This window comes from Rhinoderma darwinii, chromosome 1 (genome assembly GCF_050947455.1).
Source record: "Rhinoderma darwinii isolate aRhiDar2 chromosome 1, aRhiDar2.hap1, whole genome shotgun sequence".
NCBI classification, from domain to species: domain Eukaryota; kingdom Metazoa; phylum Chordata; class Amphibia; order Anura; family Rhinodermatidae; genus Rhinoderma; species Rhinoderma darwinii.
Window position 1 is genome coordinate 208,446,889 of NC_134687.1, and position 60,948 is coordinate 208,507,836.

At 42.1% G+C, this 60,948-nt stretch overlaps 1 protein-coding gene across 2 annotated transcripts; it reads right to left on the reverse strand.

Moving 5' to 3' along the window:
- Positions 1-26,515: 26,515 nt before the first annotated feature.
- LOC142739706 (flavin reductase (NADPH)-like) lies at positions 26,516-60,493 on the reverse strand. 2 transcript variants are annotated; one of them, XM_075849833.1, is made up of 5 exons: positions 60,419-60,493; positions 44,552-44,695; positions 34,712-34,913; positions 30,857-31,024; positions 26,516-27,362 (listed from the first exon to the last, which is right to left on the reverse strand). In XM_075849833.1, the coding sequence occupies exons 2-5, from the start codon at positions 44,684-44,686 to the stop codon at positions 27,205-27,207; spliced, it is 663 nt and encodes a 220-aa protein (XP_075705948.1). In that variant the 5' UTR covers positions 44,687-44,695; positions 60,419-60,493; the 3' UTR covers positions 26,516-27,204. The 2 variants fall into 2 exon arrangements, with proteins under 2 accessions (XP_075705948.1, XP_075705947.1); XM_075849832.1 differs by lacking the exon at positions 60,419-60,493 and adding an exon at positions 48,112-48,176.
- Between the last annotated feature and the right edge of the window lie 455 nt (positions 60,494-60,948).

A 60,948-nucleotide genomic window follows, 5' to 3' on the forward strand; every position in this document is an offset into this window, starting at 1 on the left:
GCTCATTGTGCCCCCCGCAATGCAATCGCGGGGTGGCGATGGTTGCTATGGCTACCTGGGGGCCCCCAGGTCTGCCATCATTGTGCTCCTATTAGGCGCTGCCTCTGGCAGGGCTTAATAGAAACCTGTCAGAATCACGATATACTGCAATACATTAGTGCAAGCGATCTAACGATCGCTGGTTGAAGTCCCCTAAGGGGACTAAAGAAAAGGAAAAAATTAGTCAAATAAAGTGTTTTTTTTATGTAAAAAAAAATATTAATTATTAAAAGTTAAAAAAAAACCTTTTCCCATTTTCTCCCTAGAGCATAGTAAAAAAATAAATAAATAAACATAGTTGGTATCGCCGCATCTGTAAAAGTCTGAACTATTACAATATATCATTATTTAACCCGCACGGTGAATGCCAGAATCTCTATTCTTTGGTCACCATCTCCCACAAAAGATGAAATAAAAAGTGATCAAAACGTTGCATCTACCCCAAAATGGTATCATTAAAAACGACAGCTTATCCTGCAAAAAATAAGCCCTCATACCACTTAATCGACGGAAAAATAAAAAAGTTGTGGCTCTCGGAATTTGGCGACACAAAATAAATTTTATTTTTTACACTTTTTTTACTTGTAAAATATAGAAAAAACTATATATATTTGGTATCGCCGTAATCGTATTCACCCACAGAATAAACTAAACATGTTGTTTTAATTGCACAGTGAATTTCATAAAAACGAATCGCAAAAAACAATGGAGGAATCACTGTTTTTTTTTTCATTTTCTACCCCACAAATAATTTTTTCCCCGTTTCCTAATACATTATATGGCACAAATGGTGCTACGAAAAAATACAACTCGTCCCACAAAAATCAAGCCCTCATAGGACTATATCGACAGAAAAATAAAAGTTATGGCTTTTGGAAGGTAGGGAGGAAGAAATGAAAATCTGAAAAACGGCTGTGGCGGAAAGGGGTTAAATTAAAGCTGAATGTCTACACTTCACTCACCCCTTCATTGCTTTGTTTCAAATCAATTGTGATGGTGTACTGAGGCTAAAGGATGAAAATGTGTCACTGTCCAAATACTTTTGGACCTAACTCCATAAAAGTGCAGGTTTGGTCTGTATTAGCCTAGCATAACATGTTTCATTATTTTTTTTATTTTTTTTTTGCAAATCTCTTTTTATTGAAATGTTAATGCAAGTAAAACAGAAACACATCCAGCAGAAAAAAATAAAATATTAATGTCATTATGCAAGAGCATACATAAAATACTGTCAACACACACCACTGAATACAAATATTCAAATATAACTTGTAAAAACTATTTACAATGTCCCCACAATATGTATTACCGGGTTCATCATCTGAGAAAAAGAGAAGATCAGTTAGATTGAGCAGGATTTGTAGAAGAGAGCAAGAGATCACCAGTAATCTGTCATATGAAGACCTTATGTAGAGAGGAGAGAAAGGAGGGGCAAAGGGTATTTTAACCCTTTCATGACCAATGGTCATTGATGCCCCTGTGTCCAGGTCAAATCTTCCATTTCTGATGTGCACTTCTTTAAACGATAATATCTTTGCAACCGCTTTGAATATCACAACTATTTTTACTTTGTTTTTTACAAGACATATGTTAATGTTCTAGATTAGTCTAATTAATTCCATGTTTTTAATTTTTATTACGAGCAGACCACTCAAAATGTGAAAAAACACTGTTTTGTATTTTTTTTTATCTGTGTGTGTGTGTGTGTGTGTGTGTGTGTATGTGTATAAATCTATATATATATATATCTATATCAATGAATTAAAATGGCTAAAAACGAGCACTACAATCTGAGGCTATTTTCACGCTGCGTTTTTTTGTAAGGCAGAAAAAAAAAATCTGCCTCAAGATTCCGTAAGGAATTTTGAGGCAGATTTTTAATTGACAGCGTTATTTGATGCTTTTTTTATTGCTGTGTTTTTTGCCCACATTTTTTAAGCTGTTGAAGCTAATGCAAGAACCGCAGTCAAAAAAGCTCCAAACGAGCGCCGCAGGTTTTTTCTGCCCCCTATTAATTTCAATGGGAGTTTAGAGGTGGAAACGACTCCAAAGACCATCAGCCCCCACTCACAGTAAAATGACCATCAGCCCCCCACTCACGGTAAAATGACCATCAGCCCCCCACTCACGTTAAAATGACCATCAGCCCCCCACTCACGGTAAAATGACCATCAGCCCGCCACTCACAGTAAAATGACCATCAGCCCAGCACTCACCGTAAAATGACCATCCGCCCCCCACTCACAGTAAAATGACCATAAGCGCCCCCAGTAAAGAGGCCATGAGCCTAAGTCCCCCCCCCCCAGTAAAATTACCATCAGCCCCTCTAAATTGACCATCACAGACAGAAAGTGTGCTTACACCTGGGGAAGGAATAAATAAGGAGCTATAAGAGGAGAGAACTACAACTCCAAGCATGTCCAGGCTCTTATTATGGGATATCAGAGGACATTACAAGGAGGAGGTATAAGAGGAGAGAACTACAACTCCCAGCATGTCTAAGCTATTATGGGATAAGTAATATGTTTTGATAGGTATTACCCTCGTACAATTTAATATATAATGTTGGAGCAATTGGATTCACACTAGGTGTACACCACCAATTATTGATATATCAATACAGGAACGGGGAGTAGGAAAAGTAGTGTGTGTTACCAAAATAGAAAAATAAAAAATACTTTATTATTGAAATAATGTTAAAAACAACAATGTTAGATGGAAATAGTGTTACGCCAAAATCCCCTGAATTGGCACACTATGACAAATTATGTCTGGAATGAACATGCTCCGAATTATTAAAGTTGAATGACCGGCCCCCAGTGATGATATAATTGTAGTACAACTAAAATATTCCCTGCAGTGGTCCAGAAATTATTTGTATCAAATAATTTGTTATGATTGTCCCCATCAGCTGTTAGTGAGGAAACCGTCAGATTACATTTGATACTAAAGGTTTCTCCAACGGGCTGTAAATAAAGCCCAGCGGTGGAGAAACCTTTGCATCAATGTGACTACAATGTGTTATATATACATACAGTCCTGTGTGGGCAGGCACGACACAGCAGAGTTGAAACTGCTACGTATTGTCAACTCCACAGGGAAAGGGAGTGAGAGATACGTCATGCTGGTAGATGGCTGCGTTGACTCTGGACTTGGTATAACACAGTGGACCAACGTCTTGTTTTCAGATGAAAGTAAATTTTGAATTTCATTTGGAAATTGTCATGGCCTGTGGGTATGTGGACACACTAGGCCGCACCGCCATAGCGGGGAGGCAGCTGGCCAAACCACAGAGCACCCCAGCAATACAAACTCCTGCACTAGGGTACCTGAATAGTCCAGACAGTGGCTGAGGCTTTGTCAAGGATTAAGGTGGGTGCAGCAGGTTCCGCCCGACGTGGGAGATGACAGCAGGTGCATGCACGTTGCGCCAGACGTGTCGCATCACACTGGACGTGCAGGTGCAGTAGAAACAACTCAACACTAGTAGGCACAGGAACAAGAACACAGCATGGGATACAGGAACAGGGCACGGGTAACAACTGAAACGGGAAAACACTAAGAGACCATTTGCAAGACAGACTTGCAAACTAACAATGCTCAGGCAAGGATCAGAATGGCAGGGCCCTTCTTAGGCTGGGTTCACACGACCATGTTACGTCCGTAATGTACGGAACGTATTTCGGCCGGAAGACCCGGCGCGAACACAATGCAGGGAGCCGGGCTCCTAGCATCATAGTGATGTACGACGCTAGGAGTCCCTGCCTCTGCGTGGAACTACTGTCCCGTACTGAAAACATGATTACAGTACGGGACAGTTGTCCTGCAGCGAGGCAGGGACTCCTAGCATCGTACATCACTATGATGCTAGGAGCCCGGCTCCCTGCACTGTGTTCGGTCCGGGTCTTCCGGCCGAAATACGTTCCGTACATTACGGACGTAACATGGTCGTGTGAACCCAGCCTTATAGTCCAGGAAATCATGTGAGTTGATGATGATGATTGTTCACATGTGCGCACGCTAGCCCTTTAAGGCTGGGCACGAGCGTGCGCGCACACCCTAGGGGACACAGCGGACCGGAGCGGAACTGATGGCTGCAGGCGTCGGGAGGTGAGTCAACCCGAAGGCCTGCGACCATGGACGCTACAGTATCCCCCCTCTTACGTCCCCTCTTCTTGGGACCAGAGCGAGAGAGGAATTTCTTAATGAGAGCAGGGGCACTTAGGTTTTCTTCCGGCTCCCAGGATCACTCCTCAGGACCAAACCCTCTCCAGTCCACCAAATAGAAAGTTCTTCCTCCTACCCTTTTGCAGTCCAGGATCTCCCTCACCTCAAATACATCAAAAGAACCGCTGGGAGCAACTGTGGAACTGGAAGTCTTGTTGTAGCAGTTCAGGACCACTGGTTTCAGGTGGGACACATGAAAGGAGTTGGGGATTCTGAGTGTAGGAGGCAGCCGCATCTTATAGGAGACTGGGTTTATTTGTTGCAAAATCTCAAAAGGACAGAGGAACCTGGGGGCAAACTTGTATGAAGGCACCTTTAAACAAATGTTCCGTGGGGACAGCCAGACTTTGGTACCTGGGAGATACTGCAGCCACTTTCCTTTTTGTATCCGCTTTTCGCTTCATGTGATCGACTGCCAGCAAAATAGAGGACCGGGTCTGTTGCCAGATTTGCAGAAAGTCCCCAAATGCAGAGTCAGCAGCGGGTACCTGAGATGTAGTCGACACAGGAAGAGGGAGTCTAGGATGTTGACTGTACACAATGTAAAATGATGTGGAAGTGGTGGACTCACTTGTGTGGTTGTAATACGAGAACTCGGCCCATGGAAGAAGCTGTACCCAGTTATCATGCTGCAAGGAGATGAAGTGGCGGAGATAATTCTCAATGATATGGTTGATCCTCTCGACTTGTCCATTGGACTGGGGGTGATAGGCTGAGGAAAAGTCCAATCTCACATCCAGGAGTCTACAGAGAGCTCTCAAGAGTTTTGAGGTAAATTGAACCCCCCGATCGGACACAATGAAGGGGCAAGCCATGCAAGCGGAAGATGTGCTAAATGAAGGGACTCGAAAGTCGGGGAGCAGAAGGTAGGCCGGTCAGCGGGATAGAATATGCCATCTTCGAGAACCAGTCCACCACAACCCAGACAGTGTTGCATCCTGCTGAGGGAGGAAGGTCTGTGACAAAGTCCATCGCAATGTGCTGCCAGGGGGCATTGGGTACAGGCAGAGGTTAAAGCAGGCCGGCAGGAATGGAGTGAGTAACCTTGTTAGAAGCACACACTGTGCAGGAAGAGACAAAGTCCACAACATCTTTGGGTAGCGTGGGCCACCAGAAGAGACGAGCAATTAGGTCTCGGGTCTTATGAACACCAGCGTGCCCAGCCAGTTTAGAGCTGCGTCCCCAGCAGAGAATTATTTTCCCATCTGCCAACCGAACAAAAGTGCTCCCCGGAGGGATGTCTCTAACCTGCAATGGATTGGCAGTGACAATGCAGGACGGGTCTATGATACTCTGAAGGGACTCCACCGTGTCATCCGTCTCAAATGACCTGGACAGGGCATCGGCCCTCACATTCTTGTCAGCTGGACGGTAGTGGAGCACAAATTGGAAACGGGTGAAGAACAGCAACCACCTGACTTTATGGGTATTTAGTCGTTGAGCGGACTGAAGATAAGTGAGGTTCTTGTGGTCGGTCACAAGCTCCCTATCCCCAATAGAGTAAATTGCGCTCTGCAGAAGAAAAAAGTCTTGAGTAATAGCCACATACAACTGCCTTTCCCTTGGAGCTCCTCTGGAACAGAAGTGAACCTGCACCAACAGAAGAAGCGTACACCTCCAATTAAATCTGCCGAGATACGTCAGGATGATGGAGGATTGAGGCTGCAGTGAAGGCTTTCTTGAGGCTAATAAATGCGGATTCTGCCTCTGGAGTCCACACCTTGGTGTTCACACCCTTCTTGGTAAGGGTAGAAGTAGAAGCCGTCAGTGAAGAGAAGTTTGGGATAAACTATCGGTAGAAATTGGTGAATCCCAAAAAACGCTATATGGACCTCAGTTCTTGAGGACGTAGCCATTCCAGGACAGCTCTTACTTTCACAAGATCCATCTTGAGACCTTGATCCGAGATGATATAGTCCAGGAAGGGCAGAGAATTATTTTCAAAGACGGCTTGGCATATAAACGATTCTCCCTTAACCCTTTCAGGACCAAGCTCATTTTGGCCTTCCGGACCTGACCCATTTTTTTCCAATCTGATATGTCACCTTATGTGATAACTTCGGAATGCTTTCACCTATCCAATTGATTTATGAGATTGTTTTCTCGTGACATATTGTACTTTAGGTTAGTGAAAAAATTTGTTCGATAAATTCATTGCTTATTTGTGAAAAACACCAACATTTAGAGAAAATCTGAAGAAATTATGATTTTTCTAATTTTTTATGTATCTGCTTGTAAAACTGATAGTAATACCACACAAAATAGTTACTAATTAACATTTCCCATATGTCTACTTTATGTTTGCATCATTTTTTTGAACATACTTTTATTTTTCTAGGACGTTACAAGGCTTTGTACTTTGTACTTTAGCAGCAATTTCTCACATTTTTAAGAAAATTTCAAAAGGCTATTTATGTTCAGTTCAGTTCTGAAGTGGTTTTGAGGGCCCTATATATAAGAAACCCACATTTTAAAAACTGCACCCCTCAAAGTATTCAAAACCGCACTCAGAAAGTGTTTCAACCCTTTAGGCGTTTCACAGGAATTGAAGGCATGTAGAGGTGACATTTTTAAATGTAATTTTTTTTTTACAAAATTCATATGTAATACATTTTTTTCTGTAATACAGAAGGTTTTACCAGAGAAATGCATCTCAATATTTATTGCCCAGATTCTGCAGTTTTTAGAAATATCCCACATGTGGCTCTAGTGTGCTAATAGGACTGAAGCACAGGCCTCAGAAGCAAAGGAGCACCTAGTGGATTTTGGGGCCTCCTTTTTTTTAGAATATATTTTAGGCACCATGTCAGTTTTGAAGAGGTCTTGTGGTGCCAAAACAGTGGAAAAGTGACCCCATTTTTGAAAATACAACCCTCAGGGAATTTATCTAGGGGTATAGTTAGCATTTTGGCCCCACAGGTTTTTTGTTAAATTTATTTGAATTAGTCTGTGAAAATGAAAACCTACTTTTTTTTCTGGAAAAACTTAAAATTTTCGAAATCTTGCAAGGCATAAAGGAGAAAAAGCACCCCAACATTTGTAAAGCAATTTCTCCCGATTATGGAAATACACCACATGTGGTAATAAACTGCTGTTTGGACCCCCGGCAGTGCTCAGAAGGGAAGGAGCGCTATTTGGATTTTGGAGCACTGATTTTACTGGAATGGTTTTCGGTGCTGTGTCGCGTTTGCAACGCACTGGAGGGACCTAAACAGTGGAAACCCCCCAAAAGTAACCCCATTTTGGAAACTATATTTTCTAGTGGTATAGTTGGCATTTTGACCCCACAGGTTTTTTGCTGAATTTATTGGAATTAGTTTGTTAAGATGAAAATAGACTTTTTTTCTGAAAAAACATAGACTTTTCTAATTCTTATTAGAAATAAAGGAGAAAAAGCACCGCAACATTTGTAAAGCAATTTCTCCTGATTACGGCAATACCCCATATGTGGTAATAAACGGCTGTTTGGACCCACGGCAGGGCTCAGAAGGGACAGAGCACCATTTGGATTTTGCAGCTCAGATTTTGCTGAATGGGTTTCTGGGGGCCATGTCGCATTGACAGAGCCCCTGAAGTACCAGTATAGTAGGTGTGATCCCATTTTGGAGACTATACCCCTCAAAGAATTAAATTAGAGGTGTAGTGTGCATTTTGATCCCTCAGGTGTTTTATAGAATTATTATAATTGGGCCGTGAAAATGAAAAAATATTTTTTTTCCAATAACCTGTAGATTTAGCGCATAATTTTTCATTTCCACAATGAATACAGGAGAAAAGGCACCCCAAAATGTGTGACACAATTTCTCCTGAGTAGGGAAGTACCCCATATGTGGTTGTAAACTGCTATTTGGACACACGGCAAGGGTCTAAAGGGAAAAAGCGCAATTTCGTTTTTGGAGTGGAGATTTTACAAAATTAGTTTTTGGTGGCTTGTTGCATTGCGCTGAGGTACCAGTACAGTGAAAATCCCAGAGAAGTGACCCCATTTGGGAAACTACACCCCTCAAGGAATTCATCTAGAAGTGTAGTGAGCATTTTGACCCCAAATGTTTTTCAGAAATTAGTGCACAGTGGAAGTTGCAGATGAAAAATTGCCATTTTCCACAGATATGCTATTTCAGTGCTCAATGTGTTGTGCCCAGCTTGTACCACTTTAGACACACACCCCATAAATTGTTAAGCGGTTCTCCAGAGTATAGTAATATCCCATATGTGGTCATAAACTGCTGTTTGGGCGCAATGCCAGGCCCAGAAGGAGCGCCATTTGACTTTTGGAGCACAGATTTTGCTTGGCAGTAATTTTGTTTAGTGTTTTACTGGTGTTTCAGTTTATAATGTGTGGGCATATGTAAGCTGGGCAGAGTACATCAGGGTATATGTAAGCTGTGCGGAGTACATCGGGGTATATGTAAGCTGTGCGGAGTACATCAGGGTATATGTAAGCTGCGCGGAGTACATCAGGGTATATGTAAGCTGCGCGGAGTACATCAGGGTATATGTAAGCTGCGCGGAGTACATCAGGGTATATGTAAGCTGCGCGGAGTACATCAGGGTATATGTAAGCTGCGCGGAGTACATCAGGGTATATGTAAGCTGCGCGGAGTACATCAGGGTATATGTTAGCTGTGAGGAGTACATCAGGGTATATGTAAGCTGGGCGGAGTACATCAGGGTATATGTAAGCTGGGTGGACTGCATCAGGTCATAATAGGATGATGTAATAATGGGGTAAATGAATAATAAAATTATCCATGGATAGTGACGTACGCTTTGAACCAATCGTTTATGCACAAGCCAGATTTTTGTGTGCAGGAGTCGAACTTCGAAAGGGTGTGCGTGGTATTGTACAAAATATCCGCCTCCAGCATTGCCTAATCTTTGACTTCTTCACTAGCCCCATATGTAGCACAGCCCCCAAAATGTCAGTTTCCGCTGCATTTACAGGGTCTACCAGTGGGGGCTAGCAAATGATGACGTGGGGTTTTAGGTGAAGAACTGCTGCACATATAAATTAGTCTGGGCCGTTCGTTATTGCGTTCCAAGAGTCATAACTTTTTATTTTTTCGTTGACAAGCTGTGTGAGTGCTTGATTTTCATGGGACAAGCTGTAGTTTTTATTCGTATCATTTTGGGGTACATGTGATAATTTGTTCAGTTTTTATTCAATTTTTTGGGAGGTGAGGAGACCAAAAAACAGAAATTATCTTGCTGTTTTTTTATCCATTTTTAACGGTGTTCTCTGTGCAGCATAAACAACATGTATACTTTATTCTGCAGTTCGATACGTTTATGGCAATACCAAATTTATATTGTTTTTATATGTTTTACTACTTTTACGCAATAAAATGTTTGTGTCACCATATCCTGAGAACCATAACTGTTTTATTTTTTTGTTGATGGAGCTGTGTTAGGGCTTGTTTTTTGCGTGACACACTATAGTTTTTATTGGTACCATGTTAGGGTACAAGCGACTTATTAATCACTTTTTTTATTTTTCCATTTTTTTGGAAACAATGTGACCAAAAAAGGAAATTCTGCCATTGTTTTTTCTTGCATTTTTTTACGGTGTTCACTGTGCGGGATAAATAATATATTTTTATAGGTCATGCCGATACGTAGTCGGCGATACATATTATGTCTAGTTTTTGTCTTTTTTTTTTCAATTTTTTTTCTAATTATAAAGGGCTTGATCAGGGAAACAAGGCGATTTTATTGTTTTCATTACGTACAACTTTTTTTTTTAACTGTTTTTTCACTTTTTATTTTACACATAATAAGGGACTGGAACATCTGATCGTCTGATCCCCAGTACAATACACTGCACTACTTCTGTATGTACTTGTGTAGTGCAGTGTATTGTAACTGTCATTTTACAACTGACAGTTGAGACTATTACATCCTGCCTTACATCCTTGGGCAGGACCTAATAGGTTCCCGTACCTAGCAACCAGGAAGCCGTTGCTAGGCTTCCTGGTTGCCATTGCAACCATCAGCACCCCGCGATTTTTCGCGGGGGGCCAACGGGGTACAGAGGGAGCCCCCTCCCTCTGTGTCAATCACTTAAATGCCACTGTCGCTATTGACATCAGCATTTGAGGGGTTAATGGGCGGTGATCAGAGAACTGTGATTTCCGCCGTTGCAGCGGGATATATTACAGCCGACACCCGCTGAGGATGAAGCGCGCACAGCTCTGTGCTTGCTTCATCCTCAGGGCGTTACTATACGGCCATTTGCGGAAACGGCCCGCTAAAAAGGACGTACAGTAACGCCCATTTGCGGGAAGGGGTTAATCGCAGTAGAACTTAACGGACATGCCTCCGATGAGTCGTCGGATCTGGGGAGAAAAATGAAAACATCATCGAGATATACTACAACACAGACATAGAGGAGATCTTGAAAGATATCATTGACGAATTCCTGAAAGACCGCGGGAGCGTTACACAGTTCGAAGGGCATCACCAAGTATTCGTAGTGCCAGTCTCGAGTGTTGAACGCCGTCTTCCACTTGTCCCCTTGACGGATTAGAATCAAATTCTAAGCCCCAAGCAAGTCTAGTTTAGAAAAAATTTACGCTCGTATACGGTCAAACAGTTCGGAAATAAGTGGCAATGGGTATTTGTTCTTAACCGTGATCTCGCTGTAGGAGAAAAAGGAAACAAAGTGCACATAGTGCATGAACCTGTAGAATGTAAAGAAAATGAACAGTGGTCAATTGTGCTGACCTGATGGTGTTATGCTAGGATCATAACATCCAGTGATGCGTGTCCAAGTCACACTCGGGTAAGACAGTTGCAGCCCAAATTCTGGTCCGAAGATTGCTAAAACTCCGCTGTGTAGATCCAGGAGATAAGAAGGTAAAAAACGGAATGTCCGAGGGCGCAGCCGTACTGAAAATTACTTTTATTTTTGTACAGTAACAACAACGTGTTTCAAGGCCGTACCGGCCCCTTCGTCAGTTTAGGTACAAGTGATTAGTCTATTCCCGATGTCTGTGGTTATATAGCTGGTTTAGGGATCGGTAGTCGAAATGGCTAGGTTAGGTTATAGGTCAAAAGGTCACTCGTGTAAGCAAGGTACGGCAATGAAGTATAAACAAGTTATTCATTTTAAAAAAACAAACCAGTTTTACAATAATATAAAAGACCATAAAAAAGGATGATAATAGGTTTAAAAATAAGCGTCTTATACAAAATAGTAGAAAAGTGATTTAGAAACATGAAAAAATATACATGTATACTTTTCAAGTGGAGTGTCTTTGAAAGATATATTTATTGGCTAGGAATAGTATGAAGTTTTTTATTATTTGTATGTACTTGGGATATTTTGTACTTCTGGTTTAAAACACCATTCATTCAGAGCTGTCAGTGGTGTATGCCGTCATCATGGTGATATTACGCTCCTGGGTATAAGTCATCTATGCAGAGAATGCTGCTGCCGACCAGAGGAAAGAGCCGGACAGTTCGAGGAGGATTTATCAGAACAAGAATATAAAGAAAAACGGGAGAGGGAAGCCGCCTGTGTTATAACCCACAACTGTAAGTATATTTGTATGTGTATATATATATATATATATATAAGAGGATTCTTCTATTTATTACTTTTGAGGTTGTGAAAAAAGTTAAATAATAGTCTGTTACTTCATTAAGACCAGTCGGTTTTAATGTCTTTAATTTATACATCCAAAAGATTTCTCTTTTACAAAGTGTGTTAGAACGATCTCTTTGATTTTCCTTGATGTGATCAATCGAGGTGATAGTGAAACAATTGAAATCACTATCATGTACTGTCAGGTCCATATTTCACACCGAATAACCACCTCTGTAAATTGAAAGCTGAAGGCATGCCTGGAAAGTACACCACACAGAGTAATGTTGGTAGACATCCCCTCCCTCAGCCAGGAGGAAGACTGAAACTTTTTATTCAGAACAAAGAAACACAGAAAAAGAAAGACACATGCCTCCTCCCCAGAGATGTGGGAGTGCCCAAGCCCCCACCGGTTTCTCAGCTGTAACTTCTCAGACTCACTCTTCTTGCATTCCAGGGGGCGGTGTCTTCCATAGGTGTGTCCGACATGAACAAAGAACTTATTATATATCAGTATATTACACAAAGAACTGAAATGTATATACATATGTGTGAGGATAATATTTTTCAAACAATATACATAGTAATGATCCCTGATAGTACTAGTGTGCAATGTCTGGATATACTATGGAGTAAAAATTTATTTTTACAGTTAGATCTATGTTTATTTAATCGACAGTGTAAGGGTTGAGTTCTTCCCACGTATTGAACTCCACATTTGCAATCTATTAGATAGATCACAAATTTTGACTGACAGTTTACGTTTTGATCAATATTAAATATTTTTCCTGTTTGTTGGGATCGGAATGTATATGTTTTATCAGTGATGGATTGACAACACAGGCATCTGGTTATTCCGCATATAAAACTGCCTGTTTTAGATGATTGATTATATTGTTTTATGTCTCGTTCAGAGTTGCCTTTTATACCTGAGAGGTTCACCCGGCTCGGGGTTAGAATATTTTTAATAGTTCTAGCTCTTTTGAAAGTAATTGTAGGTTTTGCTGGTAAAAATTTTTGGAGAAAAGGGTCAGTTTGGAGTACATGCCAATGATTGTTGAGAATGTCTCCTATATTTTTGTATGATGTGTTATATTGTGTAATAAAGTTAAATCAAAAGGTTAATAATCGTTTTAGTGTGTTCTTGTGGTTCTGTTGTGGCTATTTGGTCACTAGTGGTTGGTTGTGGTAGACAGTCCTCTTGGTTAAGGATTTCGGTCTTTTTGTAGGCATCATTCAGAAGTGTATTTGGATAGCCTTTCTCTTTGAAGCGTTTATATAGTATTCAACTCTTTTTAAAATCTGTTCTGAGTGTGCAGTTTTTTCTGATTCTCTTATATTGACTATAAGGAATGTTCTTCAGCCATTTAGGGTGGTGTCCACTGTTAAAATTCAGGTAACTATTAGTATCCACTTTTTTTAAATGGGTACGTGTGATAAAATTATTTCCTGATGAAATTATTGTTAAATCCAGAAAATCAATTTATTTTTCTTGTATATTAGATGTAAATGTGATGCCCCAATTGTTGTCGTTAAGTGAGTGACAAAAATTGCTGCCACTTGTCTGGTCACCATTCCATATGAAAAAGAGGTCATCTATATATCTTTTATATAATAAAATGTGGTCCATGGCCCAAGGGTGTTTCCAAAGCAAATGATTCTCGAAAGCGTCCATGAAAATGTTGGCATAACTTGGTGCTACCCTAGTACCCATTGGGGATGCCCTTCACCTTATGATACATAGTTTTGTCAAAGGAGAACACATTGTTTTTAAGAATAAATTCCATACTTTTGCAAAATAATTGAATTTGAGGTGGTTGAAGTTCAGTATCCCTCTCCAGGGTGTTTCTAAGGTTTTTAAGACCTAGGGAGTGTTCAATGTTACTATACAATGCGCTTACATCTAGAGTGATAAGGAGTAAATTATTTTTAGAAGGTATCGGACGAAGTTCACTAATGAGTTGGGTAGAATCTTTTAGATAACTTGGTAATGTTACTACATATTTTTGGAGGATCAAATCTAGGTAGTGGTACAGGTGACAGGTGGGTGATTGTATCTCAGAAATAATTGGTCTTATTTTTAGGGTCTTTATGGATTTTAGGTAGGTGATAATAAAATGGTAGATTGATATTTCTAGGTGTAAGATAATTCTTTTCATTTTTGTTTAGGATTTTATCTGTGAATGCTTGGTCTATCATCAATTTTAGACGTTTAGTGATGTCTTCAATGGGGTTATAGTCGAGGCTGAAATAATAGTTCGTATCAGATAGAATTTTTAATGCTTCAGAGTAATAGTCTAGTGTGTTCTGGATCACTGTCCCTCCGCCTTTATCAGCAGATCTTATCACGATCGAGTTATTCTCTTTGAGGTTTTTTAGAGCTCGTTTATCGTTAAAAGTCAGGTTGTTTTTATGTGGAAATTTATATTGTTCGAGATTTTCCAAATCTCTGCATACTAGATGGTGAAAAATATTAATAAAATTGCCCTGGTTAGCTAGGGGATAGAATTTTGATGGAGGTTTTAAATTTGTATGTTTAAAAGTTATAGATGCTTCATTCTGTAAATCCACATCATTATCCATGTCGACTTTGTTTTTTGCATAATCGGCTTTATAAGTTGTCAATTGAAAATGTCTTTGAAGAGTAAGCTTTCTGGTGAAACGATGTAGGTCAATGAATAAGTTAAAACCATTTGTCCCAGTAATTGGACAGAAAGAAAGGCCTTTGTTAAGAAGAGAAATTTCCGATTTATTTAAAATGTGATCAGAAAGGTTAAAAATAGACATGGCCCTTTAAGAGCGGGCACGAGCGTGCGTGCGCACCCTACCGGACACAGCAGGTTGGAGCGGGAGCACTGGCATCTCCTAGGAAGGAGATGGGGACCAGCGCTCACGGATCCATGGCTGTGGGTGTCGGGAGTTGAGTAAACCCGACGGCCCGTGGCCATGGACGCTACACGTGTGTGCTGCGGTCTTTCCACCTTTTTGCGTCTGTTTTGGAGTTGAATTGGCTACGACACTGACTGCACCGATTGAAACTTTCTCCTGCTTAGACGCCCCCTGTGAATGCTCTCTGGGACTGTGATGTGCTGCTGATATCTCTCTCTTTAGAGTCTGTTGCAGGGGCGTAACTTGGAAAAACTGGGGCCCATAGCAAACTTTGGACTGCGATCCCCTGTACACTTAGATAGTGCCCCCACCTCCCCCTTGAAGAGAGTGCCATACAGCCCCCCCTGTAGATAGCACCCCCACCTCACCCTTGTAGATCGTGCCATACAGCCCCCCCTGTAGATAGCGACCCCCACCTTCCCCTCGTAGATAGCAACCCCAAACAAAAAAAACTACTCACCTAGGCGCCATTCCCGCGATAAAAGGAGCTGCTCCTCAGCATCCTCAACACCGATGGGTATCCTTGCGTAGGCTGGGATGATCCAGTGATGTTATCATGCCGGCCTGCGCAGGGATCCTGTCCCTCCGCCTGATAGGCTGCAAGCCGAACGTGGCCTGTAGCCTAGTAAATGGCAGAGCAAGGAGGTACCTTTACAAAGCGTGAGTAAACATGTGAAACGGCCGTAGGCTTGTGCTCCACATCCATACTGCCTTTGTTTGCCTGCCGCAACATTAAACGAAAATTCTATTGAATGGTGAGTGCCGTGGATTTTTACTATATTTACTTATACCTGTGCTTGTCTAATCACATCACTGAGCACCACTTGTTGTGGATTCAATTGAACCCGTTTAGACCTATGTGGTCGTCTGATTATTGAGACTTGTAGTGCTCCAAGAGCCAAAGCAGTGCCAATCTTTTTCTCACTTTGAACATTTGCTAAGGGTATGTTCACATGTGGCAGATATGCTGCTGCAATTTCTGTGACTGAAAATCTGTTCCATACATGTGAATGGGGTTATTTCTGCAGTATGTACATGGTGTGAAAGAAATTAACTAATTCCACCATTTTGTCTTCTATACTTCCATTTTAACTTCAATAGCAACAGCTGTAGTAACAGCTAAGAAAATAATATCTGAGATTGTGTGCAGATATGGCCTACCTGAGACGGTAGAGTCTGACCGTGGGACACATTTCACGGGGCAGGTATTTGCAGAAATGTTGAAAGGGTTGCAAATTAATCAACAGCTACATACTCCATATCACCCACAGTCATCAGGGAAGGTTGAGAGAGCAAATGGCTTCTTAAAAAATAAGATAGCTAAAATCTGTGAGCAAACAAAAATGACTTGGGTAAAAGCCCCACCGTTAGCTCTATTTGCAATGAGGCATACACCAAAGGGAATGCATGGACTTTCACCATTCGAAGTGCTGTTTGGCAGGCCACCGCTGACAGGACTTTTCTTTCCACAGGAATTACATGGACAGTCTGCTTCTCTAACTGACTATGTTGTCCATCTCCATAAGTAGCCGACTAATTTGCATGGCTTAGTCTTTTCTTCTTTACCAGACCTAGAAGACAAAACTGGAACTCATCCCCTACAACCTGGAGATTGGGTCGTGATAAGAAGATACGTGAGGAAACATCTGGAACCCAGATTTGATGGCCCATACCAAGAACTACTGACCTCTTCTACCTCAGTGAAAGTAGAGGGGAAACCCAACTGGATTCACGCTTCTCACTGTAAAAAGGTGAACTTTCAGGTCAGGTGACGCAGATCTGTGTAAAAAGGGTGAGGCCACTCGGAGAAAAGAGAATTGACTATAGTGAAATGTCAAAAATGCATTTGATGTCTTGCCTGTTCCTTTGTATCTTATGCTACTGTACACAGGTGAATGGAGAACAGCGGAAGAACTCTATTTGGCTTCTACATCAACTAACAGCCAAGCAGCTGGACATAACTGACTGTTGGATCTGTTCTCATGTTCCAGCAAATCATAAAGGAATCCCTTTAATTGGTGACCAATATCAATGAATGACCTCAATCTCACAGACTATAGCTATGATGTTGAAATAGATGTAAATCACACTGCTCACAATGCTCTCTCAGACCAAGGAACATATTTAGAAATTGCTGGCCTACTAAATACACCCACTATGTGCATAAGGCCTATGTATGCTGATCACATAGCCAGAATTAAAGGGCGCAAAGTCAATTTACCTAAGGTACACATTGGAGAAACAGATTGTAAAAATGCCACATTACTATTCAATATGAAGTATGATGTAAACTGTGATGAGGTACATGGTAATTGTAATAACCAATGTTGGTGTGCAACTATGACAGCATCTTGTGCCCCCAGGTGTTCCTGTCCTGACAACGGAGATGATGACGAATGGGACTGTAAGACTAAAGTGCATGACAATATGAGATGGTTTCAAAGTTGGTTGGAGAATCATGGTAAAATAGTTCCTAGAGTGATAACACCAGGGCTATATTATATTTGTGGTAACAGAGCCTATACTTGGCTTCCAATGGGAGCGTGGGGAAATTGCACTATAGGAAGAGTTGTTCCAGCCATCAGACAACGTCCAAACTTCTCAATTGCTGACATTTATGAAATGTATTCTAAGGAGACTAGATATAAACAAGAGTTGTTTACAAAAGCAGATAAAGCTTGGATGTGGTTCCCCTCTTGGACAGGCTGGGGAATCGAACTAGCGAATAAGTTAAACAAATATGCTAGTATTATGGATGGGATAATTAATCCATTTCTATCCATGCTATCCATGAAGAGTTGGCCCAAGTTAGGAAAGTCGCCCTCCAAAATAGAATGGCTCTTGATTATCTGTTCGCAATAGAAGGTGGAACTTGTGCTGTTATAGGTGAAGAATGTTGCACTTGGATTGAAGACTCACATGACCCCATAGAGGCACACATGAATAAAGTAAGGAATTGCAGAAAAAAGCTAGAAATATATCTAAGGAGGGATGGAATCCCTTTTCTTGGATGGGATCTATTGGTGTTTGGTTTAACAATATGCTTTCTGGATTGCTGAAGCCCATAGTGGTAGTGATAGGACTGATTTTAATTCTCTTAATTTCCTGGAAATTATTAATGTGTTGTGTTTCTCATTGCAGTAAAGATGTGGATACAACTATTCTCTAAGCGTGATGACAAAACAGCTACAGAGTTGATCATCTGACAGCCCAGCTTAACTACCTGCCTCTGCTGAAGACCCCTCAGCTGTTTGAGAGTAGGGGGGAGGACATCATCTCTGAGAAGAGGGTCCCACAGATGCACCCCAGCAGTTTGAGCACCACCATTAAAGAAGAGTTAATGTTCTGAGAGTAATTTCTCCGGGGTGTTCCTTGTGATGTGATGCATCTCTGGCCAGCTGTTGTCATCTACAATAGTTAGAAAAGAGTTTGTGTGTGTGTTTTGCTATCAATACAACATATGGACGATTTAGTGGAAATTGCTACCAAGAAACAGTCAAGAATAGATGTCTGACATCTCATGGTCTATGCAGCTTATCTGTATGCTCTGTGAAGTACGGACTGTCTCGGGGGTGGTTTCCAGGATAGGCAGGATGATAGTTAGTTATTGAAAATAATAATAATATATATGTGTGATAATTATATTATCAAAAGTGTGAAATGTGAAAGAAATTAACTAACTCCACCATTTTGTCTTCTATTCTATACTTCCATTTTAACTTCAATATAAGAGTGATATTTTGAGAGAATGTATTTCTGTTTTTGCTGTGTTAAGGAATTGAATCAGCAAGAATAAAGGCTGAGGGAATATTGATGACTGAAGACCCCACCCTCTACGCCCTCCTTACAGAATACAGAGAATGATAAGGACTTACCATTCAATGACTTGATAGGAAAATATTGCAATGCTAAGAAAATATTGTGAATGTAATTTGTTTGGTGCAAAATCAAGAGAAAATTTTATAGCTGATGTAGGGAAAGTTCAGTCTAAAAAACTGTATATAAGCCCACTCATAATGTATGTAAAATGCAGTCTGCCTTCACTTGCTGAGTGACATCATTATGACACTTCTGTGAAACCTTTTCTTGAGGAAATAAATATGAATGAATCTGGAGCAACTGTTTGACTTTGAATTATCCACAACAATGGATTTCTGCAAGCCCCATTCAGATGTATGGAACAGTCACAGAATTTTCCACAAATCTGCCAGTGTGTGAAATTTATTCTAAGGCTCGATTCACGTCCCAAGGGGGTAATTTACTTGTTGTATACTATTTTGCAGTAATTAAAGCCTCTTTAACCCCTTAAGGACACGGCCAATTTTGGCCTTGAGGACAGAGCAATTTTTTTACATTTCCCCTCTTTGCATCCCGACGCTCATAACGCTTTTATTTTTTGTACGACGTAGTTGTATGAGACTTTGTTTTTTGTGGGACGAGTTGTACTTTATGTAGGTACCATTTTTTGGTACAAATACATTATCGTTTAATTTCTATACATTGTTATTTTGGCGAAAATGCAGAAAAAAAGCAGTTCTGCTGCAGTTTTAATATATATTTTTTTTTACACCATACACCGATCATCATAAATAATGTTATACATTTGTTGTACAGGTTGTTACGGTCGTGGCGATACCAAATATGTCTATATTATTTCATGTTTTGGGACTTATATTTTAAAAAGTTTATTTATTATTAAAAAATGTGTGTTTCTGTGTATTTTATTTACTTTTTATTTATTTATTTATCATTAATTTTTTTTTACATTCATTTAACTTTTTTTTTTTAATCCCATAAAGGGATTTATGATTTTGTAACTGTAATGTACTGGCATAGATCTATATGCCAGTACATTAGCCTGTGTACTGATTGTACACAGGCAGTTGTTAGGGCATACCTCAGTATGCCCTAACAACAGGAAATATGTTCAGACAGCCCTGAGGTCCTTCAATGGACCCTGGACTGTCTGCCCATATGAGTTATGGGCTTTGATCGCGTCACAGTAATTTTCTGTGACGCGATCAATGTGCAGTCCCCCCTCTTTGAACGTCGCGATCAGATTTCATCGCGGCGTTCAAAGGGTTAACGGCGGAGAGAAGATGTTTCTCTCCTCTCCGCTGTCAGAGCGGGGCCGTGGCTGTGTATTACAGCCGTTGCCCCGCTCTCGATCGCGCGCACAGACAGCTGTCACACAGGACGAGTATGCTCGTCCTAATGCGCGAAGTGCTCGCCGCTCAGGACGAGCATACTCGTCCTGTGTCGGCAACCAGTTAAGCGTGATTTGACAGCGCCATGTGAATATACTACCTCCCTTACATCTCCTACTTGATCATAGTTGGAGTAGACTCAACAATGTCCCTCCCCATACTCATCGTATGAAAGGGGAGTCTAGGTAATAATGCTGGGTTCACTGCACATTTTTGTTTTCAAACGCTGCCAAAAGAAACACAACTGAAAAAAAACTTTGTTTACACAGGGCAATTATCGGCAACGAGCGTTCTATGTACGCTTGTCTGCCCAGTATATGCAAATTAACAATTTGGAGCAACAAGGGCGTTACCCTTGCTCCAAAATACTATGTCTTCTTTCCCAAGTCAAACCCTCCCGTCTTAAATTGACGGACAGGGGCCAGGCAGTGTAATAGGCGAGTTCATGCCTGACCCCATAGTCTCCTGAAAGTGCAGACGCGGCTCTGCTTCATAACGGGAGCATGCGCAGTAAATCCTTGATGCTTCACCAGTCTAATCGGCAGTACTGCGCATGCGCCAATGACATCCATTTAAATTAAATTAAACCTCAAAACTAGCAGAACACGTTAGGTGACATTGATTCAAAACTGGGGGTCATGTCAGATATCAAATTTCAAGTTTAACCCCTTCCCGACATTTGTCGTAAGTATACGACAAGGAAAGCCAGTGCTTCCCACAAAATGTTGTATACTTGCGACAAATGCTTGGCACCGGCTCAGAAGCTGAGTCGGTGCCATCATCCCCGGATGTCAGCTGTAGCTGACAGCTGCCATCATCCCCGGATGTCAGCTGTAGCTGACAGCTGACATCCTGCTGTAACGGCGGCGACCGAAGTTAGCTTCGATCCCCGCCATTAACCCTTTAAATGCAGCCGTCAAAACCGATAGCTACATTTAAGGTGTTTGCAGCTCATCGACACCCCAGCAATGAAATCGCCGGGGTGTCGGTGGCTGCAATGGCAACCGGAGGCCTAATACTGTTCTCCCTGTGTGCCTAGCACGGAAAACTTCCAGCCCCCGCCCAGAGGCGGGGCCTGAAAGGCTTCCGTAGTCGCCGGCTCAGAAGAGGAGCCGGCGTCATCAGCGGTGGATATCAGCTGTATGTTACAGCTGACATCCACCTGTAACGGCAGGAACCGGAGCTAGCTCCGATCCCTGCCATTAACCCCTCAGATGCAGCGATTGGATCCGATCGCTGCATCTTTGTGGTTGCCAGCAGATCGGCAGCTGTGCCCTGCAATCGCACGACTGCTATTATGACACCAGGACACCTAACAATGGCCTCCTGTTTGCCATTACGGATGCCGATTAGTCCCGGCTCGGAGGCGAAGCCTAATCGGGTTGCTGTCAGTGAATGACTGACAGATCTAATACATTGCACTACGTAGGTAGTTTAATGTATTAGAAAAAAAAATGTGACAGTTGGACCTTCAAGTCCCCTAGTGGGACTAAAGTAAAGTGTAAAAAAAAAGTGAAAAAAAAAGTTGTAAAAAATATAATAAAAATTTAAAGTAATAAAATAAAACACAATCGCCCTTTTTCCCTTATCAAGTCCTTTATTATTGAAAAAAACACAATCACCCTTTTTCCCTTATCAAGTCCTTTATTATTGAAAAAAAACAAAATAAACCATACGTGTTTGGTATCGCCGCGAGCGTAACGGCCCAAACTATAAAAAATATGATGTTATTTATTCCACGCGGTGAACGGCGTAAAAAAAAACGTAAAAGATGATGACAGAATTTCTGGTTTTTGGTCACTTTGCCCTACAAAAATTGAAATTAAAAGTGATCAAAAAGTCGCATGCATCCAAAAATGGTGCCTATAAAAACTATAGCTCGTCTCGCAAAAAACAAGCCCTCATACAGCTCCGTCGACTAAAAAGTTATGGTTCTCACAACATGGTGATAGAAAAAATACATTCTTTTAACAAAAGTAATTTTATTGTGCAAAAAGTTGTAAAACATAAAAAAATGCTATAAATTAGGTATAGCCGGAATCGCACGGACCCGCAGAATAAAGTTAACATGTAACTTATAACGCATGGTGAACGTTGTATTAAAAAAAAACTATGGCAGAATTGCAGTTTTTGGTCACCTTGCCTCTCAAAAAATAGGATAAAAAGTGATCAAAAAGTCGCATGTACCCCAAAATGGTACCAATAATAACTACATCTCGTCCCGCAAAAAAAAACAGCCCTCATACCACTACGTCTATGAAAAAATAAAATTAGTTAAGGCTCCAATAAGTCAGGAAATAAAAAAATATGCAGTTGTGCAGATCAGAGGGGAACATTTTGTCTGTTTCAAGAGGCGATTTATCGGGGCCCTAAAATTAGGGAACCAGGAAGGGGGGAGCCTAAACATATCCGCTAGAAGCGAGGGTGCCCGTATTATACCAGGACAACACTTCCTAGCAAAATTCCCCAAACTGCAAAGGTGCGGAGTATGGACCAAAAGGGGGATAAGTAAAGATACCGTTTATCAGTGCCACATCGGCCTGTGCAGAAAGGATTGCTTCACAGCGTAACACACATCTATGGATTATTTTATTGTTTACCCCATTATTATACCCCCTGATGTACTTTGCCCAGCTTACATATGCCCCACATTATAAACTGAAACACCAGTAAAACTCCAAACAAAACCTCCACCAAGCAAAATCCACGCTCCAAAAGCCAAATGGCGCTCCCACCCATCTGAGCCCTACAGCGTGCCCAAACAGCAGTTTACTTCCACATATATGGCACCGCCATAGCCTGGAGAACCCTTTTAACAATTTTTGGGGTGTGTGTCTACAGTGACATAAGCTGGGAACGACATACTTGCCACTGAATTGGCAATTCTGTGGCAAAATGTTAATTTTTACTTTGCACCAAACGCGGCACATTTATTTATGGAAAAGACCTGAGGGGTGAAAATGCTCACTACACCCCCTAATAAATGCCTTGAGGGGTGTAGTTTCTAAAATAGGGTCACTTCTGGGGGGTTTCTTTTATTATTTCCCATCTGAGCCTCTGCAATTATGAACCTATTCTGTGTAAATCGCCAAATTAGGCCTCAATTTCACATGGTATTCTCTCACTCCTGAGCCCTGTCAAATGTCCAGGCAAAAGATTAGGGTGATTCTAAAACCGGCAAACACAGCATAATAATTGGAGAGCTGTCTAGTTATGGTGGCACAAGCTGGGCACCACATATTGGCATATCTATTGAAAAATCCCATTTTCACTATGCAATATCGAGAGCACACTAATTTATGCAAAACACCTGCTGGGTTAACATGCTCACTACACCCCTAGGTGAATGCCTTGAGGGGTGTTTTTTTCCAAAATCGGGGTCACTTTTGGGGGGTTTCCACTGTTTTGGTCCCACAGGGGTTTTGCAAATGCTACATAGCGACCAGAAACCAATCCAACAAAATCTGTACTCCGAAAGCCAAATGGCACTCCTTCCTGTCTGAGCCCTGCCGTTTGCCCAAAAATTAGTTTATAACCACATATGGGCCATACTCGGGAGAAATTGCTTAACAAATGTTGGGGTTCTTTTTCTGCATTATTTTTTGGGAAAATGAAAAATTTTGCACTAAAGCTACGTCTTATTGGAAAAAAATAAAATTTTTCTTTTCACTGCCCAATTCAAATAAAATCTATGAAACAGCTGTAGAGTCAAAATGCTCACTACACCCCTAGATTAATTCCTCAAGGGGTGTAGTATCACAAATGTCCATTTTGGGTAGTTTCCACTGTACTGGTACCTTAGGGGCTTTGCAAAAGCGACATGGTGTCAAGAAACCAGTCCAGCAAAATCCGTGCTCCAAAAACCAAATGCCGCTCCTTCTCTTCTGAGCCATTCCGTGTGCCAAAACAGCCGTTTATGACCACATATGGGGTATTGCCGTACTCGGGAGAAGTTGCTTTACAAATGTTGGGGTTCTTTTTTTCCTTTATTTGTTGAGAATTTTTTTTTTAGCTAAAGCTACATCTTACTGAAGAAAAAGGATTGCTTTTATTTTCACTGCCCAATTCTAATAAATTCTATGAAACACCTGTGGGGTTAAAATGATCACTACACCCATAGATGAATTCTTCAAGGGGTGTAGTTTCCAAAATGGGGTCACCTTTTGGGCGTTTTCATTGTCTTGTCCCCTCAGGGGCTCTGCAAATGTGACATGGCCTCCGCAAACCATTCCTGCTAAATTTGAGCTCCAAAAGCCAAATGGCGCTCTTTCCCTTCTCAGCCCTGCTGTGTGTCCAAACAGCCGTTTATTACCACATGTGGGGTACTATTTTATTCGGGAGAAATTGCTTTACAAATTTTGCGGTGCTTTTTCTCCTTTAGTCCTTGTGGAAATGAGAACAAATTAGCTAAACCTAAATTTTCTTCGAAAGAATGTAGATTTTCATGGCCTATTCCAAAAATTAGTGCAAAAAACCTGCGGTGTCAAAATGCTCACTATACCTCTAGATAAATTCCTCAAGGGGTGCAGTTTTTAAAATGGGGCCACTTGTGGGGGGTTTCGACTGTTTTGGTCCCTCAGGGGCTTTGCAAATGGCCTCCGCAAACTATTCCTGCTAAATTTGAGCTCCAAAAGCCAAATGGCGCTCTTTCCCTTCTAAGCCCTGCCGTGTGACCAAACAGCCGTTTATTACCACATGTGGGGTAGTTTTACTTGGGAGAAATTGCTCTACAAATGTTGTGGTGCTTTTTCTCTTTTAGTCCTTTTGGAAATAAAAAACAATTAGCTAAACCTACCTTTTATTTGAAAGAATGTAAATTTTCATTTTCATGGCCTACTTCCAAAAATGTCTGCAAAAAAACTGTCCAGTCAAAATGCTTACTATACCCCTAAATAAATTCCTCGAGGGGTGTAGTTTCCAAAATGGGGTCACTTTTGGGGGGTTTCCACTGTTTTGGTACCACAAGAGCTCTTCAAAGCTGACATGGTGCCTAAAATATATTCTAATAGAAAGGAGTGTCCAAAATCCTCTAGGTGCACCTTTGCTTCTGAGGCCTGTGTTTCAGTCCATTAGCAAACTAGAGCCACATGTTGGATATTTCCTAAAACAGCAGAACCTGAGCAATGAATATTGAGTTGCATTTCTCTGGTAAAAATGTGTTACAAAAAAAATGGATTAAAAATGAATTTCTGCAACAACAAAAAATGAAATTTGTAAATTTCACCCCTACATTGATTTAATTCCTGTGAAACGTCTAAAGGGTTGAGAAACTTTCTAAATGCTGTTTTGAATACTTTGAGGTGTGACGTTTTGGAGGTTTCTAATATATAAGGCCCTAAAAGCCACTTCACAACTGAACTGGCCCCTGTAAAAATAGCCTTTTGAAATTTTCTTGAAAATGTGAGAAATTGCTGCTAAAGTTCTAAGCCTCGTAACGTCCTAGAAAAATAAAAGGATGTTCAAAAAACGATGCCAATCTAAAGTAGACATGTGGGGGATGTTAATTAGCGACTATTATGTGTGGTATAACTGCCTGTCTTACAAGCAGATACATTTAAATTTAGAAAAAAGCTAATTTTTGCAATTTTTTGCTAAATTTTGGTGTTTTTCACATTTAAATACTGAATGTATCGAGCAAATTTTGCCAGTAACATAAAGTCCAATGTCACGAGAAAACAATCTCAGAATCGCTTAGATAGGTGAAAGCATTCCGAAGTTATTCCCACATAAAGTGAAACATGTCAGATTTGAAAAATGAGGCTCTGTCAGGAAGGTCAAAAGTGGCTAAAGAGGGAAGGGGTTAAAGAGGCTCTGTCACTAGTTTAGTAATGCTCTATCTAATCTAATAGGCGCTGTCACACTGATAATGCTAGTGAAAATTCTGTCCCAAAAAGTTTTGAGCTTTTTTTCTAAATATGCAAATGAGGCTATACTAGACAAGTGGGTGTCAACAGCAGCGATTCTCCTGAGGTGGAGCTGCCTCGCAGCCTCTGACACTGCCCTATCAGCATGAAGCTGCTTCACACAGTGTGAGAAACAGAGGCTGGAGGAAAGGGGGATCACTTCAAATAGCCATATTTCCGGCTGTGGATTCTAATCTTTTATATGACACCAGGATCGCAGTAGGTTGCTAGCTTTGAAACAACCGGAGGGATCACCAGTTGAAAACAGTCGGGAATGGAAGCTTTATACTATATGATCTGGCTGTGTTGCTGGGCAGGGAAGAGGGAGAACTGTATGCTGATTTGACAGTGTTATGCAGAAAATATTAAACCACCCAGAGTGAAAAGAAAGAGTCACCTCCTATTTGGCTATAAGAGCCACATTAGCATATTTAGAAAAATGCTCTGCATATTATATTAGTTAGGAGAAGGGAATTAATAAACTAGTGACAGATTTGAATTTATAATTGAAATGTTTTATTCAGTACACAAAATGAAATTTTTTACATAATGATACATCTGGCAATTTGCAGGGATACTTAATCATAGCGTAAACATTTTGTCAATAATTGCAATCGAAGGCGGTCTTCACAAAATATCGGAAAAAATGCTATGTAATGTGTGAACACAGTGTAAAGGCATTATTTTAATACACGACTGTAGTGTCTAATCCAATATATAATATTTTGCTTAATCAAAAAAAGAGTAGGTTCCAATGAAGGTCGGAAACAGGCCCTGTTCACATCACATTTTTTACCTACATTTAGGCGCATACATTTGGAAAGCTCCTGACGCTAAACATGTGCATAGACTCCGTTGGCCGATGGAATCCAAAATAGAGTGTTCTTTTGGCCTCCGTCTGGCCGGTATACTTTAGTTTACCGTAAAAAAAAGTTATGGAAGTATTCCATCCCGCAGGCCCCCTGCAAAAAACATACACCAGACAGTCTATAGGTGAAGTATGTCACAAGCATGCGTTTAATGTATACGTCATGGGCTTTCTAAAAGCCTTTTATTAAGTATCCGTTAAACGCATACCATTATAGTCTATAGGTGATGGATCTGTTAAACAGATGCCACTGTTAGCAAAAAACCCCATTGCATACCTCATATGTAAGCTGTGACGTTTACTTTAACGCAGGCAAAAAACGTGATGTGAACCTAGCCTACAAAGAATGTGGCAGAACTGAAGCCTTTTCATGTGTTTTTCTCCGTACAGCTTTTGCAGGTGAAACATGTTAAAAACACGTTTCACATGTACTAACCATTTGGCACTTTGTGGTAAAATTTGTGTGGTTATACAATTTCCTTCCCATCATTTACAACACATTGCGACTATTTTTCTAGTCCATCTGTTGTCGTTAAGTGTAGAGAGCATAAAGCGTGAAACATCTGCTCGCGATACTGTGTTGGCTACTGGGTAACCTTTTTCATCTGGGACAAAATATCCTTCATTGGTCAGTATTTCTTTGTCTGTAAGAGATATAAAATCGTGATTAGCTCCTAAGTACAAGTGATAAGGCCCAGTTTAGTGGTTTGGCACATATTTGTCTGCATTTATAGGGTGTGTAAACTGGGTCTAAGTGCTGGTAGCTCAAAACTGGCATAACATCTAGAAGAATGAGCGAACATGTAATTTAGTGTAATTAGGATCACGTAGCAAAGTAATATAGTTATTACTCCCAGTTTAGAAAAAAAAAAAAGCAAAAGAAAACATTGGGTGTTGCTGGTCACTGGTACATTTTTATGTGTATTTTAACTTTTAGTGAACCGTATTAAACGAATATTTACTTTGGCAAAAAGCTTATATTCCCTGATGTCCATAGGAGCAGCACCAATGTGTATTTTATCCTTCTCAAAAATAGGACAGACAGTATCAATTAGTAACACACCCAATATAGGACATTATCACATTACCACATTATCTAGCAGCTAAATGATGTCCTACATTAGCAAGTCAAATTGGGGGGAATTTATTAAGACTGGTGTTTTCAGACTCCAGGCTTTATTCTATAGAGCACTGGAAAAATGTTGGCCTAATTTATTAAAAGTCTGAGGCCTCTTAATAAATTAGCTGCATCTCTGTCCATCCAGGCTCTAGAAAGTCAAATCTATGCCATTTAAAAGGCTATGTACACCTTTGAAATATTTCTTTTTTTTGTTGTTTTTTTTTATAAAATTGGCCATCAGTGTGTTTTATTAAAAAATATTTTATTGAGATACAGCTGCTTTGTGTCCTGTATACATAATACAGAGCAACTGTATCTAGCGCTGAAACCTGTATCTGTCAGGTCACTGACCGTTTCAGTGACAGCGGGTCTTGCGTGTCTGACATGCAGGATCGAGCTGTTACCAATCACATCTAAGTTCCTAACTTAGATGTGATCGATAAGATGTGGATCCTGCATGTCAGACACACAAGACCCGCTGTCACTGAAACTGTCAGTGACCTGACAGATACAGGTTTCAGCGCTAGATACAGTTGCTCTGTATACAAGATGCAAAGCAGCTGTATCTCAAAAAGTAAAAATAATTTTTAATAAAAAGTATTTAGAGAGTTGCACAAAAACACACTGATACACATTTTTATGCATAAAAAACAACACACGATTTCAGATGTGTACATAGCCTTTAAGGAATCCTTTTGTCAGCAGGGAAAACCCGAATGAAGTGCCCTTTCTTAGACTCTGCATAATGTGCCAAGGGAAGAAGCACAATCTCCTCATTAATTTTTGTTTGAGGAAAAAATTTGGGTCAAATACGTACCATAAAACAACAAATGGCCCCGAGGGATAAATTACCATTGATAGACAAAAGCCACTAAGGCCCTATGCACACGACCGTAGATTTCATCCATAATTACGGTCCTATTCATTTCTATGGCCAACTGACACCTTCCCGTATATTTACGGGATGGTGTCCGTGCCGTAGAAACCTTCCGTCAAAAAATAGAACGTCCTATTTTTTTATTTTACGGACCGTGCTCCCATACTTTATAATGGAAGCACGGCCTGCAAATGCGGGTGAGTTTCCGCGGCCGGCCATGCCTGTAATCACGGACCGTGCTTATAACAAAGTAAGGCCGGATTCCCACGAACGTGTGCGTTTTGCACACGCAAAAAAACAGAGCGTTTTGCGTGCGCAAAAGGCACTTAACAGCTCCGTGTGTCATCACCATATGAGGCGCGGCTGCGTGCTTTTCGCCCAGCCGCCATCAAGATGACACTCTGTTTGGATGTTTGTAAACAGAAAAGCACGTGGTGCTTTTCTGTTTTCATTCATACTTTTCACTGCTGTTGCGCGAATCACGCACGTCTCACGGAAGTGCTTCCGTGTGGTGCGCGTGATTTTCACGCACCCATTGACTTCAATGGGTGCGTGATGTGTGAAAAACGCACAAATATAGGACATGTCGTGAGTTTTACGCAGCGGACTGACGCTGCGTAAAAATCACGGACTGTCTGCACGGCCCCATAGAGTAATATAGGTCCGTGCGAGGCGCGTGAAAATCACGCGCGTTGCACAGACGTATATCACATTCGTCTGAATAAGCTCTAACCCTGCATTTCCAGACTCATTAAAGTATAACTTTTACTAATAATATTAGTGCCCAAAAGAATTAGATTAACCCCTTGTTCCTATGGGGCAAAAAAAATAAAAAAAGTCTGTAAATCCCTGTATGAAACTGGAGGCATACAGAGGTACAGTGAGGATAGTTTGACCACACACACACACACACACACACACACACACACACACACACACACACGCACACACACACACGTCTGGGCGCTGTTGTACGGCTCTACAACTCAAAGGCCATCTGGAGCCGTAATACGACTGTGCATAAGCCCTTAGATAAATCTTAAATTTAGGGGTACATTTATATAGTGCAGTCAAATCGTATTTATTTTTACCACAAAACGTCACAGCTTTTTAAAAAAAAAGCATTTTGTCATAATTTCCCGGTAATAAACCGTGATTTAACCCCACACTTAAATGGACCATTAAAGAGGATCTGTCACTAGTTTAGTAATGACCAATCTCCTAGCTAATCTGAGAGGCGCTGTCACACTGATAATGCTAGTAAAAATTGTGTTCCAAAATATGCAAATGAGGCTATACTAAACAAGTGGGTGTCAACACCAGCGATTCTCCTGAGGTGGAGCTACCTCGCAGCCTCTGACGCTGCCCTATCAGCATGAAGCTGCTTCACGCTGTGTGAGAGACTCAGGCTGGAGGGAAGGGGGATTACTTCAAATAGCCATATCTAGGGCTGTGGACCACCTAGAACTGATGGCATATGAAAGATGAGATTATAATCTTTCATACGGCACCAGGATCGCAGCTGTGATTACCAGTTGAAAACAGTCAGAAATAGAACCTGTATACTATAAGATCACGCTGTGTTTATGGGCAGGGAAGAGCAAAACTGTATGACGCAGATTGGGCAGAGTCACACAGAAAATATTACACTGCCGAGTGAAAAGAAAGAGTAACCTCCCATTTGGCAAGTATAGCCAAATTAGCGTATTTAAAAAAAATGCACATAACTTTGCAAATAAACGTTTTTGAAAACAAATCCCAAATCCCAATTCGGCCGTTTTATGCCTCAAATTACGCCTGAAAAAACGGCTCCAATACGTCTGCAAACATCTGCCCATTGATTTCAATGGGTTTTACGATGTTCTGTGCAGACGAGGTGTATTTTTACGCGGCGCTGTCAAAAGATGGCGCGTAAAAAGACGGCGCGTAAAAAGACGCCCACGTCAAAGAAGTGCATGTCACTTCTTGGGACGTAATTGGAGCCGTTTTTCATTAACTCCATTGAAAAGCAGCTCGAATTATGTCCGTAATGGACGCCGCGAAAAATGAGTGCACTTTCAGACGTATTTGGCGTTGCCGTGTGAACATATCCTAAGGGTGGTTTGTATGTAGCTTTTTAATTATGTTTTTTGCTTGCCTACCTGTTACTGGTGTGTTTTGAAGTCCTGGTGGTCTTACAACAGTCCAGTTAAGATCAGAACATTCTTTTTCTAGATATTTTTCCATCTCAAACATGTTTGTGAGGACGCTCTTAATTAGTGGTACAAGTAGATTCCTTACGAAGAATGAGGCATTCTGCGCTGAGCTAGCTGTAAACGAAAATATTATTATTATACGGAAAGGTGTCAGTGGCCAATAGAAATGAATGGGTCCGCAATTTCATCCGTATAATACACACACACACACACAATAACATTTAAACCACTGAGAGGTGAAGTGAATAAAATTTATTATTTCATCCAGAGTGGCCGCACCTAGCAGGAGGGACGCATCACCATAACAACGGCCCACGTAAGTATGAGCGTTTGTTACAGCTGCTTTCCGCAGCGGAAATTCCGTCCGAAAAAACGCACCACAATGTTGTGTGGTTTTCGGACGGAATATACTGCGGGATCCAGGTCGGATATGCTCTGTGGTTATTACGCTGCATATCGGTCCTGTGGGAACCTGGCCTGAGAGTACATTCACAGTGTGTGGTGACAAAGCGATTTATTACCTTAATTACCGTAAAATCTCGGACGCATCACCATAACAACGGCCCACGTAAGTATGAGCGTTTGTTACAGCTGCTTTCCGCAGCGGAAATTCAGTCCGAAAAAACGCACCACAATGTGGTGTGGTTTTCGGACGGAATATACTGCGGGATCCAGGTCGGATATGCTCTGTGGTTATTACGCTGCATATCGGTCCTGTGGGAACCTGGCCTGAGAGTACATTCACAGTGTGTGGTGACAAAGCGATTTATTACCTTAATTACCGTAAAACCTCTGCAAAATGCTTCAGTTTTTTCAAAATCACATAAAAAGCTGCAGCATTTTGCCGCCATTCTGTAGTACTCACAGCAATATTACTTGCACCGTGTGGATATACCCTAAGGATCTGAGCGACTTTGACAATGGCCAATTATGACGACTGGGTCACAGCATCTTCAAAAATGCAAGTCTCGTAGGGTGTTTCCAGTATGCAGTGGTTAGTACATACAAGAAGTGGTCCACAGAAGAGGAACCGGTGAAGCAGCAACAGGGTCATGGGCACCCAAGGCTTATTGATGTGCGAGGGGAGCAAAAACTAGCAGAAATTGCTAAAAATGTAATGCTGGCTATAGCAGAAAAGTGTCAGGACAAACAGTGCATCACAGCTTACATGCAGAGCGGTCGTGGTGGCCATGTTGACCAGTGTTCACCGCCAAAAGCATCAACAATGGGCACGTGAGCATCAGAACAAAACCATGGAGCAATGGAAGCAGGTGGCCTAGTCTGATGAATCTTGTTTTCTTTTACATCATGTGAACGGCCGGGTGTGTGTGCATAGTTTACTAGCGGAAGAGATGGCACCAGGATGCACTATGGGATGAACGCAAGTCAGCGGAGGCAGTGTGATGCTCCGGGCAATGTTCTGCTGGGAAACCTTGAATCCTGGCATTTATGTGGATGTTACTTTGACAGGTACCACCTATCTAAACATTGTTATAGACCAAGTACACCCATGGCAACGATATTACCTATTGGCGGTGGCCACTTTCAGCAGGTGAATGCATCATTGCGCACTGCAAAAAATGTTCAGGAATGGTCTGAGGAACATGACAGTTCAAGGTGAGGGATCTGCTGGAAAAACAAGTTTGATCCATGGAGGCTCCACCTTGTAACTTACTGGACTTAAAGAATCTGCTGCTAACATCTTGGTGCCAAATTCTTTTAGAGGTCTTGTGGAGTCCATTCCTTGACGGGTCAGAGCAGTTTTACCAGCACCACATTAGGCACATGGTTTTAATGTTATGTCTGATCAGTATATAAACACACACCTACAGTCAAGGCCCCATGCACACTGCAGAGCCATGTGCCAGAGGATGTGCAGAGAAATATGTTTTCCTGCAGCTCTGTACTACAGAGCAATTGGCACCCCCGATGCCTTATGATGCTCTGTGTGGTACTGATTTACAGGGTTATTATAGCTCTGTAATTCCGCATCTGATGGGGCATGCCACAATTTTTTTTATGGCTGATTAATATGGAATCAGACAGAAAAAATACATATATATGTATATATATATATATATATATATATGCGCCTTTTTATGAAGGCATAGTAGGACCCCATAAAAGAATTCAGAGGCCGTAATAGGGCCTCGTGCATGATGCCAAACCCTTCAACGATAACGTTAATAAACAGAAGCATTCCTTGTTGGAGATGCTTTATATCCTTCTTTATACACTCCTCAACATTGAAATTGCAACACCAAGAAGGGCAAGCCGTAAGGTTACACAAATCGAGAAAGTAGCAGGTTTCTCTAAGATCTGCAAATGATCACATTTTCAAGCACCTAGCTGCAATCTGTGGCATGTGTGAGGGGCATAAAAGCCAGATTGAAAGCAAAAATTTTTAGGCGCATGAAACCTCAAAAATGATGCCTCCTGTTTGTTAGTTGGGACAGAATCCTTGAACTGAGAAACCTTGATTTATCATTCTGGCAGATCCTAGGCAGAGACGTCAGCACTGTTCAACATCGCGTGTCCCAGAGGTTGGGAGAAAAACGACGAACGGGTATGACAGCAAGAGGTGCGCACAGGCGAACCTGTGCACAGACGGATCGTCTAATTGGAAGAATGATGCATAGTGATCCATTCTGTACTGCAAGTAAAATTAGACGTCACATGCCAAGCCTAGGGCAGCAACCTGTGTTGACACAAACCATTAGAAGGTGTTTGCACGACATTGGGCTGCAAGCCAGACGTCCAGCTACAGGTGTTCCATTGACCACACTCCACCGCTCTCAAATGCTATCATGGTGCACAGCAATGGAGGCTGGAATGAAGGTCCTCTTCAGTGAGGAGTCCCGCTTTTGTCTCGGATGCAATGCCAGAGAATGGTCTGGAGACCATGTGGGCAACGTCATGAAGAGGCCTTCACAAGGGAACTGCACACTGGTCCTCCTCCCGGGATTATGGTGTGGCATAATGTACGGTAACCGGACCCCTCTAGTCTTCATTTGAAGTACACTAACTGCTCAACGTTACATTGATTTGGTCGTGGAACCAGTGCTACAGCCATTTCTCCAGTGTGTCCTAGAAACCGTTTTTCAGCAGGAAAACGCCAGCCTGCCTGTTGCTTGTGCTACTGTGAGCAGCCTGCGTGGCCTAAACATGCTACCATGGTCTGCAGCATCTCCGGACTTGTCTCTCATTGAGCACATCTGGGACGTCATTGGTCGGCAATTACAAAGGGAGCTGCCAGCAGCCAATCTTGATGATTTACGTGCCCAAGTGCATTCAGTGTGACATAACATTCCTCAGACAACCATTAATAACCTCTTTGATAGCATGACAAGGCGTGTAAGTGTGTGTATTTCTGCATTTGGTGCGCATACTCGATACTGAATAAATCAAGATGTTTGGAATATTTTGTTTCCATCTCTTTATCATTTGGATATCATTAACATGTCTATCGATCCTGAGATTTCCACAATTTCAAAACTTTTCCTTCTTGATGTTACAATTTCAACGTTGAGGTGTGTATATTGAACTGCCTGCTCACTGACCTGCTCCTGTGTCTGTATATGTATTTTAAAATTTATTATTTGAACAGAAATTTAATGGAATTAAAAAAAAAAAAAAAGCTTTGCACATTTTTAGTGCAGAAATGCACAACAAAAATACATAACAGTTCAGCATTGTTTGTACTCGGCCTAATAGAAGTCATAATAAGCCTAGGGATAACTTCTCTTGTTTATCTACTAACCACAGAATAAGAAGATGAATGCTGGTGCTGTAGATACATACTGTCTGTGTACCAGGAGGTCATTGTCACCATCTGCTTAACTCCAGTCTGTCGCATGGCACCCACAATGGCGGTCATGGAATCTGTGTAGCCACTTATTGATGAGATCATTTTATATGGGAATCCTAGACAAGACACAACTGCATCCTGTCCATTGAAATGTTCAGCTAATGAGTCTGCCGAAAATATATTGGCTTCTACCACCTAGAAAAAAGAAGAAATAATAGATACCACAAATCATTTTAAGGCTATGTTCACACGGAGTATTTTGGGGGAGGAATATCTGCCTCAAAATTCCGTTTGGAACTTTGAGGCAGATATTCCTCTCCCTGCACGCCGATTTTCGCGGCAATTATCGCGCCGTTTTTCGCCCGCGGCCATTGAGCGCCGCGGGCATAAAACAGCGAGAAATACGCTTTCTCCTGCCTCCCATTGAAGTCAATGGGAGGTCGGAGGCGGAAGCGCCCGAAGATAGGGCATGTCGCTTCTTTTTCCCGCGAGGCAGTTTTACTGCTCGCGGGAAAAAGACGCCGACGCCTCCCATTGAAATCAATGGGAGGCGTTCTCGGGCCGTTTCTGCCGAGTTTTGCGACGCGGTTTCCGCGTAAAAAAACTCGGCAAAATACCCCGTGTGAACATAGCCTAAGGCTTCTTCACAGGACAGTATCCTAAACAGAAGAAAAGCATAAACAAAAGTCTTAGGCCTAATGCACATGTCCATATTACGGCTCCGTTTTCTTATTGCACACACAGAGTAGAATGGATCTTTAGGCTATGTTCACACAGAGTATTTTGCAGGAGGAATATCTGCCTCAAAATTCCGTTTGGAAGTTTGAGGCAGATTTTCCTCTCCCTGCATGCCGATTTTCGCTGAGTTTCTCGCGGCGTTTTTCGCCCGCGGCCATTGAGCGCCGCGGGCATAAAATACAGTGAAATACGCTTTCTCTGCCTCCCATTGAAGTCAGAGGCGGAAACGCTCGAAGATAGGGCATGTCGCTTCTTTTTCCCGCGAGGCAGTTTTACTGCTCGCGGGAAAAAGACGCCGATGCCTCCCATTGAAATCAATGGGAGGCATTTTCGGGCCATTTTGTGACTCGGTTTCCGCGTCAAAAAACTTGTCAAAATACTCCGTGTGAACATAGCCATCGCATGAGGTTGTTTGGCGGCACACGGATTCTTTTTTTTATTTTGGCTGTAAAAAAAAAAACATACAATTGCAGTGTTTGAAGCTGACAAGAAGGTCTTAGGCCTCTTTTATTCTGCCATATTAAGGATCCCTGACAGCAGGTCATCTTTACACGTGGCACCCCCTGCATCGGCGATCGCTGCGATTGGTCGGTCAGTTCAGACTGGCCAATTGCGGCTATAACCCATCAACGTGCCGCAGGGGACAGTGATACGGTGGGGATTGGTGTTGTCTAGGACGGCACCAATCCCTACCATGTACTTGTAAGGCAGTAGAGATCCCCCCGATCGCTACCATTGGTCGGTCTTCATAGACCAACCAATCGTAGCCATGGTGGGCGTTTCAAATACCCTGCACCAGCTCTGCCCACCTCATTCCAGTTAGGAACGGCGAGCAGAGCTGGTGTGATAGTCTGTGAACCGAATACTTACCCTCACTCATACCTTTTGTGCTCAAATCGTCCTCCTCTGCATCTTGCTGTGTGATCACTCACTGTAATCACCATCATCAACTGTGCTGCTGCTGATTTTTTTAACATTTTTTTCTAGCAGCAGCACTAGTGATTCCTAAATTTCCCAGTCCCTGTTTTTTGACAGAGGTTTTTTTGGGCCTATATATATATATCTATATATATATATATATAAAACTGTAAAAAAGTAAAAGAAAAGAAAAGTTAATTCAAATATAGTTAGGTGTAGCTGGTACCTGCGTAGGTAGTACGTTAGGGTAGCGGTAGTTTAGGGGTAGCTAGTACCTACATAGGTATAACGTTAGGGTAGCGGTAGTTTAGGTGTAGCTAGTACCTGCATAGGTAGGACGTTAGGGTAGCGGTAGTTTAGGGGTAGCTAGTACCTGCATAGTTAGGGCGTTAGGGTAGGGGATGTATAGGTTAGTGCCCATTTTATAATGAAGAAAATGACATAGCATTTTAGGTCGTTTTAGCTAATTTGTCTAAAGTTAGTGTTAATATACTGTAGTATATTTCTTATACTAATTTTTTCTAAAATATAGTGTTACATTTAGTGTCAGTGGTTACTGTAGCTTTATAGTTTTGGTCAAAATTAGTGCAGTATAATTTTTATACTACAGTTTTTTTTAGCACTAATATATAGCGTTACAGATTTAGCATCAGTTAGTGACGGACATTCAGTTTTTTTACTGGAGTTCTTCACTAAATTTTGCATAGCGTAGTTTTAGCCTAAATTTAGTGCAGTAGTTTTTATACTACATTTTTTTTTAGCAGATTCAACGTCACTACATTTTAGTTAGTGTCAGGTAGTCTGGAAATTCTTTACAGTTGTATATTGCCATCATTTTTTGTTACTGAAGTTTGTTCAGTAAATTTTTTATACTTCATTTTTTTTCTAAACTTTTATTTCTCTCTTTTCTTATTTTTTTATTCAGTAATTTTGAAATACACGTGTAAAAGCACAACACACAACCCCCTGTGTAAAAATAAAGTCAGTGTTACACGTGTTCAAGCATTACACACCCCCCTAATAAAAATGTTCCAATCATCCCAAAGGGTCTATTCAGCAGAGGAGGCATTCGCCATCCTGGCCTCTGACACCGATTCCGCCAGCGAGGGAGAAGAGGAATTCGCCCCATACATCTTGTCCTCCTCCTTATCATTAGGTGATGAGGAACCCCCGCAAAGGCGACCCAAGACATCAGCTGAGGCAACCCCCCAGATAAGTGATCCAGCTCAGGAACTCATTTTGAGACTGAAGGCTTCGCAGAAATAGATTTTTTAAAGGTTTTTTTCAGTGAGGATTTAGTCAAATTAATGGTGGCCCAGACCAATTCATATGCCCTGTAATTTATTGCCCAGAACCCCACGTAATCATATGCTAGACCCTTTAAGTGGACCCCTGTAGATGCAGTGGAGATGCTCAAATTTGTGGCCTTGTGCTGCATATGGGGCTAGTAAAGAAGCCACAGATCAGGAAATACTGAAGTACAGATGTTTGGTACAACACCCCAGTTTACCGCATGGGCAATGCCCCGGACTCGCTTTGAAGTTATTCTTAATTTTTTGCATTATAATAATAATTCCCTATGCCCACCCCGTGATGACCCCACATATGCCTGCCTATTCAAAATCAGGCCAGTCAATCATTTCTGCACTAAATTTCAAGAAGCGTATACCCCCCAAAATAACATTTTAATATAAGACTCCCTTATACATTTTAAGGGTAGGCTAAAATTCCGCCAATACCTGCCCAGTAAGAGGGCAAGGTATGGGATAAAAATTTACAAACTGTGCGAGAGTTGCTCAGGGTACACCTACAGGTTTCGGGTTTATGAAGGGAAGGACTCCAGGATTGAACCCCCAGAATACCCCCCTGTCCTGGGAGTTAGTGGGAAAATAGTGTGGGATTTGGTGCACCGACTGCTGGACCAGGGTTATCAACTTTACGTGGATAACTTCTACACCAGCATCCCACTATTTAAATGCCTCTCCACCAGAAATACTGCAGCATACGGAACGGTGCGCAAAAACCAGAGAGGCCTCCCTAAAACACTGCTTGGCCTACGTTTCAGAAGGGGTGAGAGCAGGGCATTATGCAGCGAGAACGTGTTCTTCGTCAAGTATAAGGGCAAGAGGAATATCCTTCTCTTGACTACAATACATGGGAACGGTAGCGCCCCTGTCCCTGTACAAGTTACCACCACAGTGACCCACAAGCCAGATTGGATTGTGGGCTATAACAAGTACATGGGAGGGGCTGATCTCTCAGATCAAGTGCTGAAGCCCTATAGTGCCATGAGGAAAAGGTGGCCGTGCACATGGTACAGATGGCATTGTATAACGCTTACGTACTATCCAAATGTGTAGGCCGGTCATGGTCATTCCTTAATTTTGAAGAGGAGATTATCAAGGTGCTTGTGTTTGAAAACCAGGCAGGGGACGGCCCAAGCACATCTGCTGAAAGCGGGGGCGCCCGTATTGTACCAGTGCAACACTTTTCCGGCATCGTTCCAAAAAAGTGTGTAGCAAAAGGGGCATAAGAAGGGACACCACTTATCAGTGCGACACCTGCCCCGAAAAACCTGGCCTGTGCATAAAGGATTGCTTCAAGGCTTACCACACATCTATAAATTATTAATTTTATTATTTATGTACCCTTTTATTATACTCTGATTTGCTTTTCACAATTTACACATGCCCCCACATTATATATTGAAATACCAGTAATTACGGCCTAATTCAAATAAATTCAGACAAAAGACCTGTGGGGTTAAAATGCTAACTTTACCCTTAGATAAGTTCCTTGCGGGGTGTAGTTCTCTAAATGGGGTCACTTTTGGGGTGTTTCCACTATTTTGGTCCCACAAGGCTTTGCAAATGTGACACGGCGCGGCAAACCAACCTAGCAAAATCTGAATGCCAAATATCACTCCTTCCCTTCAAAGCCCTGTGTCCAAATAGCAGTTTATAACCACATATGGGGCATTGTTATACTCAGGAGAAACTGTTCTACAAATGTTGTGGGGCTTTTTCTCCTTTAGTTCTTGTGGAAATGAAAAAAAAAAAAATAGCTAAACCTAAATTTTATTGAAAAAAAATTAAAATTTTCATTTTCATGGCCTGCTTCCAATAATTTCTTCAAAAAACCTGTGTGGTCAAAATGCTAACTATACCCTTAGATAGGTTCCTTGAGGGGTGTCATTTCCTAAATGGGGTCACTTTTCCACTGTTTTGGCACCCCAAGACCTCTTTAAACCTGACATGGTACCTAAAATATATTCTAATAAAAAGGCCACAAAATCCACTAGGTGCCCCTTTGCTTCTGATGCCCGTGTTTCAGTCCATTACCACACTAGGGACACGTGGGATATTTCTAAGAACTGCAGAATATGGATAATAAATATTGAGTTGCATTTCTCTGGTAAAACCTTCTGTGTTACAGAATTTTTTTTATTAAAAACTGATTTTCTGCAAAAAAAAATAATTATTTGTAAATTTCACCTCCATTTTGTAATTCCTGTGACGCGCCTAAAGGGTTAATAAACTTTTTAAAAGCGGTTTTTAATACTTTGAGGGGTGCAGATTTTAAAATGGGGTGAATTATGGGGGTTTCGAATATATCGTGCCCTCAAAGTCACTATAGAATTGAACTGGTCCCTAAAAAAATAGCCTTTTGACATTTTCTTGAAAATGTGATGAATCGCTGCTAAAGTTCAAGCTGATACATTTAAATTTAGAATAATGCTAATTTCTACAAATGTTCTCTAAATTTTGGTGTTGTTTACAAATAAACAGTGAATGTAATCGACCAAATGTTACCACTAACTTAAAGTCCAATGTGTCACGAGAATACAATCTCAGCATCGCTTGGATAGGTGAAAGCATTCCAAAGTTATTACCACATAAAGTGACATCAGTTTTGAAAAAAATGGCCTGGTCCATAAGGCGAAAACCAGGATGTGTCCTTAAGGGGTTAAGACCCTTTTACACTGGGTGATTATCGGGCAGACAAGCTTTCAAAGAACGCTCGTTCCCGATAATTGCCCTGTTTAAACAGGGCAGCGATCAGAAGATGAACGAGCAAACGCTCATTCATCTGCTGATCGTATAGTTTTAAATGTGTAAAATATTATCGTTGTCGGAAGCACATCTCCCTGTGCAGGGGCGTTGCTAGGGTCTTAAAAGATCAGGGGCACAAGCCCCAAGACATATGTTTACCCCGCCCCCCAAAAAAAAGTATAGATATATCTCGGCGATATCTATAAGACTATGGCCCCTATAGTTAGTGCTATCCACACACATAAACCCTGTAGATAGTGCTACACACTGCCCCTGTAGATGGTGCCACACAATTCCCCCTTTGTAGATGGTGCCACACAGGACCCTTGCATAGGCCGGCGTGATCCAGTGAAGTCATCTTGCCGGCTTCGCAGGGATCCTGTCCCAGCGTCTCATGGGCTGCACGCAGGGGCTGGCTGGCAAATTTTAGCCTGGGGGGCAAGCATACTGCACTGGCCCATAAGTAGTGGCCTATCCTTAATCCCTTTACCTCCACCTTCCGTATAAAGGTGGCAGGGGTAACTGAGCTTTGAATACAGCCGTCATCAAAAGCTAACGGCGACTGGTGGTGATGTTCTCATGCTAAAATCACACGTTTTATTTGAAAAGATCATATTAACAGAACATGAAAACATAAGACACATTGTCAGTCATACACTTACGTTGCCGATTCATGGCTGTTCCAGCACTAATGGTTTCTGGGTCCCCTGATGCTGCTATTTTTTTATAATCTAGTGCCATTGAGTATCGTCCATAACAATCCCACATTACCACAGCGTGATGCGACATTGTTATAGACGACAGACATGACCCCAGATTATAAATAAAGGACCCAGAAAACCAAGAAACACCAACGTTAGTGTATTGACAAGATTTATCAAAAAAGAAATACAGAAACTTCTTCAACTATTGCATTTATCTAGGGTTTTTTTTTAAATATAATCTATCTCTCACTGGTAAAATTAACCTAGCCTAAAAATTCTAGACTGTTCATGTCTTTGACAGTGGGCAAACGTACAAAATCAGCAAGGGATCAAATACTTATTTTCTTCACTGTACATACATTCATACATACTGCACACATACATACATACATACATACATACATGCTGCACACGTACATACATGCTGCACACACATACATACTGCACACATACATGCTGCACACATACATACATACATACATACTGCACACATACATACATACATACTGCACACATACATACATGCTGCACACGTACGTACGTACGTACGTACGTACGTACGTACGTACGTACGTACGTACGTACGTACGTACGTACGTACGTACGTACGTACGTACATACTGCACACACATACATATTGCACACACACATACATGCACACACATACATACTGCACACACATACATACATACATACATACATACATACTGCACACACATACATGCTGTACACATACACACACATACTGCACACACATACATACTGCACACATACATGCATACATACATACATACTGCACACATACATAAATACTGCACACATACATACTGCACACACATACATACCACACACACACATGCACACACATACATACTGCACACACATACATACTGCACATACATACATACTGCACACACATACATACTGCACACATACACACACACACACACACACACACATACATACTGCACACATACTACACATACATACATACATACGGCACACATACATACATGCATACATACTGCACACATACATGCTGCACACACATACATACTGCACACATACATGCTGCACACATACATACATACATACATGCATGCTGCACACACACACACACACATATACATACATACTGCACACACATACATACATACTACACATACATACATACATACATACATACATACATACATACTGCACACACACATGCATACATACTGCACACATACATACATACATACATACATACATACATACATACATACATACATACATACATTGAGGCAAACTCCAGTCACCTCCTTGGCTTTAGACACATTGACACTTAGCTCCTTCGGCAAGTTCTGTCTCCCTTCACTTCTTCAGCAGGGGGTGGTGTCCCAGTGCTGGGGGACGGGTGTACAGAGGAAGATTAGGAGCTGAAGGGGCTATAAAGGGAGTACTGGGCTGTACAGGGCAGAGACATTTTAGCAGCAGCAGCTATACAGGTCAGCAGTGCAGACACTGTGGAGGAGCCAAGTGCTGCGGACCTGTACAGCTGCTGGGCAGTGAATTAGAAGCAGAGCAGGCCGCCGATCAGGGACTTCACACATCAGCAGTCGAAGCTGAAGTAACGACCGCCCAGCGTCCTGCTGCCACCTGTCAGGTCCCAGCCAAGCCGCTCTCTCTCTGCTGTCAGATTTCCTGCTCTCTGTTGTCCTCCTCTCTGGCGGGCAGGAGGCCCCTGCTAATACTACACACCAGATGTGGTGTTCGGAGGCTGGGAAGGCTGCTAACAATGTACTACATGAGAGGTCATCAAGCAGCCTGCGTGTGACCCGGCGCATACAACTTGCACACCCTCACATCTCCTTGGACAACAGAAAAATATAGAAATCACGGACACATTCTTTTTATTCCGGACACAACGGACAGTAGCCAAAAGTCCTCTCATTTCACGGACTGTCCGTGAATTAACGGACGGTTGGCAACCTTGGCGGGGGTCCTGGGAATCGGACCCCGACCCATCAGCTATTGATGGCCTATCCTGAGGATAGGCCATTAATCTTTACAGGCTAGAGAACCCCTTAAGCTGTCAGTCCTGAAGACTGGACGGATTTAGCTTTGACGGCAAGATACAGCTTCTATGTATACAGAAAACGTAGAAGCTGTATCTAAATAATTTTTATAAAAAAACAATTACAACAGATTTCCCTCACCCCACACATTACATTTACACCTCTTGCACACAACCTAGTTCGGCCCGACCATGGTACAGGTGAACGGGACTCCTGGCATCATAGACATTTTATGATGCTAGGAGTCCCTGCCTCCCCACGGTACTGCTGTTCCATACTGAAAAAAATGATACAGTACGGAACAGCAGGAGACAGAGACTCCTAGCATCATAAAATGTCTATGATGTCCCGTGGTCGGGCCGGGAAATGTGGCCGACACTCGGACAGTTTTTCACGCCCTAAACTCGGTCGTGTGCAACTGCACTTACAGTTAAGTTCCCCGTCCCCCACACAACATTCACAGCCAAGTCACCCCTCCCCCACAAAAAACGTTTACACAGAATCCCCTCCCCCACACATAACATCACAGTTCCCTCTTACCTGTCCTGAGCGGAATCTTCATCAGCTGCCTGGTACAAGTTGCAGGCAGGGGGGGAGGAGAGCGGTGTGTCACTGCTCTTCTCCAGGCCTTTCTTCTTCCTCCGTCATCCCTGCTTGTGCATTAGATGGGGCTGTGCAGTGCAACAAACTGAAGGGGCCCATATTTTATTGCAGCATGGTCGGGACCTGTGATTCTCCTGCACAGAGTGTGACCCAGGGCAGCTGCATTATACATCAGAAGTGACGTCCTATAATTATGCCTCTCACATGTTTCGAGCAGGAGAATCATAGGGATTCTCTCCAAAGCTCCACTGCGCTACTCTTATCTCCCCGCAGCCCTAAACTACTACAGAACCGGCCCGGGGGCACATGCCTCCCTGCTCCTAGTAAATTGCAGAGCAGAGAGCTCAGCTGATAGCTCCATGCTCCGCCATAGAAATGAACTGATGACACACATATGATTACATGTGGCAGTCCCTGGGGATCCGTGGCACTGGGCCAAAAGTCCAGGGCTTGGGCCCCGGATGCCCGGTGCTAGCGACGCCACTGTCCCTGTGTAAACAGGGAGACGTGCTGCCGACATGATAGAAAAGTATGGGCACGAGCGATTGTAGTAATGATTGCTCGTCCCCATACTAGCTCCTCGTGAAAGGAGCAAACTAGCGCCGATCAACGAGCTGTCTCGTTGATCGGCGCTCGTTGCATCGGCCAAAATTGGCCGATGTAAAAGTACCTTTTGAAAAGGTTAAAGCAACGTAATAGTAAAACAAATTAAATAAGAATGGAAGCCTAGGCTTAGGTACTTAGAGTGTATACAGTACCTTAAGATTCTCATGCTGGATGGTCATTTTGCTGACATTCCTCACAAGAGCTGTTACTTGATGCCCGTCCCGCAGGGCTTGGGTTACTAGGGTTGCACCAGTCTGTCCGGTCGCTCCAAGAACTGATAGTTTCATTCTGAATTCCTGTTTAAGATGATGACATTTATTATTGTTACTAATGAGCTACATTATTTTAAATGCTTTCTAATGACAACTTTTTGCTATGATTTAGGGCACTCTTGCGTACTATGTCATGTTATCCTATTTAGATTTTAACCTTTGTTCCAGTAAATAAAACTGAAGATTTTATTGAGATCGATGGGTTTTGGGCAAGTTCTATTCTGATACAACCTTTGGCGGGTTATTTTCCATATGGTTGCCAGTTTCCCTCCCCGTTAACTCCCATACTGCAATGATAAAGAACTACAGTAATGGTGAATTTGCAAGTCTGCAGCATTCTATTAAATCAACGCAGATGTATTTCTGTAGAGTGCGCATGAACTTTTGTAAAACCCTGTTCATGTGCATTGTGTTGTACTTCTGTTGTAGATTTTGGGTGTAGAATCTGAAGGACTCAATATATATATAAAGGGGTTGTCTCAAGATTAAAAGTTATCTCCTAACCATAGGATAGGTGATAACATGCTAATCGGTGGGGGTCCGACCGCCGGGACCCACACCGATCACGAGAATGGGGGTCTTGTTCCTCCAAATGGAAACCCGCCGATCAGCATTTTGTCACCTATCCTGTGGTTAGGATATCACTTTTAATCTTGAGACAACCCCTTTAAACGGGGTTGACCAGTCCCTAAAAACTGATCCTCCAACTCCCTGGACACCCACCGATCAGCTGTCTTGAAGGGGGTGCAGCGCTCGTACGAGCACTCCTTCCCCTTCATTCCTACTTACTCACTGTGAATCATTGACACAGATGTAGCGGAGATTCACAGGTATTGCAGCCTTCTCCCATCGTACGAGCGCTTCACCCCCTTCAAAACAGCTGATCGACGGGGGTGCTGGGAGTCGTACCGCGACACATCAGCTATTGATGGCATATCCTGAGGATAGGCCAGCAATTTTTAGGGACTGGAAAACCCCATTTAAGGTTTCAACAAATAAAGATTATTCTTTGTATAATGAAAAGTTACACAGTTTTCCAATATCCTTTTTGTATCAATGCCTTGCTTTTCAAGATCACTAATTGCAGTCATTTAATAGGAACTTTTATTGTTTACTTTTATGGGATGAAGCTTTGTTCAGGTCATGTTATGTGAGCCATACACATGTTTGATCATCACATAACCAGGACACAGTTTTATTGAATAACAGCAAGTTGAGATCTTAAAAACCGTGAGGAATGGATACAGAAGGTATATTAGAGAATTGTATAACTTTTTATTACAAAATGTATCATCTTCATTTGCTGAAAGCGTAATACCCCTTTTAAATGGAAAACTCCTGTTTCAGTGGAATTTCACTTTTAGGCTTGTTTATACAATGCAGATTTGCTGCATATTTTGCATCCATTTTAAAAGTTAAAACCAGCATTGGATCCAGAAGAGGAGGTTCCGTTACTGCCTTTGGCTTGAAAAATATATGCAAAATCAGCAGCAAGGCCCTTTTACTCCGGCCGAGGATCGGCACTCGTTTGCTCCTGTCACACGGAGCTATAGATGGGGTCGAGCGGTCGTTACTAAGAGTGCTTGTCCCCATAGGTTATTATAATGTCGGCAGCGCGTCTCTCTGTTTACAAAGGAGATGTGCTGCCGACAACAATAACATTTTACTTTATTAAAACGATACAACCAGCAGATGATCGAGCGTTTGCTCATTTATCTGCTGATTGCTGCCCTGTTTACACAGGGAAATTATCGGCAATGAGTGTTCTATAAACGCTTGTCTGCCCGATAATCGCCCAGTGTAACACCCTCATTAGTGTTAAAGATCTTAATGAACCATTGTACATAAAGCGTGATTAATGGTAACATTCTGAAAGCTTACGCTTCGTTCACATCTACGCCAGGACTCCGATCACTATGTGCAGAGTAAATGAATGGAGAGAAGTGTATGACGCTGATTGGTCACTGATTGGTCAGCGTCATACACTTCTCTCCACAACGTCCTCTTGGTCAAAAAGTAAAGCACGCCCAGTTGTCTGTTAAGAAAGTCATTAGCATAAAGCTAAAATAGGTCATAACTCCGTCAAAAATGATAGTTTTTCTAAATAAAAAAACACTGTTATCTACATTACAGCGCCGATCACATTATGTAGAAAATAGGGCACTTATAATGTGGTGACAGAGCCTCTTTAACTATGGTTTTCTGTAAAACTTCTTCAGCATGTTTTTGGAGCCGTTTTTCATAGACTCTATAGAAAAAGAGGTCCAAAAACATCCGTAAGGCCTAATTCACAACAGCGTATTTCACGTCCGTGTTACACGCATGAAAATAACGCATGTCACATGGACCTATGCAAGTCAATGGGGCCATTTAGACATTCAGTGTTTTTCACGAAGCGTTCGTCCGCTGCGTGAAACTTACTGCATGTCCTATACTTGTGCGTTTTTTGCACATCACGAAAATCACGGACAGCACACGGACGCACATCCGTGTGCTGTGCGTGATTCACGCAACAGTTGCTAAAGAACACCTCCTTCCGTTTATTTTGCTGACATGAAACGCGTGACATACTGTTGACATACGCGTTTAAAAAACGCAGACACGCACAATACACTGATGTCACACTGAACTGCAATGCAGGAAAAACGCTGTGTTTTTTACGCGCGCAAAACGGACACGTTCGTGTGAATAAGGCCTAACAAACGCAGCGAAAATCGCGAGTGGCTTAAAAAAACATCTGAAAATCAGGAGCTGTTTTCCCTTGAAAACAGCTCCGTATTTTGAGACGTGTTTGAGTTTGTGTGTACACATTCCCTAATTCACAAATGTATTATGTGGTATACATGTGTACGGATCTAGAGTGTGTCCACAAGATGGCACTATAAACCATAGATCACAATGCAGGCGTGTCTTTCGGCAGAATGCTGTTTTTTGTATATCCTGTATGCTTGGTTTGTTTTTTAGCTGTTTGACAGGAAGACATTGGGGAAGATTTACTATTTAAAATGCACCAGAATTCTGGCATACACGCTGTGCACCACATTTATTTCTTAGACACTTTTTACGCCGTGCTCAAAAAAGGAGAGTGGCTTAGATGGCTTAAAATATGTCAAAATTTTGATGCAAAAAACTGCTGTAAACTAAGCCAACCGAGAGATGGTATAAGGTAAAGAAAAGTGTCTAGCAAGATGCACCACATTTGTCTACGTTTACACGGTCTAAAACTTGCGTGTGTGATAAAACAAGGCTTTTCATAAGCCCCATTTATTTTGGAAATCGTAGCATTGACCATAATGGCGTGTCTGATTTGCATGGTTTACTTTTAACATCATAGACTTCTCAGTTTACAAAACCTATTTTCTCCCTTTACATTTTCCAAACATATTTAAAGCCCCAATAAAAACATTAGCGAGTGCAAAAAAAAATTGAGAAATATTTACCACAGGACATTCGCCAACGCCTTCTGAATGGACTGTGGCATCCGGAGTGTTTGTACATTGTCTTAGTGATGCAATCTTTAAAGGGGAGGGTCGGGTTACACAACCGTGTTTAAAGTGTCACGTTACGTTCTGTATATCAATGGTTTGTGCAGTTCTGAAACACTCCCATTGCCCTATCTGTAGTTATTCCTTATAATGGGTGTAGTGTACTGTGGAGAGGTTCAGCTGTTTAACCCCTTAGTGACCGGCCTATTTTAGGCCTTAATGACCAAGCTATTTTTTTACGTTTTTCCAGCGTCTCTTTCAAAGAGCTATAACTTTTTTTATTTTTGGGTCGACATAGATGTATAAGGTCTTGTTATTTGCGGGACAAGTTGTATTTTTTAATAGCACCATTTTGGGGTACATAGAATTTTTATTTGCTTTTGTGTCTCCATATTTCAAGAGCCATAACTCTGTTATTTTTCTGCTGATGCAGCTGTATGAGGACTTTTTTTTTGGCGGGACGACTTTTTATTGGTACCATTTTGGAGTAGATGCGACTTTTTGATCACTTTTTAGCAAAAAATGTTTAAGGCAGGATTCACAGAAAAAAGAAATTTTTGCATTGTTTTTTATTTTATTTTTTACGGTGTTCACCGTGCGTGTTAAATAATGTAATAACTTTATTGTTGGAGTCATTATGGACGCAGCAATCCCAAATATGTGTAACTTTTTAATGTTTTTTTGATAAGATTTTTATTAGTCCCACTAGGGGACTTCACTATGCGATCGTACGATCGCTTCTATAATACATTTGTATTGCAGTGTATTAGTGCCTGTCCATGTAAAACAGACAGGCATCTGCTAGGCCATGCCTCTAGTCTCAGTCCTGGGGGCCCTTATTAGGCCCTCTGGCTGCCATAAAAGAAACTGACACCCTGCGATCTTACGCAGGGTGCCGGTGGGGTGAGAGAGGGAGCTCCCGCTCCAAAACCACTCAGATGCGGTGCTCACTAATGAGCACCGCATCTGAGGGGGTGAAATGGGCAAAATCGATACTGATATCAATCTCGCCCGTTACAGTAGTGCTGCTCCCTCCGGTAACTGAGAAGAGGGAGATTTAATGGCTCCCTGCTCTATTTATTTATTCTGATGCAGCGCCGTAAAAAGGCTTTTACTTCGGAATAAAGCCCGTTAGTTGTCACCGTAAAAACACTAACGGGGACAGATTTTTTGTGCAGGAAGGTTTTGTGCCCGTTATGGCCAAGATGTGCCCCGTAGCCCCACTCCCTGTAAGTACATTTAAAAATCTTGGCTTGTATTAGGCATTGTTCATACAGTACAGATTAGCTGCAGATTTTGCATGTATTTTTTAACTGCTTAGTGACCACCAATACGCCTTTTCACGGCGGTCACTAAGGGGCCTTAGGCTAGGCCGTCGCCTTTTAACGGCGGCCCAGTCTAAGCCCTGCATTGGTGTCCCGTGCAGGCTGCAGCCGGGGCTCGGTTGTCTGATGAAAACAGGACTCCTGCTCCAACGACCACGATCGAAGTGATCACAGCCGTTTAACACGTTAAATTCTGTGGTCTGTAGCGACCGCGGCATTTAACTTGTTAACTTGTTTACAGAGGGAGTGAGCTCCCTCTGTCACCCATCGGCGGCCCGCAAATGCTATCGTGGGCCTCCGATGCGGTACCATGGCAGCCGGAGGCCTGATAAAAGCCCCAGGACTGCCCTAGGCATATGCCTATTAGGACGTGTCGGAGGCACGTCCTAATAGAGTGCCTGTCAGATTTACAGTGACAGGCAATAATGCTCTGGTATAAGAAGTATACCATCGCATTATAGAAGCGATCTGAAAATCGCATAGTAAAGTCCCCTAGTGGGACTTAAAAAATAAGTAATGTGAAATAAAGATTATTTATAAAAATTACAGTAAAAAAAGAATATTTTTTTTTTTATCTGGTCGGACAAACCATCGCACATTGCTCGCACGACTCTGACATGCCCGAGGTTTGACGGAGGTTTGGGCTTGCCTGATATTCACCGTTACTACCAGGCGGCGCACTTGACACGAATTGTGGATTGGTGCAGACATGGCACTTTCAAACCTTGGATTGAGTTGGAACAGTCCTTTTTGTCACATCCTCTGTCAGCGGCCCCATGGCTGTCAGACCAGATCCCGACATCTGTGAGATCTCATTCACTTATCTGCCCCACACTCAGAGTAGCGACACTTGCATTTAAACATTTCCTTATCTCACCCTCCCCATCGCCATTGTACCCATACTGGACAATCCTTCATTTCAGCCGGGCTGCGAGCCTGGTACCTTTAATTGTTAACGCATCGCCCCCGAGACCCGAGCTTGTCATTACATCTTACACTACAGTTGGAAGACGCTTTCTCAACTTACTGACCCGGGATACCTTCCGTTCTGGCAGGCCTCCCAATTACGTACTTTTCTCCGATCTCTCCATCCCGCCTCCGCATTTTCCCGACCGATAACGGCCTTTGAAACTCTTTCCACATCGTCGGACACCTTCGCCACTCCCTTTCTCTATTGTATAATTTGTTGAATTCCCCAATGGAAGACTCCCATCCAACTTACCTGACCAAATGGGCGACTGACCTTGACCTAACTCTCACAGCAGACATTTGTAACCGGTTGTATACCATAACTCATCAATCTTCAATATCAAGTAGAATCAGGATTTAAGATACTGACGAGATGGTACAGGGTTCCCTCCAAACTACACAAATTTTATCCCGAGGTGTCCCCCATGTGCTGGAGGTGTGGTATAGAGGTGGGTGACCTTTTGCATACTTTTTGGACTTGCCCACGACTAGCGGCCTTTTGGGAAACTATTTGAAATGTAGCATCCAAATTCACTGACTTCACATTGCCCAGGTCTCTGGGCTTCTTCCTCCTTCATCTGTGTGACATCCCTGTCTCCACATGCAAGAGGTCGATAGTGCGTCACCTAGTCAACTCGGCTCGTGCTTGCATTCCGGCTATATGGAAACAGGTCGAACCACCCACAATGCGCCTTTGTTTTCAGAAGTTCCAAGAAGTGAAACGAATGAAGAAGCTCACGGCATTCACTTATGGGGGGGACGCTGAGGATAGTTCCCTTCCATTCCCCTCTCTTTCTCCCCTTTCCGGCTCTCTTCTCCCCCTCCCCTCTCTTCTTATCCTTTTAACCTTTTTTACTGGTGATCAGCTCAGTTGGACTTTTAGGATGCTTGGTTTTACCATTGGTGCTGCTTTAGTTGTTTTTTATATGTTCACATGTTGAAATTGTATAACTCCAAGTCATGCAATGTTATGTGCTTCTACTGCAAACTTGTGATAAATAAATAAATTTCATTTTTTTCCATAAAAAGTGGTTTTATTTACTAAAAGTGTAAAAACGAAATAAAAGTACACATATATGGTATCGCTGTGACCAAAAAGACTCAAACAATAACGTTAATATGTAATTTAAACCGCAAGGTGAACACCGTAAAAAAACGCGAAAAACAATGGCGGAATTGCTATTTTTTTCCAATGCCACCCAAAAAAGTAATAATAAAAGTTAATCAATAAGTCCCATATACCCCAAAACCGTGGCAATCAAAATTACGTCTCGTCCCGCAAAAAACATGCCCAAAGAATAACTACATTGACGGAAAATAAAAAAATAGCGGTTCTTGGAAAGTGACGATGCAAAAACAAATAATTTTAGTTCAAAAGTGTTTTTATTGAGCAAAACTCGTAAAACATAAAAAACCTATACATATGTGGTATTGTCGTAATCGTACCGACCCATAGAATAAAGGTAACATGTTATTTACGCCGCACAGTGAACGGCGTCAATTTAAAACACATAGAACAATGGTGGAATTTCTGTTTTTTTTTTCTATTCCCCCCAAAAAAAGTTTATAAAAGTTAAACAAAAAATGAAATTTTGGCACCCCAAAATGGTGCCATTAAAACGTACAACTAATCCTGCGAAAAACAAGTCCTCATACAGCTATGTCGACGGAAAAATAAAAAAGTAATAGCTCTTTGAATGCGACTATAGAAAAACAAAAAAAATTGCTTGGTCATTTGGGCCTAAAATAGGCTGGTCACTAAGGGGTTAAACCAGAACCAAGAACGGAACCTAAACAGAAGAAATATATGAAGGAAGGCCTTATAGGGCTGCTCCCCTGGATCCAATTCTGGTTTTGTTTTAAGAATGACATGCAAAATCTGCAGCAATTGTGCGCTGTGTGAACAAGGCCTTAGGATTATCACCTTTTGATTGCCAGATTCCTGGAATCCGGCGGAAAAACCGCGCCAAATGTGGTGTTCAGATTTTTGGCTGCAATCTCCGCTGCTGAAAACAGCTAATACTTACCCAGCTGGCGTCGCCACAGTGACGCTTCCCTCTGTTCTCAGTGCAGCCCAGACTCCTCTGATGACGCTGCAGCCTGTGATTTGCTGCATCAGTCACATGGGATGAAGCGTTATTCCAGGAGTCCGGGAGAACATAAGGCTATGTTCACACGGAGTATTTTGGGGGAGGAATATCTGCCTCAAAATTCCGTTTGGAACTTTGAGGCAGATATTCCTCTCCCTGCACGCTGATTTTTGCGGCAATTATCGCGCCGTTTTTCGCCCGCGGCCATTGAGCGCCGCGGGCATAAAACAGCGAGATATACGCTTTCTCCTGCCTCCCATTGAAGTCAATGGGAGGTCAGAGGCGGAAGCGCCCGAAGATAGGGCATGTCGCTTCTTTTTCCCGCGAGGCAGTTTTACTGCTCGCGGGAAAAAGACGCCGACGCCTCCCATTGAAATCAATGGGAGGCGTTCTCGGGCCGTTTCTGCCGAGTTTTGCGACGCGGTTTCCGCGTCAAAAAAACTCGGCAAAATACCCCGTGTGAACATAGCCTAGGGAAGCAACAACTTTTTTATTGAAATTTAAACAAAGAAAGTAGTGTTTTCTGGTTTGTGATTTTTGCAACAAAAACAAAAAGCAAAAGAAGGTATTTATTATTATTTTCTTTTTTATTTGCTGTGGAAACAAAAGAGCAGGTCAATTTATGAATATTTTCATAGCTGATTTTTTTCTGCAGTGTGTGGATGAGATTTGTTCAAATGTCATCTACTTTGCTGCTACTGTACTACACTGCAGATTTTCTGCAATGAAATCTGTTAAGGAAAATCTGCAGTGTGTACCCTGAAGCCCTCTTCACACACAGAAAATTTCTTGCATTTTAAGCTGCATCAAAAAATGCTTCTAAAACCGCTAGTGTTATTAAAATGTAACTGCGGATACTTCCGGGAGGCGGCGCTCTGAGCTGGCCGCATATAAGCAGAGCTCCTGCAGGGATATAATGACACCCACGCCGTTCACCGGTGGCTGAAACACCTGATCGCCAGGATAAGGGATGAACAAAAATCTGGGTGACCCCAGACCGGCTCTCCACCTTCCCCGGCAGCACACGCTCCTCTGACTTACATGATCAGGGACACACTGTAAGGCCTCATTTACACGAGCGTGTGTGCGTTTTGTGCACGCAAAAACTGTGGCGTTTTGCGTGCGCAAAGGGCACATAACCGCTCCGTGTCTCATCAGCGTATGATGCGCGGCTGCGTAATTTTCGCGCAGCCGCCATCATTATGACACTCCGTTTGGATGTTTGTAAACAGAAAAGCATGTGGTGCTTTTCTGTTTACATTCAGAGTTTGACAGCTGTTGCGTGAATTACGCAGTTCGCACGGAAGTGCTTCCGTGCGGCATCCGTGGTTTTCACGCAGCCATTGACTTTAATGGGTGTGTGATGCGCGAACAGCGCATAAAGATAGGACATGTCGTGAGTTTTTTTCAGCGCACTCACGCTGAGCAAAACTCACGGACTGTCTGCATGCCCCCATAGACTAATATAGGTGCGTACGACACGCGTGAAAAGCACGCACGTTGCACGCACATATATCACGCTCGTGTAAACGAGGCCTAAGTCCCGGTGGCCATCTTGGATTTTCGGCAATGGCGAATCATCATAGGGCGTTTTGGGCGAAACGGCATTGTATATGTCCTGCAAAAGGACCTTGAGACATAAGGTCACATGACCTCATCTCTGAAGTTCTTACTACTGTTTAGAGACCTGCTGGTCACATGACCGCAGCAGCAGGACTCCACAGAGAAGACTGAGGTGAGCTGCTATGTAAGTATAAGGGGATGAATTTATTTAAGGGGTTTGTATTTAGAGGGTTTGGTGTGGGGACTGTATTTAGGGGGTCTGGTTTGGGGACTGTATTTAAGGGGTCTGGTTTGGGGACTGTATTTAGGAAGTTTGGTGTCTTTATTAGTTTAAGGGGTCTGGGGTCTGTATTTAGGGGTTCTAAGGTCTGTATCAGTTTAAGGGGTTTAGGGTCTGTATATTTATAGGTCTGTATTAGTTGAGGGGGTCTTTATTTAGGCGTCTGTATTTAGGGGTCTGTTCTGAGGTCTGTATTAGATTAGGAGGTCTGTATTAGATTAGGGGGGGTCTGTATTACTTAAGGGAGTCAGGTCTGGGGTCATTATTAGTGTAGGGGGTCAGGTCTGTGGTCTGTATTAGTTTGAGGTCTGGGGTCTGTATTTCGGGGGTCTGTATTTAGGGGTCTGGATTAGTTTATGGGGTCTGTATTTAGGGGGCCTGGTCTAGGGTCTGTATTAGTTTAGGGGTCTGTATTTAGGGGTCTGACCTGGGTTCCGTATTAGATTAGGGGGTCTGTATTACTTAAGGGAGTCAGGTCTGGGGACATTATTAGTGTAGGGGGTCTGTATTTAGGGGGTCTGTATTAGTTTATGGGGTCTGTATTTAGGGTGCCTAGTCTAAGGTCTGTGTTAGTTTAGGGGTCTTTATTTAGGGGTCTGTATTAGTTTAAGGGGTCTGGTCTGGGGTCTATATTAAGAGAATCAGGTTTGGGGTTATTATTAGTGTAGAGGGTCGGGTCTGTATTTAGGGGTCCTGTCTGAGGTCTGTATTTATTTAGGGTGTTTGTTCTGGGTTCTGTATTTATTTAGGAGGGTCTGGTCTGGGGACTGCAATAGTTTAGAAGGTCTGGGTCTGAATGTACTCTATGATCTAGTCTGGGGTCCAAATCTATTAGTCTGAGTAAACGGGGTTGTCCGGGCACATCGATAGGTCATCAGTATAAAAAGCGGTCCGTGCCCGGACAACCCCTTTAATGTATGGTCCTGGGCCTTGGTGTCTAAATTTGTGTTTCTATAGAGGCTGGAAATGGCTGCAGAAGTGATGGGCAAGGAAGTCTCATCAGAGAAGTCGCCATAACGGTCTGCGTCAGATGGAGAAGAAAAGAAAACGACTCCCATCAGAGAAGACATCACCTGTGAGTCACTGGATCTATAGCGGATCTGTCCCCTCTGCTGACATGTCTGTTGTAGGAAATCCTTGTATTTTACATATCTTTGTGTACCCAGGACTAATAGACAAATGTGTGTTACCATTCCCATTGTCAAGAGGAAGTGTCCCTACACAGTGTGATACTGTCAGTGATGGTTGGAGACTGTCAGTATGTAGGGACACAGCCCTTTGACAAGGGGAATCGTAACACCCATTTGTCAATGCTCGCACAAAAAGGTGGTTTTCACTATAGACACGGCAGAGTGGCGGTGGGGAAGGGGGGCCCATGTTTGGGGGACAGCCCAGGGCCTATGGTTTATTTAATACGCAACTGATTTTCGGTAGCTCCCACGAGGAGAGACACATCCATTACAGAGGAGCGGGGAGACCATAGGAGGTAGGCAGGAGTGGGCTGAGTGCTTGGAAACTCCGGCTCCTTCAGGCTCCCTCTCTGGCAGCAGGGAATTCCTTTTAAAGAGGGGAAGAAGCAACCCTTATAGATAGGGTGGCCATCTTGGAGTATTGGCAGCTCCCACGAGGGGGACACATTTATTACATCAAACTGTGAGTAAAACAAGACAGCTAAGCTGAACTCTCTGTACATCTACTCTGTTGATTTTTTCTGACTGAGACATTATGTAGTGTCTTTTCGTATATATCTTCTGGACTGACAATTAGTTTCTGAAGGGAAAAAAAAAATAAGTCACAATAGTTATTACATAATTTCACCCTGTTCTTCCTTGTAAGAAGTCCATCTTGAGTTACTAAGAATCATAGGGTATGTTCACACGCTGTGTTTTTGGGGCGTAAATGCCTCGAAAAACACCTGAAAAAACGGAAGCTGAACGTTTCGTTCAGACGGGGCGTTTTTTTACACAGCTGTTTGAAAAAATGTCACGTCAAAAAACGCCCCGTAAAAAGAAGTGCATGTCACTTCTTGAGCCGTTTTTCATTGTGTCAATATAAAAACGGGTCCAAAAAAAGTATAAACATTTTTTTGATTTAAAAACGGCTGAAAATCAGAGGCTGTTTTCCCTTGAAAACAGCTCTGTATTTTACTGCCGTTTTTACTTTAGCGTGTGAACATACCCTTACTGTTAAAGGAACGAACAGACAATTTGTTATTTACTTGGTGTGCATATTGTGATATGATCTATCTTGACCAGAGGGCATCATCGCCACTTGCCTGGCTGTTTTTTTTATGTCTGGAACTCTTAGGCTGGGTTCACACAACCTATTTTCAGGCGTAAACGAGGCGTTTTACGCCTCGAATTACGCCTGAAAACACGGCTCCAATACGTCGGCAAACATCTGCCCATTCATTTCAATGGGTTTGCCGACGTACTGTGCCGACGACCTGTAATTTTACGCGTCACTGTCAAAAGACGGCGAGTAAAATAACAGCCTCGTCAAAGAAGTGCAGAACACTTCTTGGGACGTAATTTGAGCCATTTTTCATTGACTTCAATGAAGAACAGCTCCAAATTACGTCCGTAATGGACGCCTCGCAAAACGCGATTACGAGCAATTACGTCTGAAATGCAGGAGCTGTTTTCTCCTGAAAACAGCTCTGTAATTTCAGCCGTAATTGTCGTTATCGTGTGCACATACCCTTATAATTTCACCATGCAGTGAATTGCATTAGACGACTGGTTGTTTCTGATGTAACTTCATCATACGTGTGATACCATCCTTTTATATCAGCTATGTCCGCTATTCTTATGCCAGCCATTGACTGTCGCCTTGCTATGTTCCAGTCCTCCCTAGATCATAATGTCTCACAGGTCACCACGCATGGAGCTAGGCTCAATTGAGTCGAGCAAATAGTGTCAGAGAACTCTGTACATACACACGCTGAACGGCTAGAGGAAAAAAATCAACTGGTGACCAGTCTGCAAGACAAGATGGATGATTTGGAGAATCGGAACCGTCGTAACGACTTACGCATAATTGGGGTGCCGGAATCTGTGCGCCTCAGGAACTGTTGAGCTTTACATCTGAGTGGCTCCCTCAAACGCTCCACATAGTGAGCTCTGAGGGATCTATGCTTGTAGAGAAAGCACACGGGCCTGAAAGAGCAGCAACGTCATCCAAACCTCGTACAGTGTTGTTTAACCCGTTAGTGACCTCCCCATAGTGTTTTACGGCGGCCACTAACGGGCTTTATTCCGATGCAATTGCCTTTTTACGGCGCTGCATCAGAATAAATAAACAGAGCCGTTAAATCTCCCTGCTCTCAGCTACCTTCTATAGTTGAGGGCTGGGTGCATCCCTGCTCGAACGGGTGAGCTCGATATCAGTATCGATCTCGCTCGTTTAACTCTTCAGATGTGGCGCTCAATAGCAAGCGCCGCATCTGAGTGGTTTTGGAGAGAGGGCCTCCCTGTCATCCCACTGGCACCCAGGGATAAGATTGCCGGGTGTCGGTATCTTCTATGGCAGCCGGGGGACCTAATCAAGGCCTCCAGGTCTGCCTCTAGTTAATGCCTGCTAGGCCATGCCGGAGGCCTGTCCTAGCAGGTGCCTGTCCGTTTTACACGAATAGGCATAATACACTGCAATACAGAAGTATTGCAGTGTATTATAATAATGATCGGACAATCGCATAGTGAAGTCCCCTAGTGGGACTGGTAAATAAAGTAAAAAAAAAGTTTAATAAAGTTAATAAATAAAAAAAGTGAAAAACAAAAATGAAAAACTCACTTTTTCCCCTTACAAACGGCTTTATTATTAAAAAACAAAAGAAAAGTTAAAAAGTTACACCTCTTTGGTATTGCCGCGTCCGTAATGACCCCAACTATAAAGTTATTACATTACTTAACCCGCTTGGCGAATGCCGTAAAAAATAAAATAAAAATCAATGCAAAAATTGCTGTTTTTCTATGTATCCTGCGTTAAAAAAAATGTGATAAAAAGTGATCTAAAAGTTGCATGTACTCCAAAATGGTACCAATAAAAAGTCGTCCCGCAAAAAAGCATCCCTTATACAGCTGCATTGGTGGAAAAATAAAAAAGTTATGGCTCTTCAAATATGGAGACACAAAAACAAATAATTTGGGAAAAAAAGGGGTTTTACTGTGTAAAAGTAGTAAAACATACAAAATCGATATAAATTTGATATCAATGCAATCGTAACAACCGGCTAAATAAAGTTATTTGTGTTATTTATACCACAGCGTAAATGGCGTAAATTCAGGACGCAAAAAAGTGTCGCAAAATGGATTTTCTATTAGCCTCCAAATAAAAGTTAATAAAAGTAAATCGATAAATTATATGTACCCCAAAATGGTGCTATTAAAAAAACACAACTTTTCCCGCCAAAAACAAAAATAAAAAAGTTATAGCTCTTGGAATGTGACGATGGAAAAACGTAAAAAATACCTTAGTCATTACGGTTTAAAATAGGCTGGTCATTAAGGGGTTAAAGTCCTCAACTCTCAGGATACAGTCAGGATTATGCCTTCAGAAAATCCTCTTCGTTGTTATACGAAAATCATCGCCTACTACTGTTCCAGGACTTCTCCGCTACTGCAGCAGCTCAACATAAGGCATTCAGCCCTGTTTGCAAAATATTATTGAGGAAAGGAATTTGATTTAGTCTTCAGTTTCCGGTGAAACCCCATTTTTCTTATAACGACAAGGTTTGGCTATTTTAGGATTCACAGCAGGCCTTGGATATTCTTCATGCAGCTGCTCAAGCCTTATCACCTGCATCTCCTCCTTGACGTAGACAATATCACAAGATTTAATGATTGACAACTGATGGGCCCTCGGTGGCCTACAGTTTGGTGCTGTGCACCTTGTTTTCCAGTTATGATTGAGTGCTTGCCGCTGATAGGGTTTAGCTTATTAGCCAAATTTTGTTATTCAGTTCTATGGGGGGGGGGGGGCGGTATTACTGTTTGCATCTTCTATGGGAAGGTATTTCAGATTGTGGAGGGGCAGACCACCTCGCTGGGATGGGTTTCTGTCTCTTATTCATGATCATTTACTTAGTTCCTTGTTCCCACGCTGATATACCATCTTCAGTCTTGGGGACTTTGAAGTGGTGTTCATGGAACGTAGATGGCCTAAATTCCCCAATTAAACGTAAAAAGATCTTTAACCATGTTCACAGATTAAATCCTATGTAGTTTTTCTTCAAAAGACCCATTGGCTCAAGAATAACCATCCCCCTCTTCGTAGCAGGAGATACCCAACTTGTATTGAAGTCTCTTTTTCCAAAAAGGTTAGGGAAGTTGTGATTCTATTTAGATCACAAGTAAACCACGAAATTATTGACACTCTGAAATACAACATGGCCAAATTGTAAGTTATGACGAGAGTTAAGCCCTGACAATGATGTATTCCTGAATGTTATTCCACTCTTCTTATTAAAATCAACTTTAGTACTTGGTCAAGCAGTTTTAAAAACACAGACATTTACATAGAAAAGCTTACCTAAATGTCACGCAAAGCCGTTCCTTAGGCGATATGGCCTGCATCCATATATGTATATATCTAATGCAGTTCAGCCCTCACCAATTCTAGAAGGGTTTTTCAAATGTAGAAATTGACATGCCACAATACAAAAATAATTCTTCATGGTACTTCCCTAGTTGCCCATAAACTAAATTAAATTGGCCCTTTGATAAATACTGATATTTAAGCGAATGCCCCCAACTTTGTAACATTTGCACTGGGGGCTGCTGACTTTCCATCATTTTCAATTGGATAATATGATATCCAAGCACTATATACAAATGAAGCTCTATTACCATTGTAGTTTTACCTTTCCTCAAGTTGGATACGAGAAAAAGGAGGACACCTCCAGTATCACTGAGTTTTTTGGGACAACTCTTAAACTTACCCAGCTCCGACCCCTTCTTGGAAAAAGTGTGCATTGCACAACCACATATATATATCTGTATTCATACATTTATAACTGTATATTTATTGGATCATACCTGTTATTTGCTAGAGTTTCATGTGTCAATAAAGTTTTGAAACAAAAAGGCGCTGTGAAGTTGATAGGAATTTTTTGAGACGAGACAAAAATTGCTTCTAAATCGCTACTAATTAACACACAGCGACAGTCTAGAGACTAAAGAAGCTTTGATAGTCGCATGACATTTAGCAGCAATTTCACAGCAATTTATCTCGGCTAGGTCGAGGTGTAACCCTAGCCTTACAAATCAGGTGTTGTCTCAAGCTCACGTGATGTAAGTAATCAAGGACTTTATTCATTTCATCAGGTGTGCTTGAGATAAAACACATCAAATACCTTGACTGGCTAGGGGTTTGTTGACTGTGACGTTTGTTTGCATGTTAGAAATATTGCTGAGTCAGGAGAGTGGTCCAAAATGTTAAGAGAAGAGATCATTGCTTGCACAGAATGTTCCCAGAGGTACAGTTGGAAGCATAGTTTGCAAGTTCAAAGTTAAAGGAACCCTGACTACACTACCTGGACGTGGCAGAAAAAGAAGCCCTCGAGTGA

Excerpts from the sequence above, each read along its gene's own strand:
- LOC142739706 (XM_075849833.1), bottom strand. The coding sequence starts at position 44,686 with ATGAAACTATCAGTTCTTGGAGCGACCGGACAGACTGGTGCAACCCTA. Across the intron at positions 34,914-44,551 it reads TCCAGCATGAGAATCTTAAG|GTGGTAGAAGCCAATATATT; the intron begins GTACTGTATACA and ends TCTTTTTTCTAG. Across the intron at positions 31,025-34,711 it reads GACCTCCTGGTACACAGACA|CTAGCTCAGCGCAGAATGCC; the intron begins GTATGTATCTAC and ends TTTCGTTTACAG.